This window comes from Pecten maximus, chromosome 10 (assembly GCF_902652985.1).
Source record: "Pecten maximus chromosome 10, xPecMax1.1, whole genome shotgun sequence".
In the NCBI taxonomy this organism is placed as follows: domain Eukaryota; kingdom Metazoa; phylum Mollusca; class Bivalvia; order Pectinida; family Pectinidae; genus Pecten; species Pecten maximus.
This window is the reverse complement of record NC_047024.1, coordinates 248,608-320,696: the sequence shown is the minus strand read 5'-3', so window position 1 is coordinate 320,696 and position 72,089 is coordinate 248,608.

The window sequence follows — 72,089 nt, the reverse complement described above, 5'->3', positions numbered from 1 at the left end:
GAAAACACCATTCCTGATCAAATGAGCACTTCACTAGGCCAAGTTTCAATCCTGCGCTTTCCAGCCTTTCGAAAACTTCTTCAGTGTCCTTCAAGTGTTCTTGAAAGGTAGACGAAGTAATGAGAACGTCATCAAGATAGCATAAACAGGATTTGAACGCCAGGCCTCTAAGAACTTTGTCTATATTGTTTATTTGTTTGTTTATGTTTTACGATCCATCGACAACTAGGGTCATTTATGGCCAAATAATATACTATCGTTTTTTTTTATTTTAAAGTTAAAATCAGATAAAATTTGTCATTGTTAAAAGCATTCGTATTGTATATTTAGATCATTATGATAAAAGTTGGTTAAAAATAGTAAAATATATATATGTAGGAATAGATTATGTGAACTTTGTGATATAAATAAAACGTCAAAGAGATTAACGTAAGCGACATCAAAGTCTATAGAATAGATCGATTTCTTTCAAGTAGCTAAATATTGTTTTCGAATCCACGGAACTGAAAAGGGTTTTCATATCCGGGACTCGAAAGTATTTATCACCAATGTGCTTGAAATCGGAGCATTCTATTAAAAAATGCTCCACTGTGAATTGAGCATCACATGCATAACACATCGGTGGATCCTCTCGTTTCAAAAGGAACGAATGAGTATGTGTGCCCGGTACGGAGCCGAGAGAGGACGATTTCCTCTCGAGAGACCAGTGTTGCTGCCATTTACTCTGGATGGCAGAACTAATTACAGGTTTGAAATCAGTGTATGGTATTTTGATATTTGTTTGTTGCAGATTTAGAGCATGTTTTGCTTGGCGGTTAACAAGTTCGTTGCCTTTAATTCGGACATGGCTCGGAATCCAAAGTAATGTTATTTTGCATTTTTTTAAGATACGAGATATTCGTAAAACAAGGTTTTGTATGAGTATATTCTTTGGAGCTCGTAATTGTAAAGGAGGATTTGTGTTCTTCGGGTAATGCACTCAATTTTGCCCTCTCGTGTATAGTAAGGTTAATATCCGGTGTTTCGACAAGCCACGGCGGTACATCCGATACAGTGTATTCGCCTATGTTGTCTAAGCTTATGATAAGTTCATGAAGAAAATTCGATATTCTGATGCCAAATGTTGGTAAGAGTTTTTGCTTTTGAGTGAATATGTTTCGGTGTTGCGATTGACAACAAGACCAAAAGCTGGGTTTTTCGGGTTGGATTTCAATTGGGCGGCATATTGAAGAGCAAGTTTTTTTCTTCGGTCATTTAAAGATGGTTCATTTGCCTCTACATAAAGGCTCTGCACTGGGGTTGTTCGGAAAGCACCGAGTGCTAGACGTAATCCTTGATTATGGATAGGATCCAACATTTGCAGGTACGAATTCCGTGCCGATCCATAAACGATGGACCCATAGTCGAATTTTGATCGAATAAGTGCCCTATAAAGGCGCAAGAGCATTTCACGGTCCGCACCCCAGTCAGTATGGGATAGAACGCGTAAAATATTCATTGCCTTTGAGCACTTATCCTTTAGGTGTTTAATATGTGGAACGAAGGAGAGTTTTGAATCGAAAATTAGTCCCAGGAATTTGGTCTGCTCGACAAGTGGAATTTTGCTTCCATTCAATGTTGGGTCGGGATCATTATGTGGTTTTCGTTTTTGGCAGAAGTGCATGCAGACAGTTTTTGATCTGGAAAATTTGAAGCCGTTTTCATTTGCCCTTGTTTGTAGTTTGCCCAAACATTGTTGAAGTTGTCGTTCTATCGTGTGCATGTTCTTCGATCTATAGCAGATCAAGAAGTCATCAACGAATAAAGATCCTTCAGTTGACTTACCAAGACATGTAGTTATACTGTTGATTTTCAGACCGAAAAGAGTTACGGAAAGGATCCCACCCTGAGGGACTCCCATTTCCTGTTTGGCTGTTTCAGAATACGTTGAGCCAACGCGAACCTTAAAATGTCTGTCAGATATGTAGTTTGAAATGAATTTTGGGAGATTCCCACGTACACCAATTTCATGCAGGTCTTTCATAATACCATATTGCCATGTAGTATCGTATGCTTTCTCCAGATCAAAGAACACAGCAACAAGATGTTCCTTCTTTGCGAAAGCTTCTCGAGTAAAGGTTTCTAATCTGACCATATGGTCTACCGTTCCTCTGCGGTTTCTGAATCCGTTTTGGAGTGGACTCAAAATATTATTGGATTCAAGGAACCAAACTAGTCTAGTGTTTATCATCCGTTCAAGTGTTTTACATTTGCAGCTTGTTAAAGAGATAGGGCGATAATTATTTGGTTCATTGGCGTCCTTACCAGGTTTTGGAATTGGAATAATTGTAGATTCTTTCCAGGACTCGGGGATCTTACCGGAAGCGTATACATGATTAAAAATATATAAGAGACATCGTACAGATGATTCTGGTGAATGTTTCAGGAATTGGTACGGAATTTCATCTGGCCCAGCTGCTGAATCGTTTGATCTTTTTAGCGATTCAAGCAACTCCGGGAGATCGAAAGGCTTGTTGTAACTTTCTATGTTGGATGATTTAAAGTTAAGACGTTTCTTTTCTTTGTCTTTTTTGAAAGTTTGGAATGTTTTGGAGTGATTTTTGGCGGATGAGTTCTTGGCTATATTTTTAGCAAATGCATTTGCAATTTCAATGTAGAAGAGAACATTTTACTATTGTTGATAAGATGGGATGCTGGTGCTGTTTTTCGTTTTCCACTTATTTTTCATATCTGATCCCATATCTTTTTTGATGATGTGTTTGAAGATATTTTAGAAATGTATTCCTTCCAGCTATTCTTTTTGTCCGACTTAATAGATCGCCGAGCCTTCGCCCTCCAAAATTATTATAATTTTCAGTTGTAGGGGAAGTCAAGAATCGTCTTAGAGCTGCCTTTCGGCCGGATCTATTGATAAAAGATTCTTCAGATAAACGGAACTTTGTAGGTTTTGGGACGGACTTTGGTATCGTTTTTGTGGCAATAGAAGTAATCGTTTCAGTGAATGTTTTAATTGGGTGATCGAGGTTAGTGAATTTTTCTACAGTAAGCTCCTCGTTGCACAGGTGTTGGAATTGGCCCCAATCTGCTTTGTGCACATTCCATCGAGGAAGTGGTTTATCAAGAGGGTTCCCAATATTCTTAAGAAAAAAAGGGAAGTGGTCACTCCCACATAGATCATCATTTACCCTCCAGTCATAATCGAATAACATGGATGGATGACATAATAGTAGGTCTATGTGGGTACGAGAGCCTGTAGCAGGGTGTAGATATGGTGGGGTATTATTGTTAAAAAGACACACGTTGTTTTTATCTATAAATTCCTCAATACGTCTTCCTCTCTCATTTGTGTTCGGGGAGCCCCACAGACTGTTATGCCCATTCAAATCTGTGTCTATAAGAAGTTGGAAGGTACTTGGGGCTGAACTTAAACCCATGGGCAATCGTTGAAACTTGTATGTTCCATAGCAAGTGTTGAATGCTGTCAGCCTTGCACTGTTTGGATCGATCTGCATTTGGAAGAAACCGGACGAGAGATCAATAGAGTTGAAATATTTTGGAGTTCGGTCGGAAAAGGACTCCGTCAGTTATTGGGGGGATGGGGAATTTCGTACTGAAATGTTTGAGTTTGTGAATTCCGATACCTGAAATCCACACAAAATCGATACTGAGAATGACTAGATTCCCTAGTTATAGGTTTTGATGATTGACTCTGATTAGCTCTTTGTGACAAAAACCACAGGACTTGCTATCATGATTTCCTCACTGTCACTCACAGGAGCAATGATTCCTTGTCTAAGTAGTTCATCGAGTTGATGTCGGAGGACCTCCCTTTTATCCGGGGTTAGACGGTATGTTCTCTGATGTTTTGGTTTAGCGTCCGGCTTCAGCAAAAAATTATGAGTCACTACTTCTGTATTACCCAAATCAAGTTCATCTGGAGTCACAAACAGTGATTTGTGCCGGTGAAACGGAGCTCTCAGGTTCTTCTGTTCATGTTGAGACAAATGCTCTGGTATAGTGAAGTGGTCATCGAATGTATGATTGTCTTTGCCTCCACTAAAACCTTGTTTAAGACTTTGTACAAAGTTATCTGAAACGTTGATGGCTTCAAAGGCCTCAGAAGTGTGATCAAACTTTGCTATCAGTTTGCCTGCTAAAATGGTTTTGGCAGTGGATGTAGGGTTCATGATTTTGATTGGTAATGTGTTTTCATACGACACCGTCACAAGCGTTTTGGCAACGAGAAGATGTTGATGAAGACTATATCTGCTTTTTGAACAAACACCTTGTGGACCATATAGTATAGTACCTGGAAGTGTACCCCAAATCACGACCTCTGTATAAGTAATTATAACTGTTCTCCTGGGGCAGTGTACAGTTGGTGAACTAAAAGTATAAGAGTGATCTGAAAAATTGAGGATAATCTGGTGGTGCCGTAGGTACTGCGTTCCAAGAATGCTCCTTTTTTTCACTGATGCTGACGAAGGCAGTTCCAAGGATTGAAATTGTTTGATCATTCGCAAGGGTAACCGTGCTATTTTGCAAAGGTTGTAACGATGTTTTATAAAAACTACTGATATTGAATATAAGTTGTGACTTATAATATTCAGAGAACTACCATTATCTATGAGAGCCGCTATTTTTGTTTTGTGAATTTTGACAGGGCGGAACAAAAATTGTGGTTTCACTTCTTTGGTTGAAATTTCTTCTTCAGTTGTTTCTGAACTTATCAAGTTTGATGTTTGTTTTGACCCCGCTTGAATGCAATTTACTGATGGTTTCATGAGGATGGGTTATATCTGTACTCCTCAGGTGCTGCATGTTTCCCTGCTGCCTGTAGCTATTCTGATGCCTTTGGTGTCCATCAAACATCTGTCAGAATTGCACTGAGTGTCCATATTGGAAACATATCTGACACTGTCGGCCTGGTGCAGACTCACCGTTCCCTGTCTAATTGCATTGGCGCCTTATATTATTGTTATAATAATTGGACGGATTGAGTTGCATCTGGTCTAGTCGTTGACGGTTAGGATAAGTAGAAGGATATTGTAGAGAGTCAAGTTGTTGCGTCTTCCTATCAAGAGGGTGTTCTTGTTTGGGACTCTGTACTTTCAGAAAATTCTCCATCATAACTGTCAGTTTATTGCCTTGGCCCTTGAGTTCTTGGATTTCTGTGTCAGAGCTGGTGTTTGGCACTTTTTGCGACTGTGTTACACTACACAATGCATCTTTGTCACCATGTTTTCTGTATCCACATGTCTCTCCCATTTTAGCTGTTTCTAAGTTCTTTGGTCCTCCGGCACGAACAAAGAAGGAAAGTTCTGCAGGTAATCCACTAATAAATTTGGAGACAATCTCAAATTCATGCTTTCCCATCAAAGTGCCTTTCTCTAAGATCTGGCAGAAATAGTCCTCTAATGGTTGTCCAGAGAGAAGACTTGGCAACATGGAAATTTCACTAGTCATCATCATAGTTGGATTGTCTAGTTTTATAAATCTGGCCCTGAAGTTTTGTACTACACATTCAAAATTTTGTATCAATAATATGTCCAAATTATTGAACCAACCTAAATTGGTGTCAGTCAGCTGTATGTTATTTTGATTCAGTTCCAGCATATTTGGAAGTTCGGATAAATCAGATAAATCTTCCAATGTATATGTAGCTATTGGGCTTAGTTCTGTCTGAACATTTTTATCATAAGGATACAGTGGTGTAGACAATCTTAAATTCATTTCTCAATGATAATGCTGGACTGTAGCATAGCAGACAGTTAAATACTAAATCAGTGTATTATATGTGTCGACCGGGGGCTTTCGACATCATATAAGTGAAAATAAATGAAATGTTTACAAATACAGCAAATGATGACATTATACATGCAAATTAGATGTTTGTATTGACCTTGAGGGTTTCAATACACAATTGATGTTGGCCGAAGGCCTTCCAACATTTTAAAACACCTATAAATTCAGAATTACATGTACATGTTAGGGTACGGTTGGCCAGGGGGCTTTCAACATTTATTACCCTACAAATGTACAACTACATGGAACCACAACATCTGTCAAGTGCACAAAAGTAGGCCAATTTAAATGCAGTCATTGCATTGGAAACCTTCATCATCCAGTACACCATCATAAAGTTTGTAATAAGAGGATCATAGCACGAATAATTTACACGATGAAATAGAATTTAATCGAACATAATCTAAATGATGTGAAATACATGAACCAGGAACAATATTAAAGTCTACAATAAAATCAGGGACATTAAAATGTACATTAAGGAAACGAGAGTTAGCCAAAAACAGAGCTTTTGAGGCCATGTGCCTAGCACGTGGTTGCTACATAATTCTACATAAAACGTTCAATTTATAAAATATTACAATACTGTCTCACCCAAATATACCACAGAAGTTTACATAATCTTTTAAAGACTTCGGATTCTCCACTATGTTATGTCAGAGGGACTTTTTTGGCTATGAGAGGTTTTTAATTCAAAAGTTCACTCAGAAACATCGTCTGCCGTCCATCGTTTTAATTTCATCTCTCTCAACTAAAAATTAAAGCATCATCGATATCCAGTTCATATTTCCCGGAATCAGGTGCACACTAATAAAATGTAATAAGAAACATTACAAATATCCGGAATTAGAGTTATCTGCCCTTAGACCGTAACAATGCATAGTAATAGTTAGATATCTTACTGACCAGTACATGCATATAATAACACAGTCACCATATAATCTACTCAATAAAGCTGATAAATTTCCCCAATATTTACATATATATTGATCTCCATACATTTTAAATTCGTAATGGCGCGGAAAAGTCTATAGAAGAATTTGAAATGTAACGTGCGTAACTCCACGTTGTTGTTGTTTTTTTTTATCTCTGAAGCCGGACAAATTTAAAGGCATTCATAGCTGGAAACTGATCGAGGAGCGTCCAGAGGGAATGATTGTAGAAAAAACTTGACTGGTTTTAGTCCTGATAATAATGATACTGAGTGGTTGATGTTGTCTGCGTCTCTAACTTTTTATATGCCTATGTACGACTTGTACATGTACCCAGATAGACATTATTTTGTCATTTCTATGCTGTCCATGTTTACTTCATTACATACAGCCATTTATGATAGTCTAGACTAATAACAGAAAATTCAAACTTCCATGCATGTACGTACCCAAGGGCTAAAGGTAATAGTGAATACATGGTTATATATACGGCGTTGGTAATCTTATTTCATTTAACTCTATGTCTGTATTCTACCTGGTTATAAATATCACCGTATCTAACATAATGTCTCGCTATATATGAAAAGCTGTCATGGATTCTAGTAATATTCATCACTTGCTACATGTTTGCTAATTTAACCAGGAGTATATAAGACAACATATTTTGTTACTTATTTTGTCTGTTTTCCTTTGACTGAACTCTACAGTCATACACTCCACTTCGGACTCCATTCTACTATCTACAAACACCGATTGTTCAGTATTCTGGGCAGCGCCAGCAGCTTAATTGTTCAATAAATAATTTCAACGCATCTGTTCGTCTTCCCTCTTGTTTATTCCCGGGGTAACAACTAACAATTTACACAAATGCCGGAACACTAATTCCGGAAAAAGAGTTATAGTAATTTACGGAACCAAATCTCCGGATCAGTTTGATCCCACTACATTACATCCCCCCCGGCTTAACAAAATTTACCAAATTTTGGCACAATCAAACTGATTTAAAATTCATCACATAATTACATGTAATTGAAAATAAAATTGATCTATCAAGTAAAATGTATCCCATTTCTTTGGAACAAAGACAAGAATATATTCATACAAAGTAAGACAGAGTCACTATATAATCATAACAAGTCACAATGAGGTGTTGATATTGATAAATCATGGGATGAAATGAAGGTACAGATAGTTAATAATGAAATAGTCATATACATGTACTGTGATATCTGATTGCACCAATTAATACCAAGTAATCAATCAAAGTGTACCACATTCAGGATAAAGTGAAAAATTTATATCACCCTAGTTAATCTCATTCTGACAGATATAACAATAGGTATAGCTCCCTTCTATGTTTGACTGACACAAGTTAACTATCAGAAAAGACTCTTATCCATGATAATAAAGCACACAATTATAACAATTGTTATTACAAAATGTAACGTGGCAATTCAACAGTGCATTTGTTCACAAGTATAGTGCTGATATAGTGTATGCATTTCATTAACTCATAATCATTTACCCACAATCAGTACTTCTCACAATTTCTCCTCATGTGCTAAACCAATGGCAATACCAGTAGGAACAATATAATGTGGTCTGCAAAATACAGTGCATGATGAAAAACAATTCAAAGTTATCAAAAATTTCAGCACTAACAAAGGGAGATAACTAGTAAAAAATGGTTCAGCACCTATTCTGGCACATATATTCAAACTGACTAGAATTAATACAATTCAAAATCTTAGAAAAACAGTCTACTTCACAAACGGTAAAGGTGAATATAACATAATATAAATTCAGAAAATGACTCATTAACATTGTAAAGTTTCAATAACAGGTATTATTTCTGCCTGGAAAATTTACAGAAATACTAATTAAACCTCTTGACAAAAAACTAGTAAATTGTCCTCCTAAGAAGGAATGACTTGTAAATATCTAACAATGTCCTTCCAAGTCATATACAATGATTTACTCCAGAATAGGGGGCGGGTGTGCTCTAACAGCTTTATGCATATTCTTGTTTAAGTCACAGGCATCAATCCACACTGCATTTTGTGCAGGTTCTCCAGCAAACTGTAGTAAATACTTCAATGAAGATCCTGACCCCTTTTGACCTATGACACGTTTGACCTTGTAAAATGGAGCACTGTCGGAATCCGTACTAAAAGAGTTCTGAGATTCAGCGACACGGTATCGAACAGGTTTTCCACAAGTTCGTTTGGGACGAACTGGGAAAGATGTTGTGGGCAGAGATTCCTTATTGGAGGGTAGATCATTATCAAAGTGAGAGTTACTAGTTTGACTACCACAATCTACACTGGTTGTATCCTTGCGTGGCAGTTGGGGGTTTTCCGTTTGAATACCACAATCTACACCTGACAAATCCTTTCGTGTAGTGACAGATCCTGTAAGGTATGAACAAGGAGATGGCTGACGGACGTAAGCCATTTTCAGACGATTGACATGAATAGGGTGAGGTTGACATTTCCGAGAAATAGGGTCACTGAGAATGACTCGATGATCAGAACAAACTTGGTCTACAACATAAGGTCCGGTATAGACTAGCTGCAGTTTCTGACCTTTCCCAGTCTGTGTGGAATGTAGGTACACATAGTCTCCTTTGGATAAATGTAGATCCTTTGCTGATGAATTTACCCTATCAACCATAATCTGTTTTGACTGTTCGACATTTTCCAGCACACAAGAACGAATGGTCTTCAGCTTCCTTAAGAATTGTTGCATGTAGATTTCACAATCTGGTGACAGGGAATAGAGATTGTCAGGTTGAATGTGAACCAGAGGGAAACTCGGGCGTTGACCAAACAATATCTCAAAAGGGGCATATCCCAAGCTGGAGTTGACACTAAGGTTGATAGCAAAGACAATAGAAAGTAGAAGGTCATCCCAATTTTTCCGTGTATCATTCACAAAAGGTGTCATCCTTTCCTCAAACGTTTTGTGTAGCCGTTCACAAGCTCCAAGGCAGTGGTGAGCGAAACTAGGAGTGAACTGTTGTTTGATTCCCATGTGTTTGCAAACTTCCTGTGTAACGCGAGCAATAAACTCTGATCCCTGGTCACTGAGTATGGTATGACAAACACCGTATTGACAAAACATCTGATACATTGCTGATGACACAGTCAAAGCATCTTTACTTGGTATAGCTTGAGCATAGAGAAACTTGCTAAACATATCCACAGCCGTAAAGACATACACATTCCCTTTGTAAGTTGTGGGTAGGGGACCAAGCAAATCGACTTGCCACACTTGAAATGGACGACTTGGTGTTGGATATGATGTAATTGATGCTTTTGTATGCACTTTGGTGAGTTTACGACTTTGACATTCTGTACAAGACTTCACATAGTCACTGACATAAGTAGACATTTTAGGAAAGAAGTAATGTTCTTTGATACGGTCCAGGGTGTCGGTGATACCGCCATGAGCTCCTATTACAGAATCATGATACAGTTCTAGTATTGTCTTGATTAATGACTTGGGAACAACAATTTGGTATTGACACATGTCTTTTGTCCGTCGTGATTTCGCGACCCGCGAATGGAGAAGAACACCATCAGCTATTATGTAATCAGATGCTTCCAATAGAATTTGTCGCGACAGTTTCTGCGATAAAGGTAACTCATTGTTCTTGAGATACTTCAGTAGAGGAAGAAGATCCGCATCAGCATGTTGTAGAATCGCAATGCTAGAACGACTGAGATCGGCATTTGCGAGAAATTGGTCAAGTGAGAAATGATTAGTGTCAATATCGCTGTTAGTGTTAGGCACTGAAGGTTCATCCACAACACCAGTTGAGTCGGTTGGCACATGTTCAGCACCGTGCTCAGTATCATGTGAAACATTCATAGTGTCTTTATCACTAAATAATACAGTGTCACTATTGGAAAGAGTGTCTCTATCACTAGTACTTGTAATATTGTCATTTACAGGAAAAGCATTTATCGCATCCTCAAAATGATCATGATCACTCTCAATCACCTCGCTCGGATGATCCGTCACATCTATGTCTGTAGATACCAGATAATTAGCATCACCTGGAGTTCCCAAGTCTGTATCAACACTATATAGCCCAGATTTCTTGTCATCCTGTGTAGTTTCCCGATAATAGTATGGACACCGCCTTTCAGTGTCGATATCTGTTGACTGTTCCATATGTTCCTGGAAGTGTTCCACATCCTGACTTGGTGTGTGTTCCATATCCTGACCTTCTTTGTGTTCTATATCATGTTCCTTGAAATGTTTCATATTCTGCCTGAAAGACTGGTTTTGTTGATGAAACTTATGGTTTCCCCTGCGTCGCCTAGATAGACATATTTTACTGTCACTTTCCATGTCTGTGTCCGCATCATAACCATCATCAATATGTAATATGGAAGGGGGTGGACGCGCCATTACCTGGATGTTGTTGCTTTGTGGATCAGACAATAATGTTTCCTTAAAAGTTATATTTCCTGTTCTCTCCTCCACATAAGGAAAGAAAGGATCACTGGCAGCTGGACTCTCAAAACCACTGTTGCTCTCTTCTCTGTCTTCTGGTTCCCTAGAAAGTGCATCCGGAACAATCATTTCCTTCCCTGGTTTGTAGTGAATGGTGAAATTAAATTCCTGTAAAATCGCCAGCCACCTATCATATATTGCACCTTTGAGTTTCTTCAAAAAGAGGGGTTTGAGGGCTTGATGGTCACATTCTATAATAAAGTTAGTACCTCTAACATACTGAGCACAGTCTAATACAGCTGTAGTTACTCCCAAAAGCTCAAGTTTAGTAGGCCCATATGACCGTTGGTACCTTGACAGACTTTTTGATCCAAATCTAACGACTTTTGGTACACCATCCGGGTTATCTGTGGTTGGATGATTTTGATATAACATATACCCAATTCCTCGGCTAGAAGTATCTACCGCTATCCGAAACTGGAGATCATAGCGAGGGTATGCAAGAGCGGGTGATTTGAGCAATAAGTCTTTTAAGTCTTGAAAGGCCTTCGAATGACTTGGTGTCCAATGGTATTTGACTCCTTTCTTTAGCAAGAAGAAAAGAGGGTCTGCTGTCTCGGCAAACTGTGGTATATACTTCCGAAACCACCCGACTAATCCAAGAAAGCGACGTAATGACTTGGCCGACGTTGGACGACTGTAATCCTGTATAGCCTTTATACGATCTTGCGGTGCTCGAATACCATTCTTTGAAATCAGGTGACCTAAAAACAAACACTCTTCTTGTGCAAAATGACATTTCTGAGGACCAAGTTTAAGACCAGATTCTCTAAATCTTGAAAATACTTCACGAAGATCAGCCATGTGATGATCAAACGAGTCAGAGCAAATGATGACGTCATCCAAATAACATAAGACGGACTGGAATGTTAGCCCGCGCAAGACAGTGTCCATAAGTAATTGGAATGAGTTGGGGGCAGTACTGAGCCCCATTGGTAACCGTAGAAACTTATGGGTCCCGAAACAGGTATTGAATGCTGTATAAGGCGAGGACTGTCCATCAATGCCCATTTGGAAGAAACCAGAGCTTAAGTCTATGGAAGTAATAAAGTTTGGAATACAAGATGTGAAAGATTCAGTTAATTCCTGTAAATCTGGTATAGCGTACTTGAATTGTTGTGTCTGCGAATTTAAATAGCGGAAGTCACAACAAAACCGATATTGGGATAGATGGGCTTCCTTTGTTCCAGGAACAGTTCGATCATTTTTCTTGCTCTTTTTGGAAACTAACACAATTGGACTTGTAATTGGCACATCCTCATCTGGAGCCACAGGAGCAATAATTCCTTGATTCAGAAGTTCTTGTAAATGATTTCTCAACACCTCGCGTTTATCAGGATTAAGCCGATGTGGACGTTGATGTTTGGGTTGAAAATCTGGCTTAAGATGGATATGATGCTGCATCACATTTGTAAAACCCAGAGTAGGATTATCCTTTGTCACAAATATGTCTTTGTTTTCATACAATACATCACATAATGTGTTTCTTTCAGATTCACTCAAATGCAAACTAGAAGAATTGATATCAAAATTACCCAAAAATCTTGTCTTGTCATTTTCATTTCCCGCAGTTCCCTCAGTACTTTGATTCAAGTTTGCGCTATCAGGGGAGGTAACCTCTGTAGAAACTGAGTTACAATGTGAAACATTCTGATTTAGGTTACCTTTTGTTGCACCAACACAAGTTTTCACACTATCAGCACCACAAAAATTTGCTGAATTGGTCTTGTTTACAAAATGATCATTTGTTAACACCTCAAACTTAGCTAAAACATTATTCCTAGCAATGGTAACATGTTCATTAGAAGTGTTATAGATCTTTACAGGTACTCTGTGGCCCATATGTAATGTTATAAGAGCTCTGGCCACCAAACAGTTTCTACTAAATACATATTTACTGGTTGTACAAATACCCTGTGTTCCTATATCAACAGATGTAGGCAGTTTACCATAAACAACACTCTCACTATGTGGCGGTAATTGCACCACTGATGTGGACCTAATTGAAAATGAAGTTTGTCTCACTTGGTGTTTACAAAAATCAAGAATGATTCCTTTGGACTGTAAATACTGTGTGCCCAAAATTAAAGGATGAGATGTACACTCTAAAATATAAACTGGTACTCTGTGTTTACCATATGGAGTAGAAATTTTAACCTTGGCAATACCATATATTTTAACTTTTTCATCATTGGCAAGAGTAATTTGCTGATTGTCACTACTACACATTTTACTGGCAATACATTGTTGGGGTAGAGAGCTGTACAGCTGGTATGACATGAGGTTAATAGAACTCCCACTATCCAGTAGAGAATTAATAGAAAGGTTATGAACCTTAATAGGTAAGTATAGGAAATTGGTACTTTTGGCACCATCACCAGCCGGACAACTCTCAGCACCACATGTATCAGTACTTTCAGAATCAACACAATTTGCTTCAGGGTGTTCATTGTAACCAATACTCTCATTGTCCGTACTGTCAGTGTCTGTATGTTGTACTTTGTCCCACCGAGTTGGGGACTTACTGCGATTCCGACGCGTTATACCCTCTGTGGACGTCCTGGTCGGTGAGCGCCCGGGCCTACACCGTTTGGGGGATGACTTTGAGTTTGCGCGACGGGTGGGGGCACATTTGTGTTCACAGAAAGTGTATGTAGTTTAATACAGTCATTGGCCATGTGACCAAATTGTTCACATAATTGGCACTGAGTTTCTGGAGAACTCTGTCCGTTCTGTGTCCACTGACATTGTCGTCGCACATGACCTTTTCCACCACACTGAAAACACGTGCTATGTTGCCCACCCTGTAAACCGTGAATATTTCCGCGTGCAAGCGAATCAATCTTCTGGGTCAGTTCCTGAATCTGTAATCCCTGGGTCTGTAATTGCTGATGAAGTTGACTGATATTCTCCTCCTTCCTTACAGCGTTAACATGGACTGCAGTATGGGGCGCAGAGAAATTTACACTGTCTTTCCGATATCCGAAGGTATCACCCATCTTCGCACTTTGGAAAGCTGCCTCCATAGTACTGGGACTCCCAGCCCGCACAAAAAATTGGAGCTGGCCTGGCAGGCCATCGATAAACTTGGTCAGCATGTCCAGTGATGACTTGTGAAGTCTGTTGCCTTTCTTCATGATAAGGCCATAATAATCCTCAATCTTCATATCTGGTAACAGTTGCAACTGATTGAATAACTGGGATTCAGCATATAGGGATGCATTCGTGTTTGGGCCTATTTCAACATAAGTGTCCTTGAATTTAGACTGTAGGGCACACCATGATGTTCGGCATAGCTCATCAAGTCCCTGGTACCATGTATAAGCAGGCCCAGTTAAATACAGTGAAAAGGCACTAATAAGGCGCCGACTGTCATATATATCTTGAGAGTGTATACCCTGTACACACATGTGAGAAACAAAGTCATTGAGGAATTTCCCAGCATCCTCGTTTGGGTATCCATTAAACTTCTGTAATGGGGGTAATGATGAAATCTGGGGAGCGGAACTCTGCATAGCAAATGATCTGGTGTGAAACTCCGGCACTTGCGTACTGGTAAAAGGATTCCCGCCAAAAGACTCCACATTCTCCATCTTACAATCAAACAAATCTCGTCGGACTCCGACTGGGTCTAAATCACAATCCATGTCCCTGTACCCCCCTACGGGTGTATACCCAACTTCAAATGGATTTGTTATTGCTAATTTACTGTTCATGTTCCACAGGAATAGTAGGCTTATGGTCAACAGTTCAAGAGCTAGAGTTGCGGCACAGCGATGAGGGAAAAATGGCGGCACACATGTCATCATAAGTAGGACAACGCATCTAACTACAGTCTATCACCGGTTCAACGTTAATGTCATTATGTAATGCAAGCACACAAATTACGAATCATACTCCCGGTTTGGATTCTCCATCATGTTCAGTATTCTGGGCAGCGCCAGCAGCTTAATTGTTCAATAAATAATTTCAACGCATCTGTTCGTCTTCCCTCTTGTTTATTCCCGGGGTAACAACTAACAATTTACACAAATGCCGGAACACTAATTCCGGAAAAAGAGTTATAGTAATTTACGGAACCAAATCTCCGGATCAGTTTGATCCCACTACATTACACGATATCTAAAAGTGACAACAAGCTTGTAGGTCACACACTGTTTGTTAAAATGTTCTGACGTTCTATCTGTGAGTTTTCAGTATTTCCGCCGATATTCTTTCAGGAAATCAGGAACCAGGAAGAAGCCAAGCCATTTAACACGTTTCACATGGCCTGTAAAATATCCTTAAGAAGAAGTCTCAGGGAAATTAAATTGCTGCCTGTAGTGATGGCAATATACATGTATATATATAATATATTTACATATTTGTTTACAGTATTATTTACTCCTAAATCCACATACTCCCGAACAACCTAAAATTCTGGTTGCACACGTGTATTAATGGCAATCCAAGATGCTCATTCACGCTCTCCCAACATTGAAATGACCACTGGCCTGGACGCTTGACCGGAGGAGTCCTTGAGACATAAGTGTATAAAAATAACTCGCCGCATTTATATTTATAGCGAGATTGGTCACGGAGCCGAGAACGAGGCTATAACAACGTGCACGGCACATACATTACACAAATGGCCGCTGTTTACATATCTAGCATATGTGAACTTTGCCTAATAATGCTTTCATTTAAACATATAATCAGAATATTCGCGTAACACTCTGGTAACTGAACAAAATAAACAAACATAGTTTACATTTGAATACCTAATTTTAAAATGTAGCAATATGCATACAACAAAACATCGATAAAAGCTTAGATCGGTGAAGTTGACAATATTAAAAAGCTAATCAGCAATCCAATAGACGTCCGGAAAAATCGGAATTCGAATCTATTCCTTTTTCTTCTCTCGTTGATTTCCGACGAATCATTTCCACACTCTTTTGTGTGTGTTTTTTGGCAGAATCTGTCAGCGTTTTCGCAGTTCCACGCTTGAGTCGTTCCGCCATTTTGTATAGACTGGAAAACCCGCCGTTGCATTGTGGGACTAATTTTCAGAGAAACTTAGTCCGGCAGCCACAGTTATTATTTTTGGGAATTCCCCGTATACTTTCATAAATACACATTTTCTTTCAGTATCTGATTCACGATAATCGATTAGGTATGTATCAAGTCCGAAAACTGTAAATAGCTCAAAATGTAAACATTGATATATGTTTCTTCGTGAGTATGTGGCTTTAATTACTGCCCGAATGGTCGTTGTCTGCGTTGCCGAAAATTATTCTTTTTTTTTTTACAATCAAATAGGTACTTTAAACTGTCCACAATGACCAGAAATTCAACTTGGTAATTAAAAGCGACATCATGGCAAAGATTTTTTTTAGCAAGTGCACCAACTTATGAATATTGCCTATTTAATATTGCTGGTATATGTGCATGAAATTATAAATAGGCTGCTGTTTAAAACGGTTGCTTATTTGTATAAACATGTACACTCAATAAAACAGTGTTTTACCGTAATGTTCCCTTTAATACCGATGGCATGTTTATCATACAATATCAAGAAAAAAAAAGAAATAAAAGTCTACGTGGTTCCTTCAAGGTTTCCATTTTAAAGAAACATGGGTATCGTTTCACAAAGCTTCGTAACTTATCTTATTTCGTAAGATGTGTCGGATTTACAAATGTACTGAGCGTTTCAATTTTTTTTTAATTACGTCAAGAAACTTGCGTAACTTTTACGCCAAATCCACCGTAAGTAGACAAACAAATCAAAGTGCCGAGGCCACTTATAGGTGTTGTGCATAAGGGATTGAAATACAGAAGAAAAGTAAATATTATATAATTTTAAAATGGTATGTAATAAGAAGACATTTTTATATTTTTAATTGCATTTCTGAATGTTTTACTGATGACTATCCTATGTCATTTTAACGAAGTTTTTTTTATTTACTTTTACAAAGGCTGTGGTTGCGTTAAAGATTTGATGAACAGTGAAGAATTACGGTTTTAAACCACATTTGATTGGCATACTATGCTTAAGTGTAGTTCTTAGATATATCAATCCGTGGTGATCGTCAAGTTTCTTGATCAACCACATCGTGATTCCTTACTCTCCCAGTTTATACTCAATTAACTGTTTTTGTCTCTCCGTGTAATAACTGATTTGTATCCTGATTAGAATTCTGACAATTTCCGTTAGAAGAAACTCGTTTCAGAAATTTTATTTGTTCCCGATGAATTGGCCTAACATATCTGTTCCGGTGGCTTGTTGAATCTCACGGTCATGTTATATACTTTGTGCAACCATTTCTCTATCGAGTGATTTAAAACATACAACATTTGTATTGCTATCGGGATGACAGGGACTTGAGAAATACAGTCTACATGTATTTGGATATCCCTTAGTGTGTATAGCAGATTTTCAGACTTTTTGGGGGCTATCTCCGGTGTTCATTATATACAGAAGGGTGGAAAGTACCCCTTGATAAAAAATAGACACCGGCCTCATTTCTCGATGAAAAAAAAAGGATCGTTGAAAAGATTGATATTTTTTTTTCAATAACATCATATATACACGTATAACGATTCTCATTCCATCTCACGCACCTTCGTTTCTTCTAAAACCCAATCCATTTCCGCGATTTGGAAAAAAAAAAACCGACCCATGGTGGCACGGTTAATATGCATGAGCTGTAGCTACAATGTCATAGGCGGGCTATTGTGATACCCTTCTTATTGGTTAACGGACGCCTTTGCCTCTTGTAGAAACTGGGGCCGAGGCTATAGGGAACTACCAACCAATTGAAAAAATAGATTTTTGAAACAGCCCCTGTGTATAGAAAGTTTAGCCAAGGATAAAATGTCTGGCAGCCACTGATTGGCCAGTATGTTATGAAGCGAGAAAATAGATATGTAGCCTGATAGGTAACTATCAATAAGAAATGTTGATATTAATTTCGTAAGTCCGATTGATTTTTTTCCCCAAAAGTTCAGGTAATAACAATTAACAGGTAAACATTTCAGATTTTTGAGAATTTTTACTGCGAAATTCACCCATTTTCAAAATGGCTACCCTGGAGAAAATTTGAGCTGAAGGACCCAACTTTTTTTTTGATTAGGTATTATATCAGACCCTAAACTTTAGTTATAAACCATAATTGTCATATTGAATTCAAGAATTTGAATGAAATACTCCAAAACGTTAACACTAAAGTCTATGGGAAAACAATTGGTTGGTTGGTCTCTATAGAGGTCCCGAGCCACATGAATTAGTCGTCACATCCATATAATCGAACTGCACGAAATTAAACAATAAACACCCTCACTACTGTGCCCGGACGAGTATATTCACCATGCTAAGGTTCAGCAATTTGCGCTGCCAATGTGGTCTGAAAAACTTTAGACTTTTATAGGGACATCACGGTAAAAACGTTATTTTCATTGAATGTACGTGTCTTGTTCCTTTCCAGTGATGTTTCTGTGCTATCCCAATATTCACAGTCGATTCCTATGTCCAGCTTGACCACTCCATTTAGTTCGGAATCTCCCTCTACATTAAGAGCGGAAATTATTTTTAAATCATCACGTGACTGTTTTGAAATCGAGGCATTTTCATTTGTAAACACAAACACACGATTGCTTACAAGTCGAAATATTCTATCTGGGTTAGTTGGATAACGATATTATATAGTGGTTTAAATGTTAAATAACACGTTCTGTACATATTCCGGCGCAAATATTTATGTGTATATACATTGTAAGTGTAAACACTTTACATATAGTATAGTGACAGTAGCAATGTACTGGTACAATGACAATATTTTATTCTCATAAACATATCAAGTGTATTAGATATTGTTGAGTCGTATACTTATTTGTTTAATTAATTTCACAAGTGATTTCAATTTATCGTCTACTGCAAAATTGAAAAGTGTATTAAATTTGAATGTACTTAATCCTTCATAATAGTATCTAGATATATATATTTTTCTGTTTAACGCTATTTGATGATCGCTGCAATAAAATAAATAATGGAATTCGTCTCCTATTTCATTGAGGTTAAACAGAATACAGATTCTATTTTCTCTTGGGATGTTATTCCATCTTCCGTATTCAATTGGTAATTTAATGTTACAAGTTCGAAATTTACAATGGGTCAGTGAGGTCCAGTAGATATTTTTCTAAAATTAAGTCATATTTATAAATTCTGTAATTGGTCCCTTTCGGAGAATTGAAAACATCGTTTTTCCAATAATATATGAACAAGTTTTTTAAGGTATGAAAAACAGTATTGTTTAAGCAACGCATACTAGTAAATTCATGTTTTTCAAAAACATATAATAAATTACATTCTTCAAAAATATTTTTGATATAGTTTGACCATTCAGTATTATATGTCTTAATATTTGGAAACAAAATGTTACTCAATTAATTATGAGTTGAATCTATCATTTTGGCCCAAAATCCAATCATGCGACCTTTTATATTTATACGTAATGGAGATCTTCCCAATTATCCATATATAATAAAGTTTGGTGTGGATGTTTTCAATTTGAGGATGTGTTTACAGAATTTCACGTGTAGACGTTCTAAGAGGTTGGTGTCACAAAACCCCCAAACCTCACAGCCATATAATATAATCGGTTTGACTGTATAAATACTACCGAGTTTGTATAAATATTACCGGGTTTGTGTAAATATTACCGAGTTTGTATAAGTATTACCGAGTTTGTTATGGCCTACTATCCAGCAATCAAGCCGAATACGAGCAGCGTCCGTATTACTGCAGTCATTGTTTTCATGTTTGAACTGTTTCAATCTATTGTACTGCTTCCCCAGTGTAATTCTAGGATTGTTTTTTTACCCATTTGCCTATTATTCTCTTTATTGCCGAAGCTGTTATCGTTTTCAACCGCAGTCGATTACGTTGGAAGCCAGTATTGTTTTTTTAGGTGTTTTAGTTTGTTGTGCGCATGCGTTTTTATCGTTTATGTCACAAAATTTACATATCCAGACTGTTGATCAACGAATTGTGATAACCTTTTTATATTAATAATTGATATTTTTTATGTACATATATTATCAAATTCGAAAGGTTATTTTTCATAAGGTTATATTTTTTTTAAAGATATACCGAATAATATGAAAAATACAAAATAAGAATTGGTTTACCATGAAAAAAATTATCCGGTGAAATAGAATCTGATGTTTGTATTGATATTATTTTTTAAATTTCATTCCTGAAATGTATAAATGTATTTAAATTTGGCAATTTAATTAAATCATTGACTTTTAACAATGCCCTTCTGATACCATTCCATAATATTTACATCTCTCCCTTCTTCAGCTAAGGAAACTCTGAGTGCGAATAAATTGCATATACGCAGTGCAAAAAGACTATTAATAAGCGCTGGAATCGGTAACATAATTATGATATCGTCTATTTGTGACGTTACCGGAACGTAAACTAGACGTCGACATTTTAAAAGACTGATCAACGCAATTTTAGCGTTGTCTCCCAATACCCAATGATATCTGCACAAAAAGCTAACGTCAAGTGAGTATTTTGTCAAAACCTAAACTGAATATTTCGGAACTTGGTGCATATTTAACCTCTCCACGATGTAGTCTACAACAGATGGCTGAAGCGTACAGTTCTTAGAAAACATTTGACCACGTCACTACTAAATCTGTGTCAATACACGCTGTTCTTGACAAGCAAAGGTAATTCAAGACGGAAATTATGGTTTGGTGTAAATATAAGGAGTGCACCTCATTTTGACTGCGTATACGGTAGTATGCCCGCAGTTGGCAACGAACGTATCCTATGGAGTGCTTACCATAGGAAATGTTCGTTGCCAACTGCGGGCATACTACCGTATACGCAGTCAAAATGAGGTACAATCCTTAATAAAACACCATTTTATTATTTACTGTTAATTATTTTTAACCAGAAAGGCATTTTCCTTATCGAATCATTTCTATTTACTAAAAATGTCAATTACATTGTATACAGATCTTTCCAAAATAGGTTTTTATATTTCATTTCACATTCCTTTATGCATCTTGATCCACAATTCGCTTGTTACGAAGCTTTGTGAAACAGTACCACACATGTTGTCCGTCCGTCAGAGGCATAGGCTTGTTGGCAAGTCGCTGAATGTGTATTTCTTTGTAGGGGAAAAGATGATTAAAGTCCAACGAAACCTTGGGCGTCAGTACCTTCTGGAAAAATTGTCAATGCATTTCCTGTGGTGGCAGGCAAAGAGATGGAGTTATTAAAGGCCAACAATGACAATGGGATGCTACTCAAAGTTATCATTGCTTCGGATGTCAACTCCATTAGAAGCGAGTTAGGGCGGTCAACGCTCTATGTACGCGGAAGACGCGCTGGTTTAGTGGTACGTAAAATAATTTCTTGCACAACTTTGTTTTATTTTCAGTTATTATTTCTCTTCTTTAGCTATCCTTTTCCTGTGGGCTTGTAATCCTTATTAAGTGATGTCGATATTCTGACCATATGTGTTTAATGTAAGTTTGGGTATTTTTTTTTTATTGAGGTCAATACGTTTTGCCCTGACAGGACCATGGAAGGGAAGAATAAAAGAAAGAAACCTGCATTTAGCAAGTGTAAAACAACTGCAGTACATGGGTTAAGTAAGGATTTAACTAAAAATGTATCATTGCACCTAGAAAATACCTAGTCTGGTTGTCTATTCTTTAGTCACGGTGACACATCCCAGTAGCAACTTTCCCAGGACTTCTGATACCAAAGCTAACCATGGTAACGTGAAACTCCTTAGGCCAATGAAAACCAAATCGATTGATGCAGAGGCTTCAGACCTAAATGATAACATGATAAAAAGTCTAGAGTAGAACCTCGTATCAGAAATCAGGATGATTGACCAATAAATACAGAGACATTGATATTAGAAACTTCATACAAGTTATCTCCTCACAGGTTTGGCAATCCAGATGTTGATATTTACAATGAGATTGAAGTAGGAGTAGCATGTAAATTTCATGTTTCTAATAAGACATAAAATGTACAATGAAGTTCTCTAAAAAGGGGAACAAACCCTGCTGTCCCTTCAAGAAACACCCATGGAGCCAGCAGGTGCACAACGTTTGTATAATTCGATGAATTCATGCTGTACTGTTATGCAGAGAAAGGTTTATATTGTTCGGAGAAAAATATAACTTTAAATAAAGAGGATATGGCAATTACAGCAAAATATGTAAGGTGGATATGCGAGTTGAGGGGAGACCCCAACATGGTTAATGTACAAGTTGACGGAAAATACAATAGGTCAACAATAACCTGCCGTAACAAACCAAATTCAATTACCGTACAATAAGCACTAATAGCTCACGAAGACAAAAAAAATTCATTAAACATGAAAGAGTGGCAAATAACTCCTTAATTCTTCTTTTTATGATTCAGAATATTTCTGATCGACGATGGGTGTTTGTTGGCTGGATAACTGGCAACGTGTCATATATCACAACTACTCGGACCACGCTATACTGTCTGTATTCATAATCACTGAAAGGCGTTATATGTCACATGTATTGGGTAGTAGTAATGTACTGATAATATTGGCATGATTGATCGATTCATTTATAATTTCTCTTTTAAAGTGAGACAAGTGAAGGTTTCCGCACAGATATCCTCCTGTTCTGATCTGCCACAGGTATATCATTTTTAGCTCACCTGGCCCGAAGGTCCGAAGAACCAATACTATATAGAATTAATTAGCCACAATAAAACAAATTAAGCATGAAGGGTATTTGTTAGTTTCATAATTTACCAGGCTGCCATGCAAATGACAACTCATAAACTTTTGTTGAATGTTTATGTTTGGATAACAAATATAATGAAATTTACCTCAAATCAAATCATCTTGTATTCCCCTCTCCTGATTCAATATTAGTACTTATTATGCTCCTGGAAAGTACTTCTTTCCAAGAAATTTTATTTAAATTTCAAATAATATTTTTGTACATTTTTGTTTATGTTCTTAGTGTTGATGTCAGGTTAATAGTATTTTGCTCATATCGCTGGATGCCTGCACATTTGTTTTTTTATACATGCCGAGATGCCACACCTCCCAGGAAAATTATAGTCTTTATCTTTGATAATAGGTCATGATTATTTATCTCACAGAGTGGCTATCGGTACCTTTTATTCCAAAGTCTATTGACGATGTTTTATGAAATATCTGTATATTTTCTTCTCCTACTATACAATATTTTCCCGTTTCAAAAGGGCTGTCAAACAAAATTTGGCTTGTTTATTAAGCTCATTAAATCAGTTTTTATCATCTCGTCTGAACAATTTAGAATTTTCGTTCATCTTGTTATTACTATTGGTACAACATATGGACATTTAATCAAATCCTGGCCCGGGGTCTTGTGAACTTTCAATTTTTCATTTAAATATAAGAAGTGTTAGAAATAAAATAGAATATGTCAAGCATGATGTAATTTGTCTAACCGAAACCCATCTTGATGCTACAGTTCCTACAAGTGAATTGCTTATTGACGGTTTTCACTCCCCTTTTAGTCTGGATAGGAATTTTGCTGGGGGTGGTATATTAGTATATATAAATGATGCACTGAAAGTTGATAGGCTGACTGATTATGAAATTCCTGAACTTGAAGCTATGTGGAAACAAGTTCTTCTCCCCGATGAAAAGAAAATTATACTAGGTACAGGGTTAGGGTTAAGGTTATGGTTCGGGATTAGGTTTAATCCCTGTGCACTGGCATAAGAGTTTACATGTTAGTCTTAAGTCTGCTGCGAACTAATAGATCTTGTAGGTTATTGTTTTTGCGGTGAGCTGTAACTAGTTTGTTTTTATAGATTTCAGGAATTTCTAACTGTAGCTTATTGTAATGTTCTCTTACCTTTCTCCCTACTATTGTGGCTGTTGTGTTATAGGTTATTACAAAAGGTAGGATCTGGTTTGGAACTGATTGTTCGTTTATGCCGTGTGGGGTTAAAGTCTGGAGTTTATCAATCCAAAAACCTTCTCTCTCATTTAGAAAACTAGAATCTGGTACCTGTTCTATCGGTGTTATGTTTACGTGCTCTAAACTATGTCCGTTTTAGTTAAAGTGTCTCGAAACTGGTTTATCTTTTTTGTGTCTTACAAATGTATATCAAAACGGTGTCTGGTAAATCTATCTCTTAACGACAAAGATGTTTGCCCTACGTATTGCAAATCACATTTTCTACAAGTGATAAGATAAATTACGTTTTTTGAGTTACAATTTAGGTCTTGTTTCTTATGAAAAACTTCTGTTGTTTTTGAACTAAGAAAGCAGGTGGTGACTTGGAGAGAGGGGCATGTTTCACATCGTTTACTATTACAGGCCTCTGCTATATAACCATTTTTAGGGGCTATTTCTTTTAATGTTTCCCCTTTGATTTTACGTAGAAATCTATATGAATAGTTTCGGTTTCTGAGTGCCCTAAACAAGATGTTTACTGCATTGTTAAAGTCCGACTCTTGAGTACAGATTCTATGAAAACGGATTATCTGCGATTTAATGATGCCCTTAAAGGAATGTTTTGGATGGAACGACTTTTTGTGAAGAGGTTGATGAGAATCTGTTGGTTTGAAGAACACTTTAATGTCTAGTTTTCCTGTTTGATCGAATTTTGGGCCTTTAAACACAGTCGTATCTAAGAAATCTATCGAATCATTGCTAATGGTTGCCTTAAGTTTTATGCATGGATGGTGGTTATTGAGAGTATCGAAAAAGTCCTCAAAATCACTCCTTGAATGTGTCCAAATAATGAAGATGTCGTCCAGAAATCTAACATAAACTAAAGGTTGTTTTGTACATTTTGCTAACGCTTCCTTTTCAAAATCGGCCATAAAAATGTTGGCATAGCTCGGAGAAAATTTCTTACCCATTGCTGTTCCGAATATTTGGAGATACCATTTACCGTTGAATTCGCAATCGTTCCTTTCTAAACCTGATTGTGACATTTCTAGTATTTCTAAATCGGGTCTATCTGGGTCCGGGTTATTTTGAAATATCTTTCCTACCGCTCTCAGTCCGTCACGGTTATCGATATTGGTGTACATGCTATCAACATCTAAACTAACGAGTAGACTGTCCTGCACTTAAGTTCTTGATCTTGTTAATGAAATCATTTGTATCTTTCAGATAGGCTGGATGTTTCATTGGCAAAGGAGCTAAAAAATGATCTACGTATTCTGCTATTCTATAGGACTCACTCTCAACATCTGAGATTATTGGTCTCCCCATAGGATCTGACCATTGTCCTGGTGCTTTGTGTATTTTCGGTAGTATATACACATGTCTAGGCTTAGGGTTTTCTTTGGGGTTAAGATAGGTTACCTGTTTAAGTGTCAAGTGTTTACTTCTACCTAGCCTATGGATGATGTTGCTAAGTTCTACACTAGTTTTAGGATAGATCGACGAGTCAAGTTGCCTGTTGTGTTTAGGGTTATTAAGTTGTCTTTCTACTTCCCAGATGTAGTCTGTCCTATCTAAAATTACTGTTGCTGAGCCTTTGTCGGCTTTCTTAATCACTATTGACTGGTCATTTTTCAAAGATGTGATAGCTTTCTTTCCTGCCAAAGTTAAATTGTTCTGTTCCTTATTGACCGTAATTTTGGAAAGATCTTTAAAGATATTTTTTACCGAATTTTGAATGTTTGAAGGCATTGCGTTTTCTGGGAGATTCCATTGGCTTTTGTCGACAAATTTCTTACTTTCAGCTGATTTAGATTTGCCGTGGAAAAAATGTGTAATTTTGAGTTTTCTGCTGAGGTCTTTGGCCGAATCAATAAAATCATTGCTCGAAACATTTCTAGGTGTCGGTATAAATTTCAGACCTCTATCAAGAAGCTGGATTTAATTGGCCCGTTGTCAGTATAATGTAACCGGGTGGGGTGTGCTGCTGGGTGTCTTCGGCAGTATGCTTCAGTGAGGTAGCACTCTAAATCGGCAAAAGATCCGGCCTATCACAAGGAGACTTAACACAAACATACCACAGCCTCCCAAAACACACATACGCACTCATCACACGCATACATTTCGCACGCACGGGAGGCCGTCCTTAAATGACCTTAGCTGTTAATAGGACGTTAAACAAAATAAACCAAACCAAAATCATCTGGGTTTAAAGTCCTAGAGCTTAGTAGGTTTATGTTAAACCTTTGGGATTTTTTACCTGAGATACCCAAGAGCGGACAAGTTCATTGGCCGTGGCCTCGGTCCAATGAATGCCGTCTGAATTGATTCGGTGCCCCCCAGTGATCCTACTGTCCAAAATAGCAGTGGCCTTGTTTTGAATGTCCAAAAAGTGTCTATTTAATGCCGAAAGATTGTCAGATTCCCTAGGTTTTATTTTGGCCAGTTTTTCCGAAATGGGCACGATTGTGAAATAGGATCGTGCTAAGGGATTTGACTTTTTCAATACGTCACGAAGGACGGATAGGTCCCGAAACACATCAATCATATTTTGGGCTGACCTATCATTAATTCCAATGTTTAAAATTACATGGTTTGGAAGACCAGAGTGCGCATAATTCTTGACTATGTTTACAATGTGCCTAATCTTCGCACCTGGGTAGGATTCTATTTGGACGCTAGGATCAGGAAGAGACGTTACCCGAGAGTGTTTAGAGGCTCCTATCACCAGAATCGGTTTGTTAATTGGCGGGAGTTGCCATTCCGATTTGTTAGGGGTGTTAGGGTGGCGGTTAATGGAGGGTGGTTTAGTAGCCGCCTCCGCATAGCTGGGAGGTGACCGAGGAGGGTTAGGAGTGCGGGTTTTGTTAGGGGTTTGAAGTGGTTTTACGCTGAGAGCCCTGCGAGACTTGCGGGGCGTGTTAGCAGGTGAAGGAGAAGAAGAGTCCCGTTTACGCTTATGCGTACTCGGGGTGGGGGGAGGTGAAAGGGAGGAAAAGCGGTTACCCGTGGTGATGTTAGGGTTGTTAGTTTGGCGAAAGGAAGCCCGGGTGTGGCGGCGGTTAGGAGTTTGGAAGGTGTCAGTCTGGTTAGGATTATAGTGGGAAGAAGATGGAGGAGGAGAAGAAGAAAAGGATGAGGGAGAAGTGGAGGCCGGAGTGGGATTAGAAGATGGGGATGAGTTAGCTGGGGCCGAGATGCGGGTGGGTCGAGAGTCATTGACAGGTATAGCGCAAAGGCTTGGCAGCATGTTTTTGAATGTCGAGACCGTGTCTGCTCGAAGTTTATTTTTGAAGTTTTTTCTTGCCCAATCCAAAGAAGAGTCCGAAAAAGAATTGACCATATTTCTACTAAAGTTGTGGGCCCTAATTGTACCTAAAAGTTCCGAAATTCTGGCACGGTAATGCTCCAGCAAGGCTTGGGCTGTGAATTTAGCCCAAGACATGTGGATGTTTTGGAGGCGCTCTAAAATGGAGCGGTTAGCTTGAGCGGGTTTAAGAAATTTCGAAAGATTTGAGACCTGTGTCTGAAACCCTCTGGTTGGGGGACCACCCTTAGCCTGAACCTCTATTACCGAAATGTGGTGAATGGCCTGAATAAGTTGGAAAAAAAGCCGAATGTATTTGGCGTTCGGATTGGAATTTCTGATTTTTGACTTTTGCCATCGTTTATTTCCGTACGCCATCTTGATAAAAATGGAGGTTCAAACTACTGTGGGAGATTAGAACAGATAGTGTTTGACAAACAAATAGAGGGCAAAAACAATGGGGTCAAAAAAATGTCTAATCTAGTACTTGCAAAAGGGGGCTGTTTTTAGAAAAAATGACCGAAAATCAGGACAAAAAATATTCACATGAAAAACGGAACTGAAAAATCTTTTTACCCCTAAAAAAACACTAAAATTAAAAAAACACACTAAAAAAAGCACTAAAAAGCTGAAAAGTAAATTAATGATTAGTACATGTCAAACAACAAATAATACAAAACCCGTCAAAGAAATTAAATGATTAGAAATACACAATAATCAGTTCTGACGTCATTTCTGGAGTAGCTAGGAGGTTGAGATCTTTTTGAGCACCTCCAGTGGGATGTGATCAACAGGAAAACCTGCTCATTCCGGCAATCCTTCCATCGGTGAACAATTAACCACGTGTCCGCGGCAGCGGGGTTACAATAGTACGGAATATGGTGACGCTCAGCATACAGTTCTGACGTTATTACTGGAGTAGCTAGGAGATTCAGATCTTTTTGGGCAGATCCAGTGGGATGTGATCAACAGGAAAACCTGCTCATTCCGGCAATCTTTCCATCGGTGAACAATTAACCACGTGTCCGCGGCAGCGGGGTTACAATAGTAAGGAATATGGTGACGCTCAGCATACAGTTCTGACGTTATTACTGGAGAAGCTAGGAGATTCGGACCTTTTTGGGCACCTTCAGTGGGATGTGATCAACAGCAAAAACCTGCTCGTTCCGGCAATCCTTCCATCGGTGAACAATTAACCACGTGTTCGCGGCAGCGTGGTTACAATAGTACGGAATATGGTGACGCTTCGCATACAGTTCTTACGTCATTTCTGGAGTAGCTAGGAGGTTCGGATCTTTTTGGACACCACCAGTGGGATGTGATCAACAGGAAAACCTGCTCATTCCGGCAATCCTTCCATCGATGAACAGTTAACCATGTGTGCGCGGAAGCGTTGTTACAATAGTACGGAATATGGTGACGCTCAGCATACCGTTCTGACGTCATTTCTGGAGTAGCTAGGACGTTCGGATCTTTTTGGGCACCTCCAGTGGGATGTGGTTAACAGGAAAACCTGCTCATTCCGGCAATCCTTCCATCGCTGAACAATTAACCACGTGTCCGCCGCAGCGTGGTTACAATACTACGAATATGGTGACGCACAGCATACAGTTCTGACGTCATTTCTGGAGTAGCTAGGAGGTTCGGATCTTCTTGGGCACCTCTAGTGGGATGTGATTAACAGGAAAACCTGATCATTCCGGCAATCCTTCCATCGCTGAACAATTAACCACCTGTCCGCCGCAGCGTGGTTACAATACTACGGAATATGGTAACGCTCAGCATACAGTTCTGACGTCATTTCTGGAGTAGCTAGGAGGTTCGGATCTTTTTGGGCACCTTCACAGGGATGTGATAAAGAGTAAAACCTGCTCATTCCGGGAAAATTTTCCACTGGTGAACAATTAACCACGTGTCCGCGGCAGCGTGTTTACGATAGTACGGAATATGGTGAGGCTTAACATACAGTTCTGACGTCATTTCTGGAGTAGCTAGGAGGTTCAGATCTTTTTGGGCAGATCCAGTGGGATGTGATCAACAGGAAAACCTGCTCATTCCGGCAATCTTTCCATCGGTGAACAATTAACCACGTGTCCGCGGAAGCGTTGTTACAATAGTACGGACTATGGTGACGCTGAACATACAGTTCTGACGTCATTTCTGGAGTAGCTAGGAGGTTTGGATCTTTTTAGACACCTCCTGTGGGATGTGATCAACAGGAAACCCTGTTCATTCCGGCAATCCTTCCATCGGTGAATAATTAACCACGTTTCCGCCGCAGCCTGGTTACAATACTACGAATATGATGACGCACAGCGTGCAGTTCTGACGTCATTTCTGGAGTAGCTAAGAGGTTCGGATCTTTTTGGGCACCTCCAGTGGGATGTGATCAACACGAAAACCTGCTCATTCCGGCAATCCTTCCATCGGTGAACAATTAACCACGTGTCGGCGGCAGCGGGGTTATAATAGTACGGAATATGGTGACGCTTCGCATACAGTTCTGAGGTCATTTCTGGAGTAGCTAGGAGGTTCGGATCTTTTTGGGCACCTCCAGTGGGATGTGATTAACAGGAAAACCTGCTCATTCCGGCAATCCTTCCATCGATGAACAGTTAACGATAGTGTCGCGGCAGCGTTGTTACAATAGTACGGAATATGGTGACGCTCAGCATACAGTTCTGACGTCATTTCTGGAGTAGCTAGGACGGTTCGGATCTTTTTGGGCACCTCAGTGGGATGTGATTAACAGGAAAACCTGCTCATTTCCGGGAAAATCTTCCATCGATGAACAATTAACCACTGTGTCCGCGGCAGCGTGGTTACAATAGTACGGAATATGGTGACGCTCAGCATACAGTTCTGACGTCATTTCTGGAGTAGCTAGGAGGTTCGGATCTTTTTGGGCACCTCCAGTGGGATGTGATTAACAGGAAAACCTGCTCATTCCGGCAATCCTTCCATCGGTGAACAATTAACCACGTGTCCGCGGCAGCGTGGTTACAATAGTACGGAATATGGTGACGCTCAGCATACAGTTCTGACGTCATTTCTGGAGTAGCTAGGAGGTTCGGATCTTTTTGGGCACCTCCAGTGGGATGTGATCAACAGGAAAACCTGCTCATTCCGGCAATCCTTCCATCGGTGAACAATTAACCACGTGTCCGCGGCAGCGTGGTTACAATAGTACGGAATATGGTGACGCTTCGCATACAGTTCTGACGTCATTTCTGGAGTAGCTAGGAGGTTCGGATCTTTTTGGGCACCTCCAGTGGGATGTGATTAACAGGAAAACCTGCTCATTCCGGCAATCCTTCCATCGAGTGAACAATTAACCACGCTCTCGCGGAAGCGTGGTTACAATAGTACGGAATATGGTGACGCTCAGCATACAGTTCTGACGTCATTTCTGGAGTAGCTAGGAGGTTCGGATCTTTTTGGGCACCTCCAGTGGGATGTGATTAACAGGAAAACCTGCTCATTCCGGCAATCCTTCCATCGGTGAACAATTAACCACGTGTCCGCCGCAGCGTGGTTACAATAGTACGGAATATGGTGACGCTCAGCATACAGTTCTGAAGTCATTTCTGGAGTAAGCTAGGAGGTTGTGATATCCGTTGGGCACCTCTAGTGGGATGTGATCAACAGGAAAACCTGATCATTCCGGCAATCCTTCCATCGGTGAACAATTAACCACGTGTCCGCGGCAGCGTGGTTACAATAGTACGGAATATGGTGACGCTTCGCATACAGTTCTGACGTCATTTCTGGAGTAGCTAGGAGGTTCGGATCTTTTTGGGCACCTCCAGTGGGATGTGATTAACAGGAAAACCTGCTCATTCCGGCAATCCTTCCATCGATGAACAGTTAACCATGTGTGCGCGGAAGCGTTGTTACAATAGTACGGAATATGGTGACGCTCAGCATACAGTTCTGACGTCATTTCTGGAGTAGCTAGGACGTTCGGATCTTTTTGGACACCTCCAGTGGGATGTGGTTAACAGGAAAACCTGCTCATTCCGGCAATCCTTCATCGCTGAACAATTAACCACGTGTCCGCCGCAGCGTGGTTACAATACTACGGAATATGGTGAGGCTTAACATACAGTTCTGACGTCATTTCTGGAGTAGCTAGGAGGTTCGGATCTTTTTGGGCACCTCTAGTGGGATGTGATTAACAGGAAAACCTGTTCATTCCGGCAATCCTTCCATCGCTGAACAATTAACCACGTGTCCGCCGCAGCGTGGTTACAATACTACGGAATATGGTGACGCTCAGCATACAGTTCTGACGTCATTTCTGGAGTAGCTAGGAGGTTCGGATCTTTTTGGGCACCTCTAGTGGGATGTGATTAACAGGAAAACCTGCTCATTCCGGCGATCTTTCCATCGGTGAACAATTAACCACGTGTCCGCGGCAGCGTGTTTACGATAGTACGGAATATGGTGAGGCTTAACATACAGTTCTGACGTCATTTCTGGAGTAGCTAGGAGGTTCAGATCTTTTTGGGCAGATCCAGTGGGATGTGATCAACAGGAAAACCTGCTCATTCCGGCAATCTTTCCATCGGTGAACAATTAACTACGTGTCCGCGGCAGCGTTGTTACAATAGTACGGAATATGGTGACGCTCAACATACAGTTCTGACGTCATTTCTGGAGTAGCTAGGAGGTTTGGATCTTTTTAGACACCTCCTGTGGGATGTGATCAACAGGAAACCCTGTTCATTCCGGCAATCCTTCCATCGGTGAATAATTAACCACGTGTCCGCGGCAGCGTGGTTACAATAGTACGGAATATGGTGACGCTCAGCATACAGTTCTGACGTCATTTCTGGAGTAGCTAGGAGGTTCAGATCTTTTTGGGCACCTCCAGTGGGATGTGATCAACATGAAAACCTGCTCATTCCGGCAATACTTCCATCGTCGAACAATTAACCACGTGTCGGCGGCAGCGTGGTTACAATAGTACGGAATATGGTGACGCTCAGCATACAGTTCTGACGTCATTTCTGGAGTAGCTAGGAGGTTCGGATCTTTTTGGGCACCTCCAGTGGGATGTGATTAACAGGAAAACCTGCTCATTCCGGCAATCCTTCCATCGATGAACAGTTAACCATATGTGCGCGGAAGCGTTGTTACAATAGTACGGAATATGGTAACGCACAGCATACAGTTCTGACGTCATTTCTGGAGTAGCTAGGACGTTCGGATCATTTTGGGCACCTTCACCGGGATGTGATGAACAGGAAAACCTGCTCATTCCGGGAAAAATTTCCATCGCTGAACAATTAACCACGTGTCCGCCGCAGCGTGGTTACAATACTACGAATATGGTGACGCTCAGCATACAGGTCTGACGTCATTTCTGGAGTAGCTAGGAGGTTCGGATCTTTTTGGGCACCTCCAGTGGGATGTGATTAACAGGAAAACCTGCTCATTCCGGCAATCCTTTCATCGCTGAACAATTAACCACGTGTCCGCCGCAGCGTGGTTTCAATAGTACGGAATATGGTGACACTCAGCATACAGTTCTGAAGTCATTTCTGGAGTAGCTAGGAGGTTGTGATATCCTTGGGCACCTCTAGTGGGATGTGATCAACACGAAAACCTGATCATTCCGGGAATCCTTCCCTCGGTGAACAATTAACCACGTGTCCGCGGCAGCGTGGTTACAATAGTACGGAATATGGTGACGCTTCGCATACAGTTCTGACGTCATTTCTGGAGTAGCTAGGAGGTTCGGATCTTTTGGGCACCTCCAGTGGGATGTGATTAACAGGAAAACCTGCTTATTCCGGCAATCCTTCCATCGATGAACAGTTAACCATGTGTGCGCGGAAGCGTTATTATAATAGTACGGAATATGGTGACGCTCAGCATACAGTTCTGCCGTCATTTCCGAGTAGCTAGGACGTTCGGATCTTTTTGGGCATCTCCAGTGGGATGTGGTTAACAGGAAAACCTGCTCATTCCGGCAATCCTTCCATCGGTGAACAATTAACCACGTGTCCGCCGCAGCGTGGTTACAATACTACGAATATGGTGACGCACAGCATATAGTTCTGACGTCATTTCTGGAGTAGCTAGGAGGTTCGGATCTTCTTGGGCACCTCTAGTGGGATGTGGTTAACAGGAAAACCTGCGCATTCCGGCAATCCTTCCATCGCTTAACAATTAACCACGTGTCCGCCGCAGCGTGGTTACAATACTACGGAATATGGTAACGCACAGCATACAGTTCTGACGTCATTTCTGGAGTAGCTACGAGGTTCGGATCTTTTTGGGCACCTTCACAGGGATGTGATGAACAGGAAAACCTGCTCATTCCGGGAAAAATTTCCATCGCTGAACAATTAACCACGTGTCCGCCGCAGCGTGGTTACAATACTACGAATATGGTGACGCTCAGCATAGAGTTCTGACGTCATTTCTGGAGTAGCTAGGAGGTTCGGATCTTTTTGGGCACCTTCACAGCGATGTGATGAACAGGAAAACCTGCTCATTCCGGGAAAAATTTCCACTGGTGAACAATTAACCACGTGTCCGCGGCAGCGTGTTTACGATAGTACGAAATATGGTGACGCTCAGCATACAGTTCTGACGTCATTTTTGAAGTAGCTAGGAGATTCAGATCTTTTTGGGCAGATCAAGTGGGATGTGATCAACAGGAAAACCTGCTCATTCCTGAAATCTTTCCATCGGTGAAGAATAAACCACGTGTCCGCGGAAGCGTTGTTACAATAGTACGGAATATGGTGACGCCCAACATACAGTTCTGGCGTCATTTCTGGAGTAGCTAGGAGGTTTGGATCTTTTTGGACACCTCCTGTGGGATGTGATCAACAGGAAACCCTGTTCATTCCGGCAATCCTTCCATCGGTGAATAATTAACCACGTGTCGGCGGCAGCGGGGTTATAATAGTAAGGAATATGGTGACGCTCAGCATACAGTTCTGACGTCATTTCTGGAGTAGCTAGGACGTTCGGATCTTTTTGGGCACCTTCATAGGGATGTGATGAACAGGAAAACCTGCTCATTTCGGGAAAAATTTCCATCGATGAACAGTTAACCATGTGTGCGCGGAAGCGTTGTTACAATAGTACGGAATATGGTGACGCTCAGCATACCGTTCTGACGTCATTTCTGGAGTAGCTAGGACGTTCGGATCTTTTTGGGCACCTCCAGTGGGATGTGGTTAACAGGAAAACCTGCTCAATCCGGCAATCCTTCCATCGGTGAACAATTAACCACGTGTCCGCGGCAGCGGGGTTACAATAGTAAGGAATATGGTGACGCTCAGCATACAGTTCTGACGTTATTACTGGAGAAGCTAGGAGATTCGGACCTTTTTGGGCACCTTCAGTGGGATGTGATCAACAGCAAAAACCTGCTCGTTCCGGCAATCCTTCCATCGGTGAACAATTAACCACGTGTTCGCGGCAGCGTGGTTACAATAGTACGGAATATGGTGACGCTTCGCATACAGTTCTGACGTCATTTCTGGAGTAGCTAGGAGGTTCGGATCTTTTTGGGCACCTCCAGTGGGATGTGATTAACAGGAAAACCTGCTCATTCCGGCAATCCTTCCATCGATGAACAGTTAACCATGTGTGCGCGGAAGCGTTGTTACAATAGTACGGAATATGGTGACGCTCAGCATACCGTTCTGCCGTCATTTCTGGAGTAGCTAGGACGTTCGGATCTTTTTGGGCACCTCCAGTGGGATGTGGTTAACAGGAAAACCTGCTCATTCCGGCAATCCTTCCATCGCTGAACAATTAACCACGTGTCCGCCGCAGCGTGGTTTCAATAGTACGGAATATGGTGACACTCAGCATACAGTTCTGAAGTCATTTCTGGAGTAACTAGGAGGTTGTGATATCCGTGGGCACCTCTAGTGGGATGTGATCAACACGAAAACCTGATCATTCCGGCAATCCTTCCCTCGGTGAACAATTAACCACGTGTCCGCGGCAGCGTGGTTACAATAGTACGGAATATGGTGACGCTTCGCATACAGTTCTGACGTCATTTCTGGAGTAGCTAGGAGGTTCGGATCTTTTTGGGCACCTCCAGTGGGATGTGATTAACAGGAAAACCTGCTCATTCCGGCAATCCTTCCATCGATGAACAGTTAACCATGTGTGCGCGGAAGCGTTGTTACAATAGTACGGAATATGGTGACGCTCAGCATACCGTTCTGCCGTCATTTCTGGAGTAGCTAGGACGTTCGGATCTTTTTGGACACCTCCAGTGGGATGTGGTTAACAGGAAAACCTGCTCATTCCGGTAATCCTTTCATCGCTGAACAATTAACCACGTGTCCGCCGCAGCGTGGTTACAATACTACGAATATGGTGACGCACAGCATATAGTTCTGACGTCATTTCTGGAGTAGCTAGGAGGTTCGGATCTTTTTGGGCACCTCTAGTGGGATGTGATTAACAGGAAAACCTGCTCATTCCGGCAATCCTTCCATCGCTGAACAATAAACTACGTGTCCGCCGCAGCGTGGTTACAATACTACGGAATATGGTAACGCTCAGCATACAGTTCTGACGTCATTTCTGGAGTAGCTAGGAGGTTCGGATCTTTTTGGGCACCTTCACAGGGATGTGATGAAGAGTAAAACCTGCTCATTCCGGGAAAATTTTCCACTGGTGAACAATTAACCACGTGTCCGCGGCAGCGTGTTTACGATAGTACGGAATATGGTGAGGCTTAACATACAGTTCTGACGTCATTTCTGGAGTAGCTAGGAGGTTCAGATCTTTTTGGGCAGATCCAGTGGGATGTGATCAACAGGAAAACCTGCTCATTCCGGCAATCTTTCCATCGGTGAACAATTAACCACGTGTCCGCGGCAGCGTTGTTACAATAGTACGGAATATGGTGACGCTGAACATACAGTTCTGACGTCATTTCTGGAGTAGCTAGGAGGTTTGGATCTTTTTAGACACCTCCTGTGGGATGTGATCAACAGGAAACCCTGTTCATTCCGGCAATCCTTCCATCGGTGAATAATTAACCACGTTTCCGCCGCAGCCTGGTTACAATACTACGAATATGATGACGCACAGCGTGCAGTTCTGACGTCATTTCTGGAGTAGCTAAGAGGTTCAGATCTTTTTGGGCACCTCCAGTGGGATGTGATCAACACGAAAACCTACTCATTCCGGCAATCCTTCCATCGGCGAACAATTAACCACGTGTCGGCGGCAGCGGGGTTATAATAGTACGGAATATGGTGACGCTTCGCATACAGTTCTGACGTCATTTCTGGAGTAGCTAGGAGGTTCGGATCTTTTTGGGCACCTCCAGTGGGATGTGATTAACAGGAAAACCTGCTCATTCCGGCAATCCTTCCATCGATGAACAGTTAACCATATGTGCGCGGAAGCGTTGTTACAATAGTACGGAATATGGTAACGCACAGCATACAGTTCTGACGTCATTTCTGGAGTAGCTAGGACGTTCGGATCATTTTGGGCACCTTCACCGGGATGTGATGAACAGGAAAACCTGCTCATTCCGGGAAAAATTTCCATCGCTGAACAATTAACCACGTGTCCGCCGCAGCGTGGTTACAATACTACGAATATGGTGACGCTCAGCATACAGTTCTGACGTCATTTCTGGAGTAGCTAGGAGGTTCGGATCTTTTTGGGCACCTCCAGTGGGATGTGATTAACAGGAAAACCTGCTCATTCCGGCAATCCTTTCATCGCTGAACAATTAACCACGTGTCCGCCGCAGCGTGGTTTCAATAGTACGGAATATGGTGACACTCAGCATACAGTTCTGAAGTCATTTCTGGAGTAGCTAGGAGGTTGTGATATCCTTGGGCACCTCTAGTGGGATGTGATCAACACGAAAACCTGATCATTCCGGGAATCCTTCCCTCGGTGAACAATTAACCACGTGTCCGCGGCAGCGTGGTTACAATAGTACGGAATATGGTGACGCTTCGCATACAGTTCTGACGTCATTTCTGGAGTAGCTAGGAGGTTCGGATCTTTTTGGGCACCTCCAGTGGGATGTGATTAACAGGAAAACCTGCTTATTCCGGCAATCCTTCCATCGATGAACAGTTAACCATGTGTGCGCGGAAGCGTTATTATAATAGTACGGAATATGGTGACGCTCAGCATACAGTTCTGCCGTCATTTCCGAGTAGCTAGGACGTTCGGATCTTTTTGGGCATCTCCAGTGGGATGTGGTTAACAGGAAAACCTGCTCATTCCGGCAATCCTTCCATCGGTGAACAATTAACCACGTGTCCGCCGCAGCGTGGTTACAATACTACGAATATGGTGACGCACAGCATATAGGTCTGACGTCATTTCTGGAGTAGCTAGGAGGTTCGGATCTTCTTGGGCACCTCTAGTGGGATGTGGTTAACAGGAAAACCTGCGCATTCCGGCAATCCTTCCATCGCTTAACAATTAACCACGTGTCCGCCGCAGCGTGGTTACAATACTACGGAATATGGTAACGCACAGCATACAGTTCTGACGTCATTTCTGGAGTAGCTACGAGGTTCGGATCTTTTTGGGCACCTTCACAGGGATGTGATGAACAGGAAAACCTGCTCATTCCGGGAAAAATTTCCATCGCTGAACAATTAACCACGTGTCCGCCGCAGCGTGGTTACAATACTACGAATATGGTGACGCTCAGCATAGAGTTCTGACGTCATTTCTGGAGTAGCTAGGAGGTTCGGATCTTTTTGGGCACCTTCACAGCGATGTGATGAACAGGAAAACCTGCTCATTCCGGGAAAAATTTCCACTGGTGAACAATTAACCACGTGTCCGCGGCAGCGTGTTTACGATAGTACGAAATATGGTGACGCTCAGCATACAGTTCTGACGTCATTTTTGAAGTAGCTAGGAGATTCAGATCTTTTTGGGCAGATCAAGTGGGATGTGATCAACAGGAAAACCTGCTCATTCCTGAAATCTTTCCATCGGTGAAGAATAAACCACGTGTCCGCGGAAGCGTTGTTACAATAGTACGGAATATGGTGACGCCCAACATACAGTTCTGGCGTCATTTCTGGAGTAGCTAGGAGGTTTGGATCTTTTTGGACACCTCCTGTGGGATGTGATCAACAGGAAACCCTGTTCATTCCGGCAATCCTTCCATCGGTGAATAATTAACCACGTGTCCGCCGCAGCCTGGTTACAATACTACGAATATGGTGACGCACAGCGTGCAGTTCTGACGTCATTTCTGGAGTAGCTAGGAGTTTCGGATCTTCTTGGGCACCTCTAGTGGGATGTGATTAACAGGAAAACCTGCTCATTCCGGCAATCCTTCCATCGCTGAACAATTAACCACGTGTCCGCCGCAGCCTGGTTACAATACTTCGGAATATGGTAACGCTCAGCATACAGTTCTGACGTCATTTCTGGAGTAGCTAGGAGGTTCGGATCTTTTTGGGCACCTTCTCAGGGATGTGATGAACAGAAAAACCTGCTCATGCCGGGAAAATTTTCCACTGGTGAACAATTAACCACGTGTCCGCGGCAGCGTGTTTACGATAGTACGAATATGGTGACGCTCAGCATACAGTTCTGACGTCATTTCTGGAGTAGCTAGGAGGTTCGGATCTTTTTGGGCACCTCAAGTGGGATGTTTTCAACAAGAAAATCTGCTCATTCCGGCAATCCTTCCATCGGTGAACAATTAACCACGTGTCGGCGGCAGCTTGGTTACAATAGTACGGAATATGGTGACGCTTCGCATACAGTTCTGAGGTCATTTCTGGAGTAGCTAGGAGGTTCGGATCTTTTTGGGCACCTCCAGTGGGATGTGATTAACAGGAAAACCTGCTCATTTCGGCAATCCTTCCATCGGTGAACAATTAACCACGTGTCCGCCGCAGCGTGGTTACAATACTACGGAATATGGTAACGCACAGCATACAGTTCTGACGTCATTTCTGGAGTAGCTAGGAGGTTCGGATCTTTTTGGGCACCTCCAGTGGGATGTGATCAACACGACAACCTGATCATTGCGGCAATCCTTCCATCGGTGAACAATTAACCACGTGTCGGCGGCAGCGTGGTTACAATAGTACGGAATATTTTGTTGCTTCGCATACAGTTCTGACGTCATTTCTGGAGTAGCTAGGAGGTTCGGATCTTTTTGGGAACCTCCAGTGGGATGTGATTAACAGGAAAACCTGCTCATTCCGGCAATCCTTCCATCGATGAACAGTTAACCATGTGTGCGCGGAAGCGTTGTTACAATAGTACGGAATATGGTGACGCTCAGCATACAGTTCTGCCGTCATTTCCGAGTAGCTAGGACGTTCGGATCTTTTTGGGCACCTCCAGTGGGATGTGGTTAACAGGAAAACCTGCGCATTCAGGCAATCCTTCCTTCGGTGAACAATTAACCACGTGTCCGCCGCAGCGTGGTTACAATACTACGGAATATGGTAACGCACAGCATACAGTTCTGACGTCATTTCTGGAGTAGCTAGGAGGTTCGGATCTTTTTGGGCACCTTCAAAGGGATGTGATGAACAGGAAAACCTGCTCATTCCGGGAAAAATTTCCATCGCTGAACAATTAACCACGTGTCCGCCGCAGCGTGGTTACAATACTACGAATATGGTGACGCTCAGCATACAGTTCTGACGTGATTTCTGGAATAGCTAGGAGGTTCGGATCTTTTTGGGCACCTCTAGTGGGATGTGATTAACAGGAAAACCTGCTCATTTCGGCAATCCTTCCATCGCTGAACAATTAACCACGTGTCCGCCGCAGCGTGGTTACAATACTACGGAATATGGTAACGCACAGCATACAGTTCTGACGTCATTTCTGGAGTAGCTAGGAGGTTCGGATCTTTTTGGGCACCTTCACAGGGATGTGATGAACAGGAAAACCTGCTCATTCCGGGAAAAATTTCCACTGGTGAACAATTAACCACGTGTCCGCGGCAGCGTGTTTACGATAGTACGGAATATGGTGAGGCTTAACATACAGTTCTGACGTCATTTCTGGAGTAGCTAGGAGGTTCAGATCTTTTTGGGCAGATCCAGTGGGATGTGATCAACAGGAAAACCTGCTCATTCCGGCAATCCTTCCCTCGATGAACAGTTAACCATGTGTGCGCGGAAGCGTTGTTACAATAGTACGGAATATGGTGACGCCCAGCATACAGTTCTGCCGTCATTTCCGAGTAGCTAGGACGTTCGGATCTTTTTGGGCACCTCCAGTGGGATGTGGTTAACAGAAAAACCTGCTCATTCCGGCAATCCTTCCATCGCTGAACAATTAACCACGTGTCCGCCGCAGCGTGGTTACAATACTACGGAATATGGTAACGCAGAGCATACAGTTCTGACGTCATTTCTGGAGTAGCTAGGAGGTTCGGATCTTTTTGGGCACCTTCACAGGGATGTGATGAACAGGAAAACCTGCTCATTCCGGGAAAAATTTCCACTGGTGAACAATTAACCACGTGTCCGCGGAAGCGTTGTTACCATAGTACGGAATATGGTGACGCCCAACATACAGTTCTGGCGTCATTTCTGGAGTAGCTAGGAGGTTTGGATCTTTTTGGACACCTCCTGTGGGATGTGATCAACAGGAAACCCTGTTCATTCCGGCAATCCTTCCATCGGTGAATAATTAACCACGTGTCCGCCGCAGCCTGGTTACAATACAACGAATATGGTGACGCACTGCGTGCAGTTCTGACGTCATTTCTGGAGTAGCTAAGAGGTTCGGATCTTTTTGGGGACCTCCAGTGGGATGTGATCAACAGGAAAACCTGCTCCTTCCGGCAATCCTACCATCGGTGAACAATTAACCACGTGACCGCGGCAGCGTGGTTATAATACTACGGAATATGGTGACGCTCAGCATACAGTTCTGACGTCATTTCTGGAGTAGCTAGGAGGTTCGGATCTTTTTGAGCACCTCCAGTGGGATGTGATCAACAGGAAAACCTGCTCATTCCGGCAATCCTTCCATCGCTGAACAATTAACCACGTGTCCGCCGCAGCCTGGTTACAATACTACGAAATATGGTAACGCACAGCATACAGTTCTGACGTCATTTCTGGAGTAGCTAGGAGGTTCGGATCTTTTTGGGCACCTTCACAGGGATGTGATGAACAGGAAAACCTGCTCATTCCGGGAAAAATTTCCACTGGTGAACAATTAACCACGTGTCCGCGGCAGCGTGTTTACGATAGTACGGAATATGGTGAGGCTTAACATACAGTTCTGACGTCATTTCTGGAGTAGCTAGGAGGTTCAGATCTTTTTTTTGGCAGATCCAGTGGGATGTGATCAACAGGAAAACCTGCTCATTCCGGCAATCTTTCCATCGGGGAACAATTAACCACATGTCGGCGGCAGCGCGGTTACAATAGTACGGAATATGGTGACGCTTCGCATACAGTTCTGACGTCATTTCTGGAGTAGCTAGGAGGTTCGGATCTTTTTGGGCACCTCCAGTGGGACGTGATTAACAGGAAAACCTGCTCATTCCGGCAATCCTTCCCTCGATGAACAGTTAACCATGTGTGCGCGGAAGCGTTGTTACAATAGTACGGAATATGGTGACGCCCAGCATACAGTTCTGCCGTCATTTCCGAGTAGCTAGGACGTTCGGATCTTTTTGGGCACCTCCAGTGGGATGTGGTTAACAGAAAAACCTGCTCATTCCGGCAATCCTTCCATCGCTGAACAATTAACCACGTGTCCGCCGCAGCGTGGTTACAATACTACGGAATATGGTAACGCAGAGCATACAGTTCTGACGTCATTTCTGGAGTAGCTAGGAGGTTCGGATCTTTTTGGGCACCTTCACAGGGATGTGATGAACAGGAAAACCTGCTCATTCCGGGAAAAATTTCCACTGGTGAACAATTAACCACGTGTCCGCGGAAGCGTTGTTACCATAGTACGGAATATGGTGACGCCCAACATACAGTTCTGGCGTCATTTCTGGAGTAGCTAGGAGGTTTGGATCTTTTTGGACACCTCCTGTGGGATGTGATCAACAGGAAACCCTGTTCATTCCGGCAATCCTTCTATCGGTGAATAATTAACCACGTGTCCGCCGCAGCCTGGTTACAATACAACGAATATGGTGACGCACTGCGTGCAGTTCTGATGTCATTTCTGGAGTAGCTAAGAGGTTCGGATCTTTTTGGGGACCTCCAGTGGGATGTGATCAACAGGAAAACCTGCTCCTTCCGGCAATCCTACCATCGGTGAACAATTAACCACGTGACCGCGGCAGCGTGGTTATAATACTACGGAATATGGTGACGCTCAGCATACAGTTCTGACGTCATTTCTGGAGTAGCTAGGAGGTTCGGATCTTTTTGAGCACCTCCAGTGGGATGTGATCAACAGGAAAACCTGCTCATTCCGGCAATCCTTCCATCGGTGAACAATTAACCACGTGTCCGCCGCAACGTTGTTACAATAGTACGGAATAAGGTGACGCTCAGCATACAATTCTGACGTCATTTCTGGAGTAGCTAGGAGGTTCGGATCTTTTTGGGGATCTCCACAGGGACGTGATGAACAGGAAAACCTGCTCATTCCGGCAATCCTTCCATCGGTGAACAATTAACCACCTGTGCGCGGCAGCGTGTTTACGATAGTACGGAATATGGTGACGCTCAACATAAAGTTCTGACGTCATTTCTGGGGTAGCTAGGAGGTTCGGATGTTTTTGGAAACCTCCTGTGGGATGTGATCAACAGGAAAACCTGCTCATTGCGGAAATCCTTCCATCGGTGAATAATTAACTACGTGTCCGCCGCAGCATGGTTACAATACTACGAATATGGTGACGCTCAGCATACAGTTCTGACGTCATTTCTGGAGAAGCTAGGAGGTTCGGATCTTTTTGAGCACCTCTCGTGGGATGTGATGAACAGGAAAACCTGCTCATTCCGGCAATCCTTCCATCGGTGAATAATTAACCACGTGTCCGCCGCAGCGTGGTTACAATACTACGGAATATGGTGACGCTCAGCATATAGTTCTGACGTCAATTCTGGAGTAGCTAGGAGGTTCGGATCTTTTTGGGCACCTCCACAGGGATGTGATGAACAGGAAAACGTGCTCATTCCGGCAATCATTCCATCGGTGAACAATTAACCACCTGTCCGCGGCAACGTGGTTGCAATATTAGGGAATATGGTAACGCTCAGCATACAGTTCTGACGTTATTTCTGGAGTAGCTAGGAGATTAGGATCTTTTTGAGCACATCCAGTGGAATGTGATCAACACCAAAAATCTGCTTATTCCGGCAATCCTTCAATCGGTAAACAATTAACCACGTGACCGCGGTAGCGTGGTTACAATAGTACGGAATATGTTGAGGCTCAACATACAGTTCTGACGTCATTTCTGGAGTAGCTAGGAGGTGCGGATCTTTTTGGGCACATCCAGTGGAATGTGATGAACAGGAAAACCTGTTCATTCCGGCAATCCTTCCAGCGGTGAACAATTAACCACGTGACCGCGACAGCGTGGTTACAATACTACGGAATATGGTGACGCTCAGCATACAGTTCTGACGTCATTTCTGGAGTAGCTAGGAGGTTCGGATCTTTTTGGGCACCTTCACAGCGATGTGATGAACAGTAAAACCTGCTCATTCCGGGAAAATTTTCCACTGGTGAACAATTAACCACGTGTCCGCGGCAGCTTGTTTACGATAGTACGGAATATGGTGACGCTCAACATACAGTTCTGACGTCATTTCTGGGGTAGCTAGGAGGTTCGGATGTTTTTGGAAACCTCCTGTGGGATGTGATCAACAGGAAAACCTGCTCATTGCGGAAATCCTTCCATCGGTGAATAATTAACTACGTGTCCGCCGCAGCCTGGTTACAATACTACAAATATGGTGACGCTCAGCATACAGTTCTGACGTCATTTCTGGAGAAGCTAGGAGGTTCGGATCTTTTTGGGCACCTCCAGTGGGATGTGATGAACAGGATAACCTGCTCATTCCGGCAATCCTTCCATCGGTGAATAATTAACCACGTGTCCGCCGCAGCGTGGTTACAATACTACGGAATATGGTGACGCTCAGCATATAGTTCTGACGTCATTTCTGGAGTAGCTAGGAGGTTCGGATCTTTTTGGGCACCTCCACAGGGATGTGATGAACAGGAAAACGTGCTTATTCCGGCAATCCTTCCATCGGTGAACAATTAACCACCTGTCCGCGGCAACGTGGTTGCAATATTAGGGAATATGGTAACGCTCAGCATACAGTTCTGACGTTATTTCTGGAGTAGATAGGAGATTAGGATCTTTTTGAGCACATCCAGTGGGATGTGATCAACACCAAAAATCTGCTTATTCGGCAATCCTTCAATCGGTAAACAATTAACCACGTGACCGCGGCAGCGTGGTTACAATAGTACGGAATATGTTGAGGCTCAACATACAGTTCTGACGTCATTTCTGGAGTAGCTAGGAGGTGCGGATCTTTTTGGGCACATCCAGTGGAATGTGATGAACAGGAAAACCTGTTCATTCCGGCAATCCTTCCATCGGTGAACAATTAACCACGTGACCGCGATAGCGTGGTTACAATACTACGGAATATGGTGACGCCCAACATACATTCTGACGTCATTTCTGGAGTAGCTAGGAGGTTCGGATCCTTTTTGGCACCTCCAGCGGGATGTGATCAACAGGAAAACCTGATCATTCCGGCAATCCTTCCATCGGTGAATAATTAACCACGTGTCCGCCGCAGCCTGGTTACAATACTACGGAATATAGTGACGCTCAGCATACAGTTCTGACGTCATTTCTGGAGTAGCTAGGAGGTTCAGATCTTTTTGGGCACCTCCAGTGGGATGTGATCAACAGGAAAACGTGCTCATTCCGGCAATCTTTCCATCGTGACCAATTAACCACGTGTCCGCGGAAGCGTTGTTACAATACTACGGAATATGGTGACGCTCACCTTGCAGTTCTGACGACATTTCTAGAGCTGTTAGAAGGTTCGGATCTTTTTGGGCACCTGCAGTGGGATGGGGTCAACAGAAAAACCTGCTCATGCCGGCAAAACTTCCATCGGTGAACAATTAACCGCGCGTCCGCGGTAGCGTGATTAGAAAACTACGGAATATGGTGACGCTCACCGTGCAGTTCTAACGTCATTTCTAGAGCTGCTAGGAGGTTCGGATCTTTTTGTTCACCTCCAGTGGGTTATGATTAACAGGAAAACCTGCTCATTCCGACAAAACTTCCATCGGTGAACAATTAACCGCGCGTCCGCGGTAGCGTGGTTACAAAACTACGGAATATGGTGACGCTCACCGTGCATTTCTGACGTCGTTTCTAGAGCTGCTAGGAGGTTCGGATCTTTTTGGGCACCTCCAGTGGGATGTGATAAACAGGAAAACCTGCTTATTCCGGCAAAACTTCCATCGGTGAACAATTAACCGCACGTCCGCGGTAGCGACGTTACAATACTACGGAATATGGTGACGCTCACCGTGCAGTTCTGACGTCATTTCTGGAGCTGCTAGGAGGTTCGGATCATTTCGGGCATCTCCAGTGGGATGTGATCAACGGGAAAACCTGCTCATTCCGGCAAAACTTCCATCGGTGAACAATTAACCGCGCGTCCGTGGTAGCGACGTTACAATACTACGGAATATGTTTAGGCTCACCGTGCAGTTCTGACGTCATTTCTAGAGCTGCTAGGAGGTTCGAATCTTTTTGGGCACCTCCAGTGGGATATGATTAACAGGAAAATCTGCTCATTCCGACAAAACTTCCATCGGTGAACAATTAACCGCGTGTCCGCGGTAACGTGGTTACAAAACTACGGAATATGGTGACGCTCACCGTGCATTTCTGACGTCATTTCTAGTGCTGCTAGGAGGTTCGGATCTTTTTGGGCACCTCCAGTGGGATGTGATCAACAGGAAAACCTGCTCATTCCGGCAATCTTTCCATCGGTGAACAATTAACCACGTGTCCGCGGAAGCGTTGTTACAATAGTACGGAATATGGTGACGCCCAACATACAGTTCTGGCGTCATTTCTGGAGTAGCTAGGAGGATTGGATCTTTTTGGACACCTCCTGTGGGATGTTGTCAACAGGAAACCCTGTTCATTCGGCAGTCCTTCCATCGGTGAATAATTAACCACGTGTCCGCCGCAGCCTGGTTACAAGACAACGAATATGGTGACGCACAGCGTGCAGTTCTGACGTCATTTCTGGAGTAGCTAGGAGGTTCGGATCTTTTTGGGCACCTCCAGTGGGATGTGATCAACTGGAAAACCTGCTCATTCCGGCAAAACTTCCATCGGTGAACAATTAACCGCGCGTCCGTGGTGGCGTGGTTACAATACTACGGAATATGGTGACGCTCACCTTGCAGTTCTGACGACATTTCTAAAGCTGTTAGAAGGTTCGGATCTTTTTGGGCACCTGCAGTGGGATGGGGTAAACAGAAAAACCTGCTCATGCCGGCAAAACTTCCATCGGTGAACAATTAACCGCGCGTCCGCGGTAGCGACGTTACAATACTACGGAATATGGTGACGCTCACCGTGCAGTTCTGACGTAATTTCTAGAGCTGCTAGGAGGGTCGGATCTTTTTGGGCACCTCCAGTGGGATGTGATGAACAGGAAAACCTGCTCATTCCGGCAAAACTTCCATCGGCGAACAATTAACCGCGCGTCCGTGGTGGCGTGGTTACAATACTACGGAATATGGTGAGGCTCACCGTGCAGTTCTGACGTCATTTCTAGAGCTGCCAGGAGGTTCGGATCCTTTTTGGCACCTCCAGTGGGATGTTATCAACAGGAAAACCTGCTCATTCTGGCAAAACTTACATCGGTGAACAATTAACCGCGCGTCCGCGGTAGCGTGATTAGAAAAACTACGGAATATGGTGAGGCTCACCGTGCAGTTCTAACGTCTTTTCTAGAGATGCTAGGAGGTTCGGATCTTTTTGGGCACCTCCAGTGGGTTATGATTAACAGGAAAACCTGCTCATTCCGACAAAACTTCAATCGGTGAACAATTAACCGCGCGTCCGCGGTAGCGTGGTTACAAAACTACGGAATATAGTGACGCTCACCGTGCATTTCTGACGTCGTTTCTAGAGCTGCTAGGAGGTTCGGATCTTTTTGGGCACCTCCAGTGGGATGTGATAAACAGGAAAACTTGCTTATTCCGGCAAAACTTCCATCGGTGAACAATTAACCGTACGTCCGCGGTAGCGACGTTACAATACTACGGAATATGGTGACGCTCACCGTGCAGTTCTGACGTCATTTCTGGAGCTGCTAGGAGGTTCGGATCATTTCGGGCATCTCCAGTGGGATGTGATCAACGGGAAAAACCTGCTCATTCCGGCAAAACTTCCATCGGTGAACAATTAACCGCGCGTCCGTGGTAGCGACGTTACAATACTACGGAATATGTTTAGGCTCACCGTGCAGTTCTGACGTCATTTCTAGAGCTGCTAGGAGGTTCGAATCTTTTTGGGCACCTCCAGTGGGATATGATTAACAGGAAAATCTGCTCATTCCGACAAAACTTCCATCGGTGAACAATTAGCCGCGTGTCCGCGGTAACGTGGTTACAAAACTACGGAATATGGTGACGCTCACCGTGCATTTCTGACGTCATTTCTAGTGCTGCTAGGAGGTTCGGATCTTTTTGGGCACCCCCAGTGGGATCTGATCAACAGGAAAACCTGCCTATTCCGGCAAAACTTCCATTGGTGAACAATTAACCGCGCGTTCGCGGTAGCGACGTTACAATACTACGGAATATTGTGACGCTCACCGTGCAGTTCTGACGTAATTTCTTGACCTGCTAGGAGGTTTGGATATTTTTGGCACCTCCAGTGGGATATGATTAACAGGAAAACGTGCTCATTCCGACAAAACTTCCATCGGTGAACAATTAACCACGTGTCCGCCGCAGCGTGGATACAATACTACGGAATATGGTGACGCTCAGCAAACAGTTCTGACGTCATTTCTGGAGTAGCTAGGAGGTTCAGATCTTTTTGGGCACCTCCAGTGGGATGTGATCAACAGGAAAACCTGCTCATTCCGGCAATCTTTCCATTGGTGAACAATTAACCACGTGTCCGCGGAAGCGTTGTTACAATAGTACGGAATATGGTGACGCCCAACATACAGTTCTGGCGTCATTTCTGGAGTAGCTAGGAGGTTTGGATCTTTTTGGACACCTCCTGTGGGATGTGATGAACAGGAAAACCTGCTCATTCCGGCAAAACTTCCATCGGCGAACAATTAACCGCGCGTCCGTGGTGGCGTGGTTACAATACTACGGAATATGGTGAGGCTCACCGTGCAGTTCTGACGTCATTTCTAGAGCTGCCAGGAGGTTCGGATCCTTTTTGGCACCTCCAGTGGGATGTTATCAACAGGAAAACCTGCTCATTCTGGCAAAACTTACATCGGTGAACAATTAACCGCGCGTCCGCGGTAGCGTGATTAGAAAACTACGGAATATGGTGAGGCTCACCGTGCAGTTCTAACGTCTTTTCTAGAGATGCTAGGAGGGTTCGGATCTTTTTGGGCACCTCCAGTGGGTTATGATTAACAGGAAAACCTGCTCATTCCGACAAAACTTCAATCGGTGAACAATTAACCGCGCGTCCGCGGTAGCGTGGTTACAAAACTACGGAATATAGTGACGCTCACCGTGCATTTCTGACGTCGTTTCTAGAGCTGCTAGGAGGTTCGGATCTTTTTGGGCACCTCCAGTGGGATGTGATAAACAGGAAAACTTGCTTATTCCGGCAAAACTTCCATCGGTGAACAATTAACCGTACGTCCGCGGTAGCGACGTTACAATACTACGGAATATGGTGACGCTCACCGTGCAGTTCTGACGTCATTTCTGGAGCTGCTAGGAGGTTCGGATCATTTCAGGCATCTCCAGTGGGATGTGATCAACGGGAAAAACCTGCTCATTCCGGCAAAACTTCCATCGGTGAACAATTAACCGCGCGTCCGTGGTAGCGACGTTACAATACTACGGAATATGTTTAGGCTCACCGTGCAGTTCTGACGTCATTTCTAGAGCTGCTAGGAGGTTCGAATCTTTTTGGGCACCTCCAGTGGGATATGATTAACAGGAAAATCTGCTCATTCCGACAAAACTTCCATCGGTGAACAATTAGCCGCGTGTCCGCGGTAACGTGGTTACAAAACTACGGAATATGGTGACGCTCACCGTGCATTTCTGACGTCATTTCTAGTGCTGCTAGGAGGTTCGGATCTTTTTGGGCACCCCCAGTGGGATCTGATCAACAGGAAAACCTGCCTATTCCGGCAAAACCTTCCATCGGTGAACAATTAACCGCGCGTTCGCGGTAGCGACGTTACAATACTACGGAATATTGTGACGCTCACCGTGCAGTTCTGACGTAATTTCTTGACCTGCTAGGAGGTTTGGATATTTTTTGGCACCTCCAGTGGGATATGATTAACAGGAAAACGTGCTCATTCCGACAAAACTTCCATCGGTGAACAATTAACCACGTGTCCGCCGCAGCGTGGATACAATACTACGGAATATGGTGACGCTCAGCATACAGTTCTGACGTCATTTCTGGAGAAGCTAGGAGGTTCGGATCTTTTTGGGCACCTCCAGTGGGATGTGATGAACAGGATAACCTGCTCATTCCGGCAATCCTTCCATCGGTGAATAATTAACCACGTGTCCGCCGCAGCGTGGTTACAATACTACGGAATATGGTGACGCTCAGCATATAGTTCTGACGTCATTTCTGGAGTAGCTAGGAGGTTCGGATCTTTTTGGGCACCTCCACAGGGATGTGATGAACAGGAAAACGTGCTTATTCCGGCAATCCTTCCATCGGTGAACAATTAACCACCTGTCCGCGGCAACGTGGTTGCAATATTAGGGAATATGGTAACGCTCAGCATACAGTTCTGACGTTATTTCTGGAGTAGATAGGAGATTAGGATCTTTTTGAGCACATCCAGTGGGATGTGATCAACACCAAAAATCTGCTTATTCGGCAATCCTTCAATCGGTAAACAATTAACCACGTGACCGCGGCAGCGTGGTTACAATAGTACGGAATATGTTGAGGCTCAACATACAGTTCTGACGTCATTTCTGGAGTAGCTAGGAGGTGCGGATCTTTTTGGGCACATCCAGTGGAATGTGATGAACAGGAAAACCTGTTCATTCCGGCAATCCTTCCATCGGTGAACAATTAACCACGTGACCGCGATAGCGTGGTTACAATACTACGGAATATGGTGACGCCCAACATACATTCTGACGTCATTTCTGGAGTAGCTAGGAGGTTCGGATCCTTTTTGGCACCTCCAGCGGGATGTGATCAACAGGAAAACCTGATCATTCCGGCAATCCTTCCATCGGTGAATAATTAACCACGTGTCCGCCGCAGCCTGGTTACAATACTACGGAATATAGTGACGCTCAGCATACAGTTCTGACGTCATTTCTGGAGTAGCTAGGAGGTTCAGATCTTTTTGGGCACCTCCAGTGGGATGTGATCAACAGGAAAACGTGCTCATTCCGGCAATCTTTCCATCGTGACCAATTAACCACGTGTCCGCGGAAGCGTTGTTACAATACTACGGAATATGGTGACGCTCACCTTGCAGTTCTGACGACATTTCTAGAGCTGTTAGAAGGTTCGGATCTTTTTGGGCACCTGCAGTGGGATGGGGTCAACAGAAAAACCTGCTCATGCCGGCAAAACTTCCATCGGTGAACAATTAACCGCGCGTCCGCGGTAGCGTGATTAGAAAACTACGGAATATGGTGACGCTCACCGTGCAGTTCTAACGTCATTTCTAGAGCTGCTAGGAGGTTCGGATCTTTTTGTTCACCTCCAGTGGGTTATGATTAACAGGAAAACCTGCTCATTCCGACAAAACTTCCATCGGTGAACAATTAACCGCGCGTCCGCGGTAGCGTGGTTACAAAACTACGGAATATGGTGACGCTCACCGTGCATTTCTGACGTCGTTTCTAGAGCTGCTAGGAGGTTCGGATCTTTTTGGGCACCTCCATTGGGATGTGATAAACAGGAAAACCTGCTTATTCCGGCAAAACTTCCATCGGTGAACAATTAACCGCACGTCCGCGGTAGCGACGTTACAATACTACGGAATATGGTGACGCTCACCGTGCAGTTCTGACGTCATTTCTGGAGCTGCTAGGAGGTTCGGATCATTTCGGGCATCTCCAGTGGGATGTGATCAACGGGAAAACCTGCTCATTCCGGCAAAACTTCCATCGGTGAACAATTAACCGCGCGTCCGTGGTAGCGACGTTACAATACTACGGAATATGTTTAGGCTCACCGTGCAGTTCTGACGTCATTTCTAGAGCTGCTAGGAGGTTCGAATCTTTTTGGGCACCTCCAGTGGGATATGATTAACAGGAAAATCTGCTCATTCCGACAAAACTTCCATCGGTGAACAATTAGCCGCGTGTCCGCGGTAACGTGGTTACAAAACTACGGAATATGGTGACGCTCACCGTGCATTTCTGACGTCATTTCTAGTGCTGCTAGGAGGTTCGGATCTTTTTGGGCACCTCCAGTGGGATGTGATCAACAGGAAAACCTGCTCATTCCGGCAATCTTTCCATCGGTGAACAATTAACCACGTGTCCGCGGAAGCGTTGTTACAATAGTACGGAATATGGTGACGCCCAACATACAGTTCTGGCGTCATTTCTGGAGTAGCTAGGAGGATTGGATCTTTTTGGACACCTCCTGTGGGATGTTGTCAACAGGAAACCCTGTTCATTCGGCAGTCCTTCCATCGGTGAATAATTAACCACGTGTCCGCCGCAGCCTGGTTACAAGACAACGAATATGGTGACGCACAGCGTGCAGTTCTGACGTCATTTCTGGAGTAGCTAGGAGGTTCGGATCTTTTTGGGCACCTCCAGTGGGATGTGATCAACTGGAAAACCTGCTCATTCCGGCAAAACTTCCATCGGTGAACAATTAACCGCGCGTCCGTGGTGGCGTGGTTACAATACTACGGAATATGGTGACGCTCACCTTGCAGTTCTGACGACATTTCTAAAGCTGTTAGAAGGTTCGGATCTTTTGGGCACCTGCAGTGGGATGGGGTAAACAGAAAAACCTGCTCATGCCGGCAAAACTTCCATCGGTGAACAATTAACCGCGCGTCCGCGGTAGCGACGTTACAATACTACGGAATATGGTGACGCTCACCGTGCAGTTCTGACGTCATTTCTAGAGCTGCTAGGAGGGTCGGATCTTTTTGGGCACCTCCAGTGGGATGTGATGAACAGGAAAAACCTGCTCATTCCGGCAAAACTTCCATCGGCGAACAATTAACCGCGCGTCCGTGGTGGCGTGGTTACAATACTACGGAATATGGTGAGGCTCACCGTGCAGTTCTGACGTCATTTCTAGAGCTGCCAGGAGGTTCGGATCCTTTTTGGCACCTCCAGTGGGATGTTATCAACAGGAAAACCTGCTCATTCTGGCAAAACTTACATCGGTGAACAATTAACCGCGCGTCCGCGGTAGCGTGATTAGAAAACTACGGAATATGGTGAGGCTCACCGTGCAGTTCTAACGTCTTTTCTAGAGATGCTAGGAGGTTCGGATCTTTTTGGGCACCTCCAGTGGGTTATGATTAACAGGAAAACCTGCTCATTCCGACAAAACTTCAATCGGTGAACAATTAACCGCGCGTCCGCGGTAGCGTGGTTACAAAACTACGGAATATAGTGACGCTCACCGTGCATTTCTGACGTCGTTTCTAGAGCTGCTAGGAGGTTCGGATCTTTTTGGGCACCTCCAGTGGGATGTGATAAACAGGAAAACTTGCTTATTCCGGCAAAACTTCCATCGGTGAACAATTAACCGTACGTCCGCGGTAGCGACGTTACAATACTACGGAATATGGTGACGCTCACCGTGCAGTTCTGACGTCATTTCTGGAGCTGCTAGGAGGTTCGGATCATTTCGGGCATCTCCAGTGGGATGTGATCAACGGGAAAAACCTGCTCATTCCGGCAAAACTTCCATCGGTGAACAATTAAACCGCGCGTCCGTGGTAGCGACGTTACAATACTACGGAATATGTTTAGGCTCACCGTGCAGTTCTGACGTCATTTCTAGAGCTGCTAGGAGGTTCGAATCTTTTTGGGCACCTCCAGTGGGATATGATTACAGGAAAATCTGCTCATTCCGACAAAACTTCCATCGGTGAACAATTAGCCGCGTGTCCGCGGTAACGTGGTTACAAAACTACGGAATATGGTGACGCTCACCGTGCATTTCTGACGTCATTTCTAGTGCTGCTAGGAGGTTCGGATCTTTTTGGGCACCCCCAGTGGGATCTGATCAACAGGAAAACCTGCCTATTCCGGCAAAAACTTCCATTGGTGAACAATTAACCGCGCGTTCGCGGTAGCGACGTTACAATACTACGGAATATTGTGACGCTCACCGTGCAGTTCTGACGTAATTTCTTGACCTGCTAGGAGGTTTGGATATTTTTTGGCACCTCCAGTGGGATATGATTAACAGGAAAACGTGCTCATTCCGACAAAACTTCCATCGGTGAACAATTAACCACGTGTCCGCCGCAGCGTGGATACAATACTACGGAATATGGTGACGCTCAGCAAACAGTTCTGACGTCATTTCTGGAGTAGCTAGGAGGTTCAGATCTTTTTGGGCACCTCCAGTGGGATGTGATCAACAGGAAAACCTGCTCATTCCGGCAATCTTTCCATTGGTGAACAATTAACCACGTGTCCGCGGAAGCGTTGTTACAATAGTACGGAATATGGTGACGCCCAACATACAGTTCTGGCGTCATTTCTGGAGTAGCTAGGAGGTTTGGATCTTTTTGGACACCTCCTGTGGGATGTGATGAACAGGAAAACCTGCTCATTCCGGCAAAACTTCCATCGGCGAACAATTAACCGCGCGTCCGTGGTGGCGTGGTTACAATACTACGGAATATGGTGAGGCTCACCGTGCAGTTCTGACGTCATTTCTAGAGCTGCCAGGAGGTTCGGATCCTTTTGGCACCTCCAGTGGGATGTTATCAACAGGAAAACCTGCTCATTCTGGCAAAACTTACATCGGTGAACAATTAAACCGCGCGTCCGCGGTAGCGTGATTAGAAAACTACGGAATATGGTGAGGCTCACCGTGCAGTTCTAACGTCTTTTCTAGAGATGCTAGGAGGTTCGGATCTTTTTGGGCACCTCCAGTGGGTTATGATTAACAGGAAAACCTGCTCATTCCGACAAAACTTCAATCGGTGAACAATTAACCGCGCGTCCGCGGTAGCGTGGTTACAAAACTACGGAATATAGTGACGCTCACCGTGCATTTCTGACGTCGTTTCTAGAGCTGCTAGGAGGTTCGGATCTTTTTGGGCACCTCCAGTGGGATGTGATAAACAGGAAAACTTGCTTATTCCGGCAAAACTTCCATCGGTGAACAATTAACCGTACGTCCGCGGTAGCGACGTTACAATACTACGGAATATGGTGACGCTCACCGTGCAGTTCTGACGTCATTTCTGGAGCTGCTAGGAGGTTCGGATCATTTCAGGCATCTCCAGTGGGATGTGATCAACGGGAAAAACCTGCTCATTCCGGCAAAACTTCCATCGGTGAACAATTAACCGCGCGTCCGTGGTAGCGACGTTACAATACTACGGAATATGTTTAGGCTCACCGTGCAGTTCTGACGTCATTTCTAGAGCTGCTAGGAGGTTCGAATCTTTTTGGGCACCTCCAGTGGGATATGATTAACAGGAAAATCTGCTCATTCCGACAAAACTTCCATCGGTGAACAATTAGCCGCGTGTCCGCGGTAACGTGGTTACAAAACTACGGAATATGGTGACGCTCACCGTGCATTTCTGACGTCATTTCTAGTGCTGCTAGGAGGTTCGGATCTTTTTGGGCACCCCCAGTGGGATCTGATCAACAGGAAAACCTGCCTATTCCGGCAAAACTTCCATCGGTGAACAATTAACCGCGCGTTCGCGGTAGCGACGTTACAATACTACGGAATATTGTGACGCTCACCGTGCAGTTCTGACGTAATTTCTTGACCTGCTAGGAGGTTTGGATATTTTTTGGCACCTCCAGTGGGATATGATTAACAGGAAAACGTGCTCATTCCGACAAAACTTCCATCGGTGAACAATTAACCACGTGTCCGCCGCAGCGTGGATACAATACTACGGAATATGGTGACGCTCAGCATACAGTTCTGACGTCATTTCTGGAGTAGCTAGGAGGTTCAGATCTTTTTGGGCACCTCCAGTGGGATGTGATCAACAGGAAAACCTGCTCATTCCGGCAATCTTTCCATTGGTGAACAATTAACCACGTGTCCGCGGAAGCGTTGTTACAATAGTACGGAATATGGTGACGCCCAACATACAGTTCTGGCGTCATTTCTGGAGTAGCTAGGAGGTTTGGATCTTTTTGGACACCTCCTGTGGGATGTTGTCAACAGGAAACCCTGATCATTCGGCAGTCCTTCCATCGGTGAATAATTAACCACGTGTCCGCCGCAGCCTGGTTACAAGACAACGAATATGGTGACGCACAGCGTGCAGTTCTGATGTCATTTCTGGAGTAGCTAGGAGATTCGGATCTTTTTGGGCACCTCCAGTGGGATCTGATCAACAGGAAAACCTGCCTATTCCGGCAAAACTTCCATCGGTGAACAATTAGCCGCGTGTCCGCGGTAACGTGGTTACAAAACTACGGAATATGGTGACGCTCACCGTGCATTTCTGACGTCATTTCTAGTGCTGCTAGGAGGTTCGGATCTTTTTGGGCACCTCCAGTGGGATCTGATCAACAGGAAAACCTGCCTATTCCGGCAAAACTTCCATCGGTGAACAATTAACCGCGCGTCCGTGGTGGCGTGGTTACAATACTACGGAATATGGTGAGGCTCACCGTGCAGTTCTGACGTCATTTCTAGAGCTGCCAGGAGGTTCGGATCCTTTTTGGCACCTCCAGTGGGATGTTATCAACAGGAAAACCTGCTCATTCTGGCAAAACTTTCATCGGTGAACAATTAACCGCGCGTCCGCGGTAGCGTGATTAGAAAACTACGGAATATGGTGACGCTCACCGTGCAGTTCTAACGTCATTTCTAGAGCTGCTAGGAGGTTCGGATCTTTTTGGGCACCTCCAGTGGGTTATGATTAACAGGAAAACCTGCTCATTCCGACAAAACTTCCATCGGTGAACAATTAACCGCGCGTCCGCGGTAGCGTGGTTACAAAACTACGGAATATGGTGACGCTCACCGTGCAGTTCTGACGTCATTTCTGGAGCTGCTAGGAGGTTCGGATCATTTCGGGCATCTCCAGTGGGATGTGATCAACGGGAAAACCTGCTCATTCCGGCAAAACTTCCATCGGTGAACAATTTACCGCGCGTCCGTGGTAGCGACGTTACAATACTACGGAATATGGTGACGCTCACCGTGCATTTCTGACGTCGTTTCTAGAGCTGCTAGGAGGTTCGGATCTTTTTGGGCACCTCCAGTGGGATGTGATAAACAGGAAAACTTGCTTATTCCGGCAAAACTTCCATCGGTGAACAATTAACCGCGCGTCCGTAGTAGCGACGTTACAATACTACGGAATATGTGTAGGCTCACCGTGCAGTTCTGACGTCATTTCTAGAGCTGCTAGGAGGTTCGAATCTTTTTGGGCACCTCCAGTGGGATATGATTAACAGAAAAATCTGCTCATTCCGACAAAACTTCCATCGGTGAACAATTAACCGCGTGTCCGCGGTAACGTGGTTACAAAACTACGGAATATGGTGACGCTCACCGTGCATTTCTGACGTCATTTCTAGTGCTGCTAGGAGGTTCGGATCTTTTTGGGCACCTCCAGTGGGATGTGATCAACAGGAAAACCTGCCTATTCCGGCAAAACTTCCATCGGGGAACAATTAACCGCGCGTTCGCGGTAGCGACGTTACAATACTACGGAATATTGTGACGCTCACCGTGCAGTTCTGACGTAATTTCTAGAGCTGCTAGGAGGTTCGGATCTTTTTGGGCACCTCCAGTGGGTTGTGATCAAGAGGAAAACCTACTCCTTCTGGCAAAACTTCCATCGGTGAACAATTAACCGCGCGTCCGCCGCAGCGTGGATACAATACTACGGAATATGGTGACGCTCAGCATACAGTTCTGACGTCATTTCTGGAGTAGCTAGGAGGTTCAGATCTTTTGGGCTCCTCCAGTGGGATGTGATCAACAGGAAAACCTGCTCATTCCGGCAATCTTTCCATTGGTGAACAATTAACCACGTGTCCGCGGAAGCGTTGTTACAATAGTACGGAATATGGTGACGCCCAACATACAGTTCTGGCGTCATTTCTGGAGTAGCTAGGAGGTTTGGATCTTTTTGGACACCTCCTGTGGGATGTTGTCAACAGGAAACCCTGTTCATTCGGCAGTCCTTCCATCGGTGAATAATTAACCACGTGTCCGCCGCAGCCTGGTTACAAGACAACGAATATGGTGACGCACAGCGTGCAGTTCTGACGTCATTTCTGGAGTAGCTAGGAGGTTCGGATCTTTTTGGGCACCTCCAGTGGGATGTGATCAACTGGAAAACCTGCTCATTCCGGCAAAACTTCCATGGGTGAACAATTAACCGCGCGTCCGTGGTGGCGTGGCTACAATACTACGGAATATGGTGACGCTCACCTTGCAGTTCTGACGACATTTCTAGAGCTGTTAGAAGGTTCGGATATTTTTGGGCACCTGCAGTGGGATGGGGTAAACAGAAAAACCTGCTCATGCCGGCAAAACTTCCATCGGTGAACAATTAACCGCGCGTCCGCGGTAGCGACGTTACAATACTACGGAATATGGTGACGCTCACCGTGCAGTTCTGACGTAATTTCTAGAGCTGCTAGGAGGTTCGGATCTTTTTGGGCACCTCCAGTGGGATCTGATCAACAGGAAAACCTGCCTATTCCGGCAAAACTTCCATCGGTGAACAATTAACCGCGCGTTCGCGGTAGCGACGTTACAATACTACGGAATATGGTGACGCTCACCGTGCAGTTCTGACGTCATTTCTGGAGCTGCTAGGAGGTTCGGATCATTTCGGGCATCTCCAGTGGGATGTGATCAACGGGTAAACCTGCTCATTCCGGCAAAACTTCCATCGGTGAACAATTAACCGCGCGTCCGTGGTAGCGACGTTACAATACTACGGAATATGTTAGGCTCACCGTGCAGTTCTGACGTCATTTCTAGAGCTGCTAGGAGGTTCGAATCTTTTTGGGCACCTCCAGTGGGATATGATTAACAGGAAAATCTGCTCATTCCGACAAAACTTCCATCGGTGAACAATTAGCCGCGTGTCCGCGGTAACGTGGTTACAAAACTACGGAATATGGTGACGCTCACCGTGCATTTCTGACGTCATTTTTAGTGCTGCTAGGAGGTTCGGATCTTTTTGGGCACCTCCAGTGGGATCTGATCAACAGGAAAACCTGCCTATTCCGGCAAAACTTCCATCGGTGAACAATTAACCGCGCGTTCGCGGTAGCGACGTTACAATACTACGGAATATTGTGACGCTCACCGTGCAGTTCTGACGTAATTTCTAGAGCTGCTAGGAGGTTCGGATCTTTTTGGGCACCTCCAGTGGGATGTGATCAACATGAAAACCTGATCATTCCGGCAATCCTTCCGTCGGTGAACAATAAACCACGTGTCCGCCGCAGCGTGGATACAATACTACGGAATATGGTGACGCTCAGCATACATTTCTGACGTCATTTCTGGATTAGCTAGGAGCTTCAGATCTTTTTGGGCACCTCCAGTGGGATGTGATCAACAGGAAAACCTGCTCATTCCGGCAATCTTTCCATCGGTGAACAATTAACCACGTGTCCGCGGAAGCGTTGTTGCAATAGTACGGAATATGGTGACGCTCACCGTGCATTTCTGACGTCATTTTTAGTGCTGCTAGGAGGTTCGGATCTTTTTGGGCACCTCCAGTGGGATCTGATCAACAGGAAAACCTGCCTATTCCGGCAAAACTTCCATCGGTGAACAATTAACCGCGCGTTCGCGGTAGCGACGTTACAATACTACGGAATATTGTGACGCTCACCGTGCAGTTCTGACGTAATTTCTAGAGCTGCTAGGAGGTTCGGATCTTTTTGGGCACCTCCAGTGGGATGTGATCAACATGAAAACCTGATCATTCCGGCAATCCTTCCGTCGGTGAACAATAAACCACGTGTCCGCCGCAGCGTGGATACAATACTACGGAATATGGTGACGCTCAGCATACATTTCTGACGTCATTTCTGGATTAGCTAGGAGCTTCAGATCTTTTTGGGCACCTCCAGTGGGATGTGATCAACAGGAAAACCTGCTCATTCCGGCAATCTTTCCATCGGTGAACAATTAACCACGTGTCCGCGGAAGCGTTGTTGCAATAGTACGGAATATGGTGACGCTCACCTTGCAGTTCTGACGACATTTCTAGAGCTGTTAGAAGGTTCGGATCTTTTTGGGCACCTGCAGTGGGATGGGGTAAACAGAAAAACCTGCTCATGCCGGCAAAACTTCCATCGGTGAACAATTAACCGCGCGTCCGCGGTAGCGACGTTACAATACTACGGAATATGGTGACGCTCACCGTGCAGTTCTGACGTAATTTCTAGAGCTGCTAGGGAGGTTCGGATCTTTTTGGGCACATCCAGTGGGATGTGATAAACAGGAAAACCTGCTCATTCCGGCAAAACTTCCATCGGTGAACAATTAACCGCGCGTCCGTGGTGGCGTGGTTACAATACTACGGAATATGGTGAGGCTCACCGTGCAGTTCTGACGTCGTTTCTAGAGCTGCTAGGAGGTTCGGATCTTTTTGGGCACCTCCAGTGGGATGTGATAAACAGGAAAACTTGCTTATTCCGGCAAAACTTCCATCGGTGAACAATTAACCGCGCGTCCGTGGTAGCGACGTTACAATACTACGGAATATGTTTAGGCTCACCGTGCAGTTCTGACGTCATTTCTAGAGCTGCTAGGAGGTTCGAATCTTTTTGGGCACCTCCAGTGGGATATGATTAACAGAAAAATCTGCTCATTCCGACAAAACTTCCATCGGTGAACAATTAACCGCGTGTCCGCGGTAACGTGGTTACAAATCTACGGAATATGGTGACGCTCACCGTGCATTTCTGACGTCATTTCTAGTGCTGCTAGGAGGTTCGGATCATTTCGGGCATCTCCAGTGGGATGTGATCAACGGGAAAAACCTGCTCATGCCGGCAAAACTTCCATCGGTGAACAATTAACTGCGCGTCCGCGGTAGCGACGTTACAATACTACGGAATATGGTGACGCTCACCGTGCAGTTCTGACGTAATTTCTAGAGCTGCTAGGAGGTTCGGATCTTTTTGGGCACCTCCAGTGGGATGGGATCAACAGGAAAACCTGCTCATCCGGGAAAATTCCATGGTGAAAAATTACCGCGGTCCGGGGGGTGGGTTTTCAAAACTAGGAATTGGTGACGCTACCCTGCAGTTCTGAGTCATTTTTAGAGCTCAGGGTTCGGATCCTTTTTTGGGACCTTTTGGGGGGATAAAGGGAGGAAAAATTTGGAAATAAGGGGGCCGCAGGAAAAAAACAAAAGGAAAGGCTACCCCGGATTTAAACCCCAGGCGCTGGGGCTTTTTGGGGGGGGGAAAATCCCTGGGATTTAACCAAGGAAAAACCCCTTCCGCCCACTGAACAAAACCCCCCCGGGTTGGTTTTCCTCCCGGGGGGGCCCGTTTTCTACGTCTTCTTTAAACTCAGGAGGGTTTGGATCTTTTTTGGGGGCCCCCCAGTGGGTTTTATGGAAACCTGTTTTCGGGAAAAATTCCCTCGGTGAAAAATTAACCGCCTCCGCGGTGGGGGTTCAAACTAAAAGGAAAATGGGGGACGTCACCGTGCAGTTCTGACGTCATTTCTGGAGCTGCTAGGAGGTTCGGATCATTTCGGGCATTTCCAGTGGGATGTGATCAACGGGAAAACCTGCTCATTCCGGAAAAACCTCCATCGGTGAACAATTAACCGCGCGTCCGTGGTAGCGACGTTACAATACTACGGAATATGTTTAGGCTCACCGTGCAGTTCTGACGTCATTTCTAGAGCTGCTAGGAGGTTCGGATCATTTCGGGCATCTCCAGTGGGATGTGATCAAGAGGAAAACCTACTCCTTCTGGCAAAACTTCCATCGGTGAACAATTAACCGCGCGTCCGCGGTAGCGACGTTACAATACTACGGAATATGTTGACGCTCACCGTGCAGTTCTGACGTCATTTCTTGAGCTGCTAGGAGGTTTTGATCTTTTTTGGCACCTCCAGTGGGATATGATTAACAGGAAAACGTGCTCATTCCGACAAAACTTCCATCGGTGAACAATTAACCGCGCGTCCGCGGTAACGTGGTTACAATACTACGGAATATGGTGAGGCTCACCGTGCAGTTCTGACGGCATTTCTAGAGCTGCCAGGAGGTTCGGATCCTTTTTGGCACCTCCAGTGGGATGTTATCAACAGGAAAACCTGCTCATTCTGGCAAAACTTACATCGGTGAACAATTAACCGCGCGTCCGCGGTAGCGTGATTACAAAACTACGGAATATGGTGACGCTCACCGTGCAGTTCTGACGTCATTTCTAGAGCTGCTAGGAGGTTCGGATCTTTTTGGGCACCTCCAGTGGGTTATGATTAACAGGAAAACCTGCTCATTCCGACAAAACTTCCATCGGTGAACAATTAACCGCGCGTCCGCGGTAGCGTGGTTACAAAACTACGGAATATGGTGACGCTCACCGTGCATTTCTGACGTCGTTTCTAGAGCTGCTAGGAGGTTCGGATCTTTTTGGGCACCTCCAGTGGGATGTGATCAACAGGAAAACCTGCTTATTCCGGCAAAACTTCCATCGGTGAACAAGTAACCACGCGTCCGCGGTAGCGTGGTTACAATACTACGGAATATGGTGACGCTCAACGTGCAGTTCTGACGTCATTTCTAGAGCTGCTAGGAGCTTCGGATCTTTTTGGGCACCTCCAGTGGGATGTGATCAACAGGAAAACGTAATGATTTCGGCAAAACTTCCATCGGTGAACAATTAACCGCGCTACCGCGGACGCGTGGTTACAATACTACGGAATATGGTGACGCTCAACGTGCAGTTCTGACGTCATTTCTAGAGCTGCTAGGAGCTTCGGATCTTTTTGGGCACCTCCAGTGGGATGTGATCAACAGGAAAACGTAATGATTTCGGCAAAACTTCCATCGGTGAACAATTAACCGCGCTACCGCGGACGCGTGGTTACAATACTACGGAATATGGTGACGCTCAACGTGCAGTTCTGACGTCATTTCTAGAGCTGCTAGGAGCTTCGGATCTTTTTGGGCACCTCCAGTGGGATGTGATCAACAGGAAAACGTTATGATTTCGGCAAAACTTCCATCGGTGAACAATTAACCGCGCTACCGCGGACGCGTGGTTACAATACTACGGAATATGGTGACGCTCAACGTGCAGTTCTGACGTCATTTCTAGAGCTGCTAGGAGCTTCGGATCTTTTTGGGCACCTCCAGTGGGATGTGATCAACAGGAAAACGTAATGATTTCGGCAAAACTTCCATCGGTGAACAATTAACCGCGCTACCGCGGACGCGTGGTTACAATACTACGGAATATGGTGACGCTCAACGTGCAGTTCTGACGTCATTTCTAGAGCTGCTAGGAGCTTCGGATCTTTTTGGGCACCTCCAGTGGGATGTGATCAACAGGAAAACGTTAATGATTTCGGCAAAACTTCCATCGGTGAACAATTAACCGCGCTACCGCGGACGCGTGGTTACAATACTACGGAATATGGTGACGCTCAACGTGCAGTTCTGACGTCATTTCTAGAGCTGCTAGGAGCTTCGGATCTTTTTGGGCACCTCCAGTGGGATGTGATCAACAGGAAAACGTTAATGATTTCGGCAAAACTTCCATCGGTGAACAATTAACCGCGCTACCGCGGACGCGTGGTTACAATACTACGGAATATGGTGACGCTCAACGTGCAGTTCTGACGTCATTTCTAGAGCTGCTAGGAGCTTCGGATCTTTTTGGGCACCTCCAGTGGGATGTGATCAACAGGAAAACGTATGATTTCGGCAAAACTTCCATCGGTGAACAATTAACCGCGCTACCGCGGACGCGTGGTTACAATACTACGGAATATGGTGACGCTCAACGTGCAGTTCTGACGTCATTTCTAGAGCTGCTAGGAGCTTCGGATCTTTTTGGGCACCTCCAGTGGGATGTGATCAACAGGAAAACGTAATGATTTCGGCAAAACTTCCATCGGTGAACAATTAACCGCGCTACCGCGGACGCGTGGTTACAATACTACGGAATATGGTGACGCTCAACGTGCAGTTCTGACGTCATTTCTAAGCTGCTAGGAGGTTCGGATCATTTCTGGGCATCCTCCAGTGGGATGTGATCAACGGGAAAACCTGCTCATGTCCGGCAAAACTTCCATCGGTGAACAATTAACTGCGCGTCCGCGGTAGCGCGGTTACAATACTACGGAATATGGTGACGCTCACCGTGCAGTTCTGACGTAATTTCTAGAGCTGCTAGGAGGTTCGGATCTTTTTGGGCACCTCCAGTGGGATGTGATCAACAGGAAAACCTGCTCATTCCGGCAAAACTTCCATCGGTGAACAATTAACCGCGCGTCCGTGGTGGCGTGGTTACAATACTACGGAATATGGTGACGCTCACCGTGCAGTTCTGACGTCATTTCTAGAGCTGCCAGGAGGTTCGGATCCTTTTTGGGCACCTCCAGTGGGATGTGATCAACAGGAAAAGCCTGCTCATTCTGGCAAAACTTACATCGGTGAACAATTAACCACGCGTCCGCGGTAGCGTGATTACAATACTACGGAATATGGTGACGCTCAACGTGCAGTTCTGACGTCATTTCTAGAGCTGCTAGGAGCTTCGGATCTTTTTGGGCACCTCCAGTGGGATGTGATCAACAGGAAAACGTTATGATTTCGGCAAAACTTCCATCGGTGAACAATTAACCGCGCTACCGCGGACGCGTGGTTACAATACTACGGAATATGGTGACGCTCAACGTGCAGTTCTGACGTCATTTCTAGAGCTGCTAGGAGCTTCGGATCTTTTTGGGCACCTCCAGTGGGATGTGATCAACAGGAAAACGTAATGATTTCGGCAAAACTTCCATCGGTGAACAATTAACCGCGCTACCGCGGACGCGTGGTTACAATACTACGGAATATGGTGACGCTCAACGTGCAGTTCTGACGTCATTTCTAGAGCTGCTAGGAGCTTCGGATCTTTTTGGGCACCTCCAGTGGGATGTGATCAACAGGAAAACGTAATGATTTCGGCAAAACTTCCATCGGTGAACAATTAACCGCGCTACCGCGGACGCGTGGTTACAATACTACGGAATATGGTGACGCTCAACGTGCAGTTCTGACGTCATTTCTAGAGCTGCTAGGAGCTTCGGATCTTTTTGGGCACCTCCAGTGGGATGTGATCAACAGGAAAACGTTATGATTTCGGCAAAACTTCCATCGGTGAACAATTAACCGCGCTACCGCGGACGCGTGGTTACAATACTACGGAATATGGTGACGCTCAACGTGCAGTTCTGACGTCATTTCTAGAGCTGCTAGGAGCTTCGGATCTTTTTGGGCACCTCCAGTGGGATGTGATCAACAGGAAAACGTTATGATTTCGGCAAAACTTCCATCGGTGAACAATTAACCGCGCTACCGCGGACGCGTGGTTACAATACTACGGAATATGGTGACGCTCAACGTGCAGTTCTGACGTCATTTCTAGAGCTGCTAGGAGCTTCGGATCTTTTTGGGCACCTCCAGTGGGATGTGATCAACAGGAAAACGTTATGATTTCGGCAAAACTTCCATCGGTGAACAATTAACCGCGCTACCGCGGACGCGTGGTTACAATACTACGGAATATGGTGACGCTCAACGTGCAGTTCTGACGTCATTTCTAGAGCTGCTAGGAGCTTCGGATCTTTTTGGGCACCTCCAGTGGGATGTGATCAACAGGAAAACGTATGATTTCGGCAAAACTTCCATCGGTGAACAATTAACCGCGCTACCGCGGACGCGTGGTTACAATACTACGGAATATGGTGACGCTCAACGTGCAGTTCTGACGTCATTTCTAGAGCTGCTAGGAGCTTCGGATCTTTTTGGGCACCTCCAGTGGGATGTGATCAACAGGAAAACGTTATGATTTCGGCAAAACTTCCATCGGTGAACAATTAACCGCGCTACCGCGGACGCGTGGTTACAATACTACGGAATATGGTGACGCTCAACGTGCAGTTCTGACGTCATTTCTAGAGCTGCTAGGAGCTTCGGATCTTTTTGGGCACCTCCAGTGGGATGTGATCAACAGGAAAACGTTATGATTTCGGCAAAACTTCCATCGGTGAACAATTAACCGCGCTACCGCGGACGCGTGGTTACAATACTACGGAATATGGTGACGCTCAACGTGCAGTTCTGACGTCATTTCTAGAGCTGCTAGGAGCTTCGGATCTTTTTGGGCACCTCCAGTGGGATGTGATCAACAGGAAAACGTTATGATTTCGGCAAAACTTCCATCGGTGAACAATTAACCGCGCTACCGCGGACGCGTGGTTACAATACTACGGAATATGGTGACGCTCAACGTGCAGTTCTGACGTCATTTCTAGAGCTGCTAGGAGCTTCGGATCTTTTTGGGCACCTCCAGTGGGATGTGATCAACAGGAAAACGTATGATTTCGGCAAAACTTCCATCGGTGAACAATTAACCGCGCTACCGCGGACGCGTGGTTACAATACTACGGAATATGGTGACGCTCAACGTGCAGTTCTGACGTCATTTCTAGAGCTGCTAGGAGCTTCGGATCTTTTTGGGCACCTCCAGTGGGATGTGATCAACAGGAAAACGTTATGATTTCGGCAAAACTTCCATCGGTGAACAATTAACCGCGCTACCGCGGACGCGTGGTTACAATACTACGGAATATGGTGACGCTCAACGTGCAGTTCTGACGTCATTTCTAGAGCTGCTAGGAGCTTCGGATCTTTTTGGGCACCTCCAGTGGGATGTGATCAACAGGAAAACGTTATGATTTCGGCAAAACTTCCATCGGTGAACAATTAACCGCGCTACCGCGGACGCGTGGTTACAATACTACGGAATATGGTGACGCTCAACGTGCAGTTCTGACGTCATTTCTAGAGCTGCTAGGAGCTTCGGATCTTTTTGGGCACCTCCAGTGGGATGTGATCAACAGGAAAACGTATGATTTCGGCAAAACTTCCATCGGTGAACAATTAACCGCGCTACCGCGGACGCGTGGTTACAATACTACGGAATATGGTGACGCTCAACGTGCAGTTCTGACGTCATTTCTAGAGCTGCTAGGAGCTTCGGATCTTTTTGGGCACCTCCAGTGGGATGTGATCAACAGGAAAACGTTATGATTTCGGCAAAACTTCCATCGGTGAACAATTAACCGCGCTACCGCGGACGCGTGGTTACAATACTACGGAATATGGTGACGCTCAACGTGCAGTTCTGACGTCATTTCTAGAGCTGCTAGGAGCTTCGGATCTTTTTGGGCACCTCCAGTGGGATGTGATCAACAGGAAAACGTATGATTTCGGCAAAACTTCCATCGGTGAACAATTAACCGCGCTACCGCGGACGCGTGGTTACAATACTACGGAATATGGTGACGCTCAACGTGCAGTTCTGACGTCATTTCTAGAGCTGCTAGGAGCTTCGGATCTTTTTGGGCACCTCCAGTGGGATGTGATCAACAGGAAAACGTTATGATTTCGGCAAAACTTCCATCGGTGAACAATTAACCGCGCTACCGCGGACGCGTGGTTACAATACTACGGAATATGGTGACGCTCAACGTGCAGTTCTGACGTCATTTCTAGAGCTGCTAGGAGCTTCGGATCTTTTTGGGCACCTCCAGTGGGATGTGATCAACAGGAAAACGTTATGATTTCGGCAAAACTTCCATCGGTGAACAATTAACCGCGCTACCGCGGACGCGTGGTTACAATACTACGGAATATGGTGACGCTCAACGTGCAGTTCTGACGTCATTTCTAGAGCTGCTAGGAGCTTCGGATCTTTTTGGGCACCTCCAGTGGGATGTGATCAACAGGAAAACGTTATGATTTCGGCAAAACTTCCATCGGTGAACAATTAACCGCGCTACCGCGGACGCGTGGTTACAATACTACGGAATATGGTGACGCTCAACGTGCAGTTCTGACGTCATTTCTAGAGCTGCTAGGAGCTTCGGATCTTTTTGGGCACCTCCAGTGGGATGTGATCAACAGGAAAACGTTATGATTTCGGCAAAACTTCCATCGGTGAACAATTAACCGCGCTACCGCGGACGCGTGGTTACAATACTACGGAATATGGTGACGCTCAACGTGCAGTTCTGACGTCATTTCTAGAGCTGCTAGGAGCTTCGGATCTTTTTGGGCACCTCCAGTGGGATGTGATCAACAGGAAAACGTATGATTTCGGCAAAACTTCCATCGGTGAACAATTAACCGCGCTACCGCGGACGCGTGGTTACAATACTACGGAATATGGTGACGCTCAACGTGCAGTTCTGACGTCATTTCTAGAGCTGCTAGGAGCTTCGGATCTTTTTGGGCACCTCCAGTGGGATGTGATCAACAGGAAAACGTTATGATTTCGGCAAAACTTCCATCGGTGAACAATTAACCGCGCTACCGCGGACGCGTGGTTACAATACTACGGAATATGGTGACGCTCAACGTGCAGTTCTGACGTCATTTCTAGAGCTGCTAGGAGCTTCGGATCTTTTTGGGCACCTCCAGTGGGATATGATCAACAGGAAAACGGTGCTCATTCCGACAAAACTTCCATCGGTGAACAATTAACCGCGCGTCCGCGGTAGCGTGGTTACAATACTACGGAATATGGTGACGCTCACCGTGCAGTTCTGACGTCATTTCTAGAGCTGCTAGGAGGTTCGGATCTTTTTGGGCACCTCCAGTGGGATGTGATCAACAGGAAAACCTGCCTATTCCGGCAAAACTTCCATCGGTGAACAATTAACCGCGCGTCCGCGGTAGCTTGGTTACAATACTACGGAATATGGTGACGCTCACCGTGCAGTTCTGACGTCATTTCTAGAGCTGCTAGGAGTTCGGATCTTTTTGGGCACCTCCAGTGGGATGTGATCAACAGGAAAAACCTGCTCTATTCCGGCAAAACTTCCATCGGTGAACAATTAACCGCGCGTCCGCGGTAGCGACGTTACAATACTACGAATATGTTGACGATCACCGTGCAGTTCTGACGTCATTTCTAGAGCTGCTAGGAGGTTCGGAATCATTTTCGGGCACTCCAGTGGGATATGATTCAACAGGAAAACCTGCTCATTCCGGACAAAACTTCCATCGGTGAACAATTAACCGCGCGTCCGCTGGTAAGCGTGGTTACAATACTACGGAATATGGTGACGGCTCACCGTGCAGTTCTGACGTCATTTCTAGAGCTGCTAGGAGGTTCGGATCTTTTTGGGCACCTCCAGTGGGATGTGATCAACAGGAAAACCTGCCTATTCCGGCAAAACTTCCATCGGTGAACAATTAACCGCGCGTTCGCGGTAGCGACGTTACAATACTACGGAATATGGTGACGCTCACCGTGCAGTTCTGACGTAATTTCTAGAGCTGCTAGGAGGTTCGGATCTTTTTGGGCACCTCCAGTGGGATGTGATCAAGAGGAAAACCTACTCCTTCTGGCAAAACTTCCATCGGTGAACAATTAACCACGCGTCCGCGGTAGCGTGGTTACAATACTACGGAATATGTTGACGCTCAACGTGCAGTTCTGACGTCATTTCTAGAGCTGCTAGGAGCTTCGGATCTTTTTGGGCACCTCCAGTGGGATGTGATCAACAGGAAAACGTTATGATTTCGGCAAAACTTCCATCGGTGAACAATTAACCGCGCTACCGCGGACGCGTGGTTACAATACTACGGAATATGGTGACGCTCAACGTGCAGTTCTGACGTCATTTCTAGAGCTGCTAGGAGCTTCGGATCTTTTTGGGCACCTCCAGTGGGATGTGATCAACAGGAAAACGTTATGATTTCGGCAAAACTTCCATCGGTGAACAATTAACCGCGCTACCGCGGACGCGTGGTTACAATACTACGGAATATGGTGACGCTCAACGTGCAGTTCTGACGTCATTTCTAGAGCTGCTAGGAGCTTCGGATCTTTTTGGGCACCTCCAGTGGGATGTGATCAACAGGAAAACGTTATGATTTCGGCAAAACTTCCATCGGTGAACAATTAACCGCGCTACCGCGGACGCGTGGTTACAATACTACGGAATATGGTGACGCTCAACGTGCAGTTCTGACGTCATTTCTAGAGCTGCTAGGAGCTTCGGATCTTTTTGGCACCTCCAGTGGATGTGATCAACAGGAAAACGTTATGATTCGGCAAAACTTCCATCGGTGAACAATTAACCGCGCTACCGCGGACGCGTGGTTACAATACTACGGAATATGGTGACGCTCAACGTGCAGTTCTGACGTCATTTCTAGAGCTGCTAGGAGCTTCGGATCTTTTTGGGCACCTCCAGTGGGATGTGATCAACAGGAAAACGTATGATTTCGGCAAAACTTCCATCGGTGAACAATTAACCGCGCTACCGCGGACGCGTGGTTACAATACTACGGAATATGGTGACGCTCAACGTGCAGTTCTGACGTCATTTCTAGAGCTGCTAGGAGCTTCGGATCTTTTGGGCACCTCCAGTGGGATGTGATCAACAGGAAAACGTTATGATTTCGGCAAAACTTCCATCGGTGAACAATTAACCGCGCTACCGCGGACGCGTGGTTACAATACTACGGAATATGGTGACGCTCAACGTGCAGTTCTGACGTCATTTCTAGAGCTGCTAGGAGCTTCGGATCTTTTTGGGCACCTCCAGTGGGATGTGATCAACAGGAAAACGTATGATTTCGGCAAAACTTCCATCGGTGAACAATTAACCGCGCTACCGCGGACGCGTGGTTACAATACTACGGAATATGGTGACGCTCAACGTGCAGTTCTGACGTCATTTCTAGAGCTGCTAGGAGCTTCGGATCTTTTTGGGCACCTCCAGTGGGATGTGATCAACAGGAAAACGTTATGATTTCGGCAAAACTTCCATCGGTGAACAATTAACCGCGCTACCGCGGACGCGTGGTTACAATACTACGGAATATGGTGACGCTCAACGTGCAGTTCTGACGTCATTTCTAGAGCTGCTAGGAGCTTCGGATCTTTTTGGGCACCTCCAGTGGGATGTGATCAAGAGGAAAACCTACTCATTCTGGCAAAACTTCCATCGGTGAACAATTAACCGCGCGTCCGCGGTAACGTGGTTACAATACTACGGAATATGGTGACGCTCACCGTGCAGTTCTGACGTCATTTCTTGAGCTGCTAGGAGGTTTGGATCTTTTTTGGCACCTCCAGTGGGATATGATTAACAGGAAAACGTGCTCATTCCGACAAAACTTCCATCGGTGAACAATTAACCGCGCGTCCGCGGTAACGTGGTTACAATACTACGGAATATGGTGACGCTCACCGTGCATTTCTGACGTCATTTCTAGAGCTGCTAGGAGGTTCGGATCTTTTTGGGCACCTCCAGTGGGATGTGATCAACAGGAAAACCTGCCTATTCCGGCAAAACTTCCATCGGTGAACAATTAACCGCGCGTTCGCGGTAGCGACGGTTACAATACTACGGAATATGGTGACGCTCACCGTGCAGTTCTGACGTAATTTCTAGAGCTGCTAGGAGGTTCGGATCTTTTTGGGCACCTCCAGTGGGATGTGATCAAGAGGAAAACCTACTCCTTCTGGGAAAACTTCCATCGGTGAACAATTAACCGCGCGTCCGCGGTAGCGACGTTACAATACTACGGAATATGTTGACGCTCACCGTGCAGTTCTGACGTCATTTCTTGAGCTGCTAGGAGGTTTGGATCTTTTTTGGCACCTCCAGTGGGATATGATTAACAGGAAAACGTGCTCATTCCGACAAAACTTCCATCGGTGAACAATAAACCGCGCGTCCGCGGTAGCGTGGTTACAAATCTACGGAATATGGTGACGCTCACCGTGCATTTCTGACGTCATTTCTAGAGCTGCTAGGAGGTTCGGATCTTTTTGGGCACCTCCAGTGTGATGTGATAAACTGAAAAACCTGCTCATTCCGGCAAAACTTCCATCAGTGAACAATTAACCGCGTGTCCGCGGTAGCGTCGTTAGAATACTACGGAATATGGTGACGCTCACCTTGCAGTTCTGACGTCATT